At 43.6% G+C, this 72089-nt stretch overlaps 1 protein-coding gene across 3 annotated transcripts; it reads right to left on the bottom strand.

Moving 5' to 3' along the window:
- Positions 1–22249: 22249 nt before the first annotated feature.
- ACVR1C (activin A receptor type 1C) lies at positions 22250–51340 on the bottom strand. Of its 3 annotated transcripts, XM_030580103.1 has the most exons (8): positions 51172–51340; positions 32467–32706; positions 29333–29563; positions 28048–28215; positions 27079–27235; positions 25307–25431; positions 24299–24429; positions 22250–22432 (listed from the first exon to the last, which is right to left on the bottom strand). In XM_030580103.1, exons 1-8 carry the CDS (start codon positions 51323–51325, stop codon positions 22307–22309), a joined length of 1332 nt encoding a protein of 443 aa, XP_030435963.1. In that variant the 5' UTR covers positions 51326–51340; the 3' UTR covers positions 22250–22306. The 3 variants fall into 3 exon arrangements, with proteins under 3 accessions (XP_030435963.1, XP_030435964.1, XP_030435965.1); XM_030580104.1 differs by lacking the exon at positions 32467–32706; XM_030580105.1 differs by lacking the exons at positions 29333–29563; positions 32467–32706.
- Positions 51341–72089: the final 20749 nt, after the last annotated feature.

Raw genomic sequence — 72089 nt, 5'->3', positions numbered from 1 at the left:
TACATCGTATGAATAAGCACAGCATGCTGTCGGTTTATGGTCTCTGTCTTTAATATATGAGCTCTCGTTTCTACACTGCCTGGCTGTCAAAGTCCTGATACCTAGAACCATGATTAATTTAGGAGACTGCGTGGATCAGGGGAATCAGCAGAAGGTCAGCAGTCAGGAACAGAGCTAGTCAGAACCAACAAGTCTCCTGCCAGTTCGACAAACCCAAAATTCTTTGCAAGTTCGGGTTCCTTGCCACCTCATCTGCCGAAGCCCCAGCTTTCCAGAATCCATGGCTCCAAGGCAGTCTGAGGATCCCAGAGGTTCAGGACTCCTAGGCCAGCTGTGCTCAAGAGTCAAGCAGCCCAAATACCCAGCTAGCCCAGGAGTCTGGAAGCCCTGGGGTCCTTGGGACAGCAGATCCTGGAAGCCCTGGCAGCTGCAGAGTGCAATTGGCATTGTCATTTTCAGTGCTGCAATAGAATGTCAATTTCAATCAGCAGCAGCCAGTCCCAGGAGCATATTTCATTTCAGAAACACCATGTGTCAGTGCCGGAACAAAAGGTAGAGGATTTCGGGTTTGCAAGAAATTTTGAAAAATGTAGTTTTTGTTCCAAATTGGAACAAAACCAAATTTTTAAATGCCTACATTTCTCACAAACTGGAAATCCTGAGTTTCAGCCCACTGGAGACAGTGCTAATCCTTGCTCCACCATCCTTTTACTCTGTGACCATGGAAAGTCACTTAAAACTTTCCTCCTCAGTTTCCCACCTGTAAAATGAATATATTAGGCCGAGCTGAACATGAACTCTAGGCCCTCAGCAGCAGAATGTCTGCCTTAGAGGAGTGTACTTTATGGACTTTAAAGCAATTTCTGGCATCTGGCACATGCTGGGCCCTCCAGATAGTCTGTAGCTTTAAATCCTGCAGACTCTGCAGTGCCAGAGGTCAGAAAGTCCAGTCAGTTGTAGAGCCAACTCTGATTTCTGTAGCCAGCCCTATTTTGGGAGGGGTGGGGGACAAATATTACCCTGGTAAACTATGCAATCTGTGAAACTTTTTAAATAAACTGATATTGACCAGCAGCCAACTGCAACCAGTTGCTGCTCTATTGCAAGTATATCAAAAGAACTATCATTTTCTTTCTCAGTACCATTATTTCTATATCAGCTGCCTGTATTGTCCCATCCATATTCAATTTCTCAGTCATCCTTTTCTTATTGGGAAAATACTTTGCTTTCCCTAGTGTCCTTGGTCTTATTTACTGAGCCTTATTTCTAGTTGTTCTACAACAAAGCTGAGAAATATTGGGACATTAGAGACCAGATTCTGCATTAAACTTCTTGGGTGCAACTCCCATTGACATCAACATGAGTTGTACCGTGTAACTGCCCCTAAGTGATCTTATTGGAAAGGTAAAATAAAGAAGAATTCTGCCCCTAAGTGATCATATTGGAAAGGTAAAATTAAAATGTCTCAGTTAGTCAGTCTAGTCTGAAAAATTCCATACATTGTGAAACAGTCTAGTTTTGCTGCAGTGGATAGATGCTGAAAACTGCTGTGTAACATTGAAAAGGTATCTATGCTCCATGTATCATGTTCTAAACATAGAAAAACCCACAGAAGTGTCCTATAAGGTTTTGTCTATACATAAAATCTAAACTCAAACTGTCATATTTCAGCTTCAGAAGCACATTTTACAGAAAGTGGAGCCTCGTCTCTTGGACCACAAAATTTTCCATCTCATAAGTAACATATGAACCATGCAATGACTCAGAATAACGGTTTGAGTACCTAAATGAGTAAGTCAAGTGGCATTCAGTTCAGTTCCTAGCATGTCAACTAAATCTACAACCCACATTTAACATATGCAGCTATATCTGCTTTCCCAATCAAGTTTAGAATTTTTACACAATAGATTTTATTATGAGACAAATAGCCAGATTTTCAAGAGGCCCAGAACACTCTCAATCTTATTAACTTAAATGAGAGTTGCAGGTGCTCTGAAAATCAGGTCACTAGTCTCCACATAACTCTAGTTTATGTTTACATCTCAGAATTGCAAATATCTATAAAAGTACAAGATATTTTGGTCAGGTCTTTTATGGTAAGTGAATTTTAAACAGAGCTTTACATTTAGAAGGAAAGAACCAAGTAATTTCAAAATAAATCTAATAGGCAAGTGTTTTATCGAGGGCTTCAGCAGCAATTCACACAACCCGTGTAATGCAGTTTTAAACTAATACAAACCAACTCAAGTGCCGCACAGCTTAGGGAAATAATTAAACTTGGGGTGGGGGGGGGAAATCATCCAGAGGCAAACGCTGCATCAAACACCAATCAGCCAAATCCCCTGCTGGTATAAATTGCTGTCATGCCACTGAAGTCAATGGAGCTACCCCAACTGAAAATCTAGACAGGGGTGGGAAAACTACGGCCCTTCAGAAGTTTTCTGATTCCCCGACCCTTGAGCTCTTGCTAGGAAGTGAGGTCTGGGGCTTGCCCTGCTCACGCGCTCCAGCCGGGGAGCAGGGTTGGGGGCTTGCCCCACTCCACATGTGCCATGGCTCTGCTTGGCTCCCAGAAGTAGTGGCATGTCCCCTCTCCGGCTCCTATGTGTAGGGGCAGCCAGGGGCTTCCGCACACTGCCCCTGCCCCAAGCACTGCCCCCCTAGCTCCCAGTGGCTGGAACCATGGCCGATGGGAACTGCAGGGACAGCACCTGCTGACAGGGCAGAGCACAGAGCTGCTTGGCTGTGCCTCTACATAGGAGCCAGGGTGGGGATATGCCACTGCTTCTGGGAGCTGCTTGAAGTAAGTGTTGCCTGGAGCCTGCACCTCTGACCCCCTTCCACACCCCAACCCCCTGTCCCAGCCCTGATCACCCTCCTGCCCTCCAAACCCCTAGGGTCCCAGCCTGGAGCACCCTCCTGCACCCCCAACCCCTCATCCCTAGCCCCATCCCAGAGCCCGCACCCCAGCCAGAGCTCTCACCTCCTCCCACACCCCAACCCCCAATTTTGTGAGTATTCATGGCCCACACAATGTCCATACTCAGATGTGGTCCTCAGACCAAAAACTTTGCTCACCCCTGATCTAGACTAATGCTGCAGTGAAAGCTTGATCAGTGTATCATGATTTCACAATTTATAAAGGATTTTTAGAACATCTCATTGAAATTGCCAAGCAAAATATGTATAAAGCTAAAGAAAGGCTTCCAAAGTGGAGCAAACTAATACTGTAACAAATCTATGGACACATAGGAACATCATGATTGTCGTCACTTTGCTGCATGCCATGGCTACATGGAACTTCAACAGAAAGGACGAAAGTTTATAGCCATTTTGTTAACAGCAGGGACAGAACTTAGATCCTGGTTTAAAAGCACAGCTCCCTACCAGAATCTGTGTTAGTTATTGACAGTATAGACCTAATGACACATGGCTTAACAGTTCTGATTCCACCCAACAGCAGGCAAGAGCATGTGTACACATGCAGACCCCTCCACACACACATTAGTTCATTGCAATGTTTACACAAGATGACTGTCATGAGCCAGTTTCAGTATTGCTGTTATAGTACCTGTATTACATTAATGTTTCAATAAAAATATTTTCCTCTAGTGTCCACCTTCTCCTGTTTGTTCTTGCAGGGCTGTCACAGCCCTGTATCCCTGACATATTAGTTTGATGTAAGAATATAATCTAATGACTCAGAATTGTGACTTGATTGAAGAAGAAAACAGGAGATGCTGAGTGATGAGGTGGTAATAAGATGTGGGCCATGAAAATTATGCCCCCCCCCAAAAAAAATAAAAAAAAATAATGAAACATCTGAAAGGTAAATAGATTTATTTTTAAACTCAATATATTTGAATTTTTCCCTGCTATGAAAGTCCATCTGAACTTGAATTTCATACCAACCCCAGTAATTTCATGTAACTTTTCTGTACTTCATCTTTCACTTCCCATATAGCTTTTGTAGCAGTTTCCTCTCCTGTAGTTTTATGTTCTAGCACCTGCTACATAACACAATATTAAGAACAGAAAATATGCAGATACTCATTACATTACTTAGTGAAGCACTCTTAAAAAAAAAAATCGCCTTGCATTTTGTCTCCTAGTCATTTGAAGTTTCACTTCCACAGCAGGAAAGTTTATATTTGTGTCTTAGCAAATACCAACCAGATTTGCAAGAAGGAACTTGGTATATAAAACAAGATCTGAAATTGAAGATTTCACCATTATATTAGGAGTCAGCTGAAGGAAGAAATAGCTTTGTATTCATGGGAAAAGGCCAACAAAATGTTTTGCATATGGTGTTCAGTATTTCTTTACTTGCTGTAGTGTACTGTTAATGTTCTTTCCTGCTGCTAGTCAATCAGACTCAGCAATTCTGGCTTAGTACCAAAAGGTGTTTGCTTGGCTTATTCGACCATTACCTCTATTCCTTTCCCTGTGGGGTTGAAATGAAAAACCACATTACAGTCCAGTCTGCTAATATTATTGTGGGTATTCAAAGAATTTTAATATCATTACAAAAATCTATAATGACCATGACCTTGCACAAGCCTTGCCTGTCTCATCTCACTTCTTTCCCTATTGAAGCTAGATTAAGCTAAACTCTTCAAACTTCCCTGTATACAACCACTACTGCAGTGTCTTGGTCAATCCACCAGATGGCCTACAACTATCTAACCCTACTTTTTTCCTACTATGTTTTTAATCTTTATGTCTCTAGAAATAAATTTCTAAAACAGGAAATGTGATGCTGTTGTTGATGCTGCAACACACCTGTGCCATGAGAGCAGTTTTCAATAGACTATCCCTCATTTTTCAGACTGGCTTGAACCAAATCTAACTTCAAACACTGCCCCATTCCCTAAGGCTGGATCTGGATTCAGCTCTGAATTTTTCAACTCAGTTGTACCATGATTATTTATTGAGTGCCAACCATGTGCTCAGAAACCTGCCCTTGAGAGCTTATTTTATTAAAAGGTAGGTTGTGACATATCAAAAGAACATCTTTGCAAGACTTAATATACAATATGTGGAACATTGAGTTAATTAAGTTATTACAAATTCACTTAAACCTCTGGAAGAAATGAGTATTACACTTTTGAAAAGCACAAGCGTAGAATGATTTATAAGAAAATTCCTGCCTTCTCTTTAGAGTTAGTTTTTATTTCTTCTGGTTCCAAACACGGGACAACTATGGGCCACATCCTGCTCCTATTCACACCAGTATAAGTGAGCGCACGATCTAGTCCTATCCCTGAACTCTGTTAGTAAGTGACAGAACCTTAAAATGTAGTCACCCACCTCTAACTTCCAAAGGCATAATAGAGTGCACTGGCAAAGAGAAAAATTCATAAGTTGCTGTCTTGTGATTTCCATTGCTGGAATATAAACTACATTCAGCAAAGGATACAGAGGTATTTATAGAGGCCATAGTGAAATGCTACAATTCATTTAAAAGCAAGTGAAATAAATTGAGGAAAGAAATTGAGTCCATATCCAGAACATAATAAAGATGTAGTACAGACCCATTGGTTCTGGATAATTCTTGCTTTAGTTCTGCTCTCTTGTCTCTTTTTATTTTCTTTGAAGGCTTTTACTTTGTACTTTCACTGGCACTCTTAAGCTCACACACTTCCCTAAATACCACTATCCATCAGCCCATGAAAAACCCTAATAAATAAACCATACAAATTAAAAGAAAACAAAAATGGCATTAACAAGAGCCAGATTTCAAAACCTCAGGGTCGCTGACAAATAGATTCCTGATTTGTGGTTGCAAAAGCGAGAACTACAGGCACTACTTAGGGCACACAATTGTGCACAGCCCTTCGGCTGCTTAAAAAAATCTCTCCAATACCTTACATTTCTCTAACACCTTCCATAACAAACACTAAACATATTATATGCCGAACCACTAAGACCAAGTCTATACTTAAAACTTTTGCTGGCATAATAATATCTCTAGGTGTATGATGGGTTTTATGACATCTCCTCATTGTAGATGCAATTATCCCACCAAAAATGGGTTTTCCTGTATAGATTATTTTGTTTGAGGAGCTATACTCATCAAAAAACAAACACTCTGTACATACATACACTACAACGACATAGGGCTTCATTTCACCAAACAGCAAAGCAAAAAAATCTGAAAGAGAAAATGTACACACGCAGCCAAAGGGCAAAACTTGATTTCCTCTACACACAATATTTTTTCATTCATCATTAACCCAACAGCCATCTGAAAACAGATGGGATGACATTTTACTGTACTCCAGCAGATGGCAGACTGCTCTCACTAACAAGCAGCAGACAGCGAGCGCCTTGCTAGTGAAACAACCAAAGGCAGATTAGACACTGTTCAGAACTCCTAGTGCAATTTAAGAACTTAAAAACCCTGTTTTTAAAACTGAGGCATAAGTGGCAAGCAAAGAGTTCCCTAGAATATGTAGGGTGTGATTATTACTATGATTGTGTGGAGAGTGCCCAGAGTGCGGTTGGCATTTTCCAGATATCAGAAAGAGCTATGTCCTGCCTTTTTGTTTTTATATACATATAAATTTGTAGAGCTGGTAAACACACATATACATACACATACAAGCTCTACACATTTGAATTAGGCCTTTTTAAAATCATGGATAATTGCAGCTACAACAGTTACTTAGGGAAAATTTTTCAAAAAGTACCTAAGGGGCTAAGGAGCACAAATCCTACTGAAAGTCAATTGGACATGTGCTCCTAAATTCTGTGGCTATTTTTGGAAATCTTTGCCTTAAATATTCTGACACCAGTTGCCTCTTTAATGTTGCTTAGTTCGTGTTTGCAAGCAATTACAAAGTTCCAGCATATTATGTTGTCACTTGGGAATTGTGATTATTGTACCTAGTCTTCCAAAGCATGAGAAGGAGGATGATGATTTCACTGAATTCCATGCTAAATGTTCTGCATTTTGTTTTGGGTGATTTCATGCCTCATCAGTGTCACACACACTCAGAGGCACTGCCACCACTGTCAGGACATCAATTCCCTTTGTGGCAAGGTACCTCCTTCATCCCATCAGACTTAGCATTTCCCCCTCTGGCAGTGCCGGGCCTGGGGGTACGTCTACACTACAGGATTATTCCAATTTTACATAAACCGGTTTTGTAAAACAGATTGTATAAAGTCAAGTGCACACAACGACACGAGGCACATTAATTAGGCGGTGTGCATCCATGGTCCGAGGCTAGCGTCGATTTCTGGAGCGTTGCACTGTGGGTAGCTATCCCGTAGTTATCCCATAGTTCCTGCAGTCTCCCCTGCCCTTTGGAATTCTGGGTTGAGATCCCAGTGCCTGATGGGGCAAAAATCATTGTCGTAGGTGGTTCTGGGAACAGCCTCACCCTCCCTCCCTGAAAGCAGCAGACAACCGTTTCACGCCTTTTTTCCTGGGTGAACTGTGCAGACACCATACCATGGCAAGCATGGACCCTGCTCAGATCAATACCGCAATCATGGACGTTGTAAACACCTCGTGCATTCTCGTGCAGTCTATGCTGAACCAGGACCTGCAAACCCAGGCAAGGAGGAGGTGGCGGCTACGGCAGCGCGGCAAAGAGAGTGATGAGGACATGGACACAGAATTCTCTCAAACTGCGGGCCCCTGTGCCTTGGAGATCCTGCTGGTAATGGGGCAGGTTCTAGCTATTGAACGCCAATTTTGGGCCCGGGAAACAAGCACAGACTGGTGGGACTGCATAGTTTTTCAGGTGTGGGACGATTCACAGTGGCTGCGAAACTTTCACATGTGTAAGAGCATTTTCATGGAACTTTGTGACTTGCTTTCCCCTGCCCTGAAACGCCATAATACCAAGATGAGAGCAGCCCTCACAGTTGAGAAGCGAGTGGCAATAGCCCTCTGGAAGCTTGCAACGGTCAGTTGGGAATCAATTTGGAGTGGGAAAATCTACTCTGGGGGCTGCTGTGATGCAAGTAGCCAAAGCAATCATTAAGCTGCTGCTACGAAAGGTTGTGACTCTGGGAAACGAGCAGGTCATAGTGGATGGCTTTGCAGCAATGGAATTCCCTAACTGTTGGGGGGCAATAGATGGAACCCATATCCCTATCTTGGCACCGGAGCACCAGGGCACCCAGTACATAAACCGCAAGTGGTACTTCTCAATGGTGCTGCAAGCACTGGTGGATCACAAGGGACGTTTCACCAACATTCACATGGAATGGCCAGGAAGGGTTCATGACACTTGCGTCTTCAGGAACACTACTCTGTTTAAACGGCTGCAGCAGGGGAATTACTTCCCAGACTAGAAAATAACACTTGGGAATGTTGAAATGCCTGTAGTTATCCTGGGTGACCCAGCCTACCCCTTGATGCCATGGCTCATGAAGCCATACACAGGCAGCCTGCACAGTAGTCAGGAGCTGTTCAACTATAGGCTGAGAGAGTGCAGAATGGTGGTAGAATGTGCATTTGGCCATTTAAAGGCGCGCTGGTGCACATAACTGACTGGCTCAGACCTCAGCCAAACCAATGTCCCCTTTGTTATTGCTGCTTGCTGTGTGCTCCACAATCTGTGAGAGAGTAAGGGGGAGACCTTTATGGCAGGGTGGGAGGCTGAGGCAAATCACCTGGCCACTGATTACGTGCAGCCAGACACCAGGGCGATTAGAAGAGCACACCGCGAAGCGGGCACATCAGAGAAGCTTTGAAAACAAGTTTCATCACGGGCCAGGGTACAGTGTGACTGTTGTGTTTTGTTTCCCCCTGATGAACCCCACCCCTTGATTGACTCATTCCCTGTAAGCAACCCACCCTCCCCATTCGATTACAGCTTGCTTAAGGAAATAAAGTCACTATCGTTTAAAAATCATGTATTCTTTATTAAAAAGTCATTATAAAAAGAGGGAGACAAATGACAAGATATCCCGGGTGTGGTTTGGTAGGAGGATAAGAGGGAAGGAAAAGGCTACTAAAAACATTTCAATGTAATGACAGCCTTTTGGTTAGGCTGTCCATGGAGGTGGAGTGGGCGGGTGCACGAAGCCTTCCCCCACGCGTTCTTACACATCTGGGTGAGGAAGATATGGAACATGGTGAGTGGTGAGGGTGGTTACACAAGGACTGCAGCGGCACTCTGTGACCCCGCTGCTCTTCCTGAAGCTCCACCAGACGTCGGAGGATGTCAGTTTGATCATGCAGCAGCCCCAGCGTTGCATCCCGCCACTGCTGATCTTCCTGCCTACACCTCTGATCTTCCTGGCGCCACCTCTCATCTCGAGCATCCCTCCTGGGATCTTTCCTGTAATTTGACACCACATCCTTCCACTCATTCAGATTCGGATCACTTCCATGATTTCCGAGAACATTTCGTCTCGCGTTTTCTTTTTCCTCCGCCTTATCTGAGATAGCCTTCAGGATGGAGTAGGGAGACTTGAAAAATGTGCTGCTGCATGAGGGAGGTAAAAAAGGGAGAGAAGTATTTTAAAAGATATATTTTACAGAACAATGGTTATACTCTTTCACAGTGAACAACACTATTCACCTTACATAGCACATGTGATTTCACTACAAGGTCGCATTTTGCATCTTAATATTCAGTGCCTGTGGCTCTGGTGTTACAGACCTCACAGACACAGGCCCAGGCATCAGAATTCAGCTTGCATGCGGCCATGGTAAGCCATTGTCTTTCGGTTTCTGCAGCCTTCATATACACAGTGCCCTCCTTTCCCAAAAACCAAGCAAATCCCGTTCAGTGATACTCCTTTCCTGTTAACATGCAGCAGCAGAAGCCACCCCCCCCTCCAATTCTGTGGGATGATCGCTTTACCCCTCCCCCTACCACATGGCTGGCATCATGGAAGATCACTGCTAATCACCCCCATTCCCTCTCCCCCACCACGTGGCTGGTAGCAGGGAAGATCCCTGATAGCCAAACGCGAAAAAGCTCAGCGCTATTCCCCTCCTCCCGCTTGGCTATGTGCAAGGAAGGATTTCTTTTAAGTAACAGGCAAACAGCCCAGTAGGAATGGCCATCTCTGTCCCCTTACTTAAATTCCGGAATTTCAACCAGATTACCATGGACGATATCACTCTCCTGAGGATAATACAGCGAGATAAAGAACGGATGTTTCTTGAATGCCAGCAATCACCGGGACCATATGCAGCTAGGCTTTGTCATGCAATGATACCCGATTACTTGCTACATGCATGCCGTGGTCAAGTGTTCTACCATGGTGGGCGGAATAAGGCTGCCTTGCCCAGAAACCTTCTGCAAAGGCTTTTGGAGTACCTCCAGGAGAGCTTCATGGAGATGTCCCTGGAGGATTTCCACTCCATCTCCAGACATGTTAAACTTTTCCAATAACTGTACTGGTCGCGAATGCATCCCAAGTCCTCAGGGCAAATCAATCATTAAAAAACGCTTGCTTTTAAACTATGTTTTATATTTACAAAGGTACACTCACCAGAGGTCGCTTCCATGTCTTCACTGTCTGGGCTAGTGGCTTGGGAGGGTAATTCCGTCTGGGTGAGAAAAAGCTCCTGGCTGTTGGGGCTAACGGAGTGCTGTGTGCTCTCTGCAAGCTCATCCTCCTCCTCATTTTCCCCATCCACAGAATCCTCAGGCATGGCTGAGATTACCACTCCCACCTTGGAATCCATGGACAGGGGTGGGGTAGTGGTGGCGGGACCCCCCTAGAATTGCATGCAGCTCAGCATAGAAGCGGCATGTTTTCAGCCCTGCCCCAGACCTTCCGTTTGCTTCTTTGGTTTTCTGGTAGGCTTGTCTGAGCTCCTTAACTTTCACTCTGCACTGCACTGAGTCCCTGGTGTGGTCTTTCTCCATCATAGCCTTGAAAATTTTTTCAAATATTTTGTCATTTTGTCTTTTGGAACGGAGTTCTGTTAGCACAGAATCCTCTCCCCATACAGCAATCAGATCCAGTACCTCCTGTGCGGTTCATGCTGGAGCTCTTTTTCGTTTCTCAGGAGACTGCATTGCTACCTGTGCTGATGAGCTCTGTGTGGTCACCTGTGCTGATCAGAGCTCCACGCTGGCCAAACAGGAAATGAAATTCAGAAGTTCACGGGGCTTTTCCTGTATACCTGACCAGTGAATCCGAGTTGAGATTGCTGTCCAGAGCGGTCACAATGGTGCACTGTGGGATACCGCCCGGAGGCCAATACCGTCGATTTGCAGCCACACTAAACCTAATCCGATACGGTAATACCGATTTTAGCGCTACTCCTCTCGTTGGGGAGGAGTACAAAAACCGATTTAAAGAGTCCTTTATATCGATATAAAGGGCCTCGTTGTGTGGACGGGTACAGAGTTAAATCGGTTTAACACTGCTAAAATCGGTTTAAATGCATAGTGTAGACCAGGCCTGTGATAAATCAGCCCAACTCTGGGAAGTGTTTGCCTCTCCCTCTTTGACCATATTTTCAGGGTAGGCATCAAGGTCGGCCTAAGTTAGGGTGACCAGGTGTTCAGTTTTCGACCAGAACACCTGTCAAAAAGGGATCCTGGAGGCTCAGGTCAGCACTGCTGACCAGGCTGTTGAATGTCCGGTTGGCAGTGCTGCACAGCAGGGCTGGCAGGCACTCTGCTAGCCTCCCACACCGTGCAACTCCCAGGAAGCAGCCAGCATGTCCCATCTCCTAAGATACGTGCAGCCAGGGGGCTCTGCACTCTGCCCCCGTCCCAGGCACCACCCCACCGCTCCCATTGGCCGGGAACTGCAGCCAATGTGGCTGCGGGGGCAGCACCTGTGGATGGGGTAGCACACAAAGCCACAGAACAGCACCTGCGGACAGTGCAACATGCAGAGCCGCCTGGTCACGCCTCTGCATAGGAGCCAGAGAGGGGACATGCTATGCTTCCAGGTGCTGCTTGAGGTAAGCACCACATGGAGTTTACACCCCGATCCCCTCCCAAGCCCAAACTCCCTGCCCTGATCCTCCCTGCTGCCCTCCAAACTCCTCAGTCCCAGCCTGGAACCCCCTCCTGTACCCCAAGCCCTTCATCCCCTGCCCCACCCCAGAGCCCACACCCCCAGCTAGAGCCCCCTCCTGCATTCTGAACCCCTCAGCCCCAGCCCAGAGCCCCCTCAGGCCCCAAATCCCTCAGCCCCAGCCCCACATCAGAGCCCACACTCCAAGCCAGATCCCTCACCCTCCTCATGCCTCAACCCCTGTCCCCAGCCATGTTCTCCCTCCCACCCTCCAAACACCTCATTTCTGGCCCCACCCCAAAACCTGCACCCCCAGCCCAGAGCCCATACCTCCTCCCACACCCCAACCCACTGCCTCAGCCGAGAGCTCCCCTCTCATATTCCAAACACCTCCACTCCACCCCTCAGCCCCCTCCTGCACCCCAAACCCCTCATCCCTGGCCCCACTCCAGAGCCCAGAACCCCAGCCAGAGCCCTCATCACCTCTCTCAACCCACTGCCTCAGCCTGGAGCCCCCTCCCATACTCTGAACTCCTCATTTCTGGCCCCACCCCAGAGCCCACATTCCCAGCCAGAATCCTCACCCCTCCCGCACCCCAGCCCTCTTCCCCAGCCCAGCGAAAGTGAGGGTGGAAAGAGCGAGCAAGAGAGGGAAGGGGGGAGGATGGAGTGAGTGGGGGGCAGGGGCAGCACATGGGACAGAGGTGTTTGGTTTTGTGCAAGTAGAAAGTTGGCAACCCTAGCCTAAGGGGCAATCCTCCACCAAACAAAAAGGAAACAGTCTCACAAACAAAAACACAGCAGGATATCTTTTCCCTGTCTCCTCACTGGGGCAGAGTGTTGTCCTGTTTGTCCCTGGCGTGTCAGTCCTTCCCATAGCAAACACTCAGACTTGGCTTTTTCCCTATGAGAGAGATCACAGCCTCTCACCCTGAAGACAGGGTCGGCTTTAGGCCAATTCAACCAATTCCCCTCAATCAGGCCCTGCCCCTAAGAGGGCACAATGCCCAAGGCCCAGTATGGTGTATCAGGGTGGCCTGGCTTCCCCAGGCCCTTTAAATTGCCACCAGAGCCCCACTGCTGGAGCCCTGGGGTAGGGCTGCGGGGCTCTGGGGGCTATTTAAGAAGTACGGGGCTCCCGTTGCTTCTACTGCCCTGGCCCTTTAAATAGCCGCCGAAGTCCAGCGCTTCCCCAGGGCTCCCGTGGCTATTTAAAGGGCCAGGGCAGTAGAAACAGGGGAGCCCTGGGCCCTTTAAATAGCTACCGAGCCTTGGGGGGCTGCTGCTGCTGCTACCGCAGTGGGGGAGGGAGGAGGACGGGGCACTCACCGCACAGGGTGGGCTGTACCCTCTGTACCAGCACCCCCTGGCCACACCAGCCCCTGCCTGCAGCCAGCCCCTCACCCCCTGCCCTGCCTGCAGCCCTGCACCAGCCCGTCTCCAGCCAGCCTTTACCACACACCCCCTGCCCTGCCCGCACCAGCCCATCTCCATCCAGCCCTGCACCCCCTGCCCACAGCCAGCCCGACGCACCCCCTGCCCTGTCTCCAGCCAACCCCTGCCTCACCCCCCTGCCTGAAGCCAGCCAGTCCTGCACTCCTGTCTCCAGCCCTGCCAACCCCGCCGCACCCCCCTGTGGCCCTGCCTGAAGCTAGCCAGCCCACTTCACCCCACATCCCTGTATCCAGGCAGCCCGGCACCCTTTGCCCTGCCTGCAGCCAGACTCTATCTCCAGTCAGCCCCTGCCCTGCCTCCAGCCAGCCCCATGTCCACTAGTGCCCTGCAGTTCCCAGGGCAGTAACCTTGCACACCTGCTTCAATGAGGGGGGCAGGGAGCAGCTGGGACCCACACATGTGCACACTCTAGGGTGACCAGACAGCAAGTGTGAAAAATCGGGATGGGAGTGGGGGGTGATAGGATCCTATATAAGAAAAAGACCCAAAAATCAGGACTGTCCCAATAAAATTGGGACATCTGGTCACCCTAGCACACCCCCAGGGAGTGGTGGGGACCCACACATGTAAAATGGAGCTCATTTCTAGTTCAGGCCCATCTTTTTAAAAAAGAACTTTAGGTAGGGTTAACACACATCCGTATTTTCCCAACATGTCAGGCTTTTTGGTTCTTAAATCACCATCCGGGAGGAAAATATGGATGTACAGTAACCCTACTGGTACAAAAAATACATACTGTGGAACATCTCTTAAATCTGAACTTTTTATAGGGAACCGGTTGCTAAGAAATGAAAGGCTTTTTTTTTTTTTTTTTTTAAGTCATCCCTGTTGGGGCCCCACTGAAAATGTTCGAATTGGGCCCCACACTTCCTAAAGCCAGCCCTGCCTGAAGAAGCATATTTCCCTGCTGCAAATAGCCTGGCAGCAGCTTGTCTCCCTCTTCTCTCACCAGAGGGGGGGGCGGGATTTAAAAGGTCTCAGGCAGCCCTTAGTTGGATTCAGGTGTCCCTAATTGACCTGAGGTAACCCCTTCTCAGCTTGTAGGGGAAAAGGGCCTTTAACATTCTAGGGCTAACATACTGGCCTTCCAGCACCCTCTTGCAGCCATCCAGCCTGACTGTCACACCTTCTTTAATCTTTTCTACTCGGGGTCCTCTCCTTTCCCACCCATGGGCCCCTTCTCTGTTGCTTCTTCCTAGTCCAAACCATTTCCTCAGGCTCATATGCTGACAATATACATTTCTATATGTATTTAAATGTGTTACTAAAATCCAGGGACAATAGTGACAGAGTCCAATAGGGACTCATATGCATAGACTTTAAAAAGTGCTACTTAAGTTCTGGCTAATTTCTGCTAAACAGACTCTTAGTCCAGACCAACTCCGGTGAAATCAATGGAGTACTCCAGATTTACACTGTTATAACTGAGAAGAAAATTTGGCTCATCAGCTTCATACTGAAGCCCAAACAACGTGCAAAACTCATGGGTGATGCTTTAGGGAAAGTAGACTACCCGGGGCTTTGGAACAGAGGAAGCAAATGATAAGTCACTGCTGCTCAGGGCATCAGTAAAGGCCCCCCTCCCCCAGCATTCAGAAACCACAGAGAGTAGGCAGAAAGGCAGCCAGTGGCAATTTAGCAGCCTTTTTAGCCAAATCTGCCACTGGAGTCTGGGGAAGAGTGGAGCATCCCCATTTAGAGCCTAAAATCTATGGGTATGCACAGAGCATGTGCTTTAGGATCCAGCAGAATGAGGTGTGTGGGGCCCACTACACACTCTCCCCTATTAGAGAGGAAGTTGTGGCAGAGAGACAGGTGACATTGCATCTTACGCAAACATTTTAATTTAAGTTTTGCATGCCAGGGAAGATGTAACTCAGTATGCTCAAACTCCTAAGCCCTTTTCTATAGAAAGGGGTTTTGCAGGATCCATTATTGAAAGAGAATGCAACAATGCAGAAAGCATTATCCAAGCTCCAGACAATACAACTCTTTTTTTTTTAAATTAATTTAAAAAAGAATTTTAGGCTTCACAGAAACAATGGTGAAGTACTTAATTTATTACAATTGCCACTTTCTGAAAATCTAATATGTGAATTATGCATATAAAATACAACATTTAAACACACTATTTACATCCAGAGGCAGCTGCAATATTAAGCAAGAACATTAACCATTTTTTAAAAAATAAATATTTTTTACTTGCTACAGTATATGCTAAGTTAGATATTTTACAGTATGAAGGTTGATTTAATCACTTTTAGGTACTTTACCAAGTTCTAAAATATTCTGTTACTTCTAGATAAAATAATAATATTTCTATAAAATGCACAGCTTATACAGAGACTTCTACATTGACAAACACTACACATTTTATGGAGCTCAGTCCCCAAAGAGAAGTTAGTCACTAAAATGCATTCAGTCCATTTATCCACAAAATACATTCAAAGTCTTTGGATACAATTTATTGCACATCTCCTACTGTAGAAATATTTTGTACTTTTTAATGCTTATTTCCCTGTACTGGTGCAGTCTAATAAAAGGAACGTTTACGTCTTTCTAAAAACTTCATGAAGACAAATCTGTCTCAAGAGATCATCCTTACCACAGTATTTCAAATCACAAATATATAGCTTGCAATATGCTGTTAAGATGATTTTATTTTATACAAGGCAACTAATAATAAGTTCTATTAGAAGGTACTCTAGGTAGCTTGGTGCTTTAGAAACCAGCAAAAACAACTTTATAAAACTAGTATCTAAACAATGGGGTTTTTGTGAGCCACAATCTTCACATATATAGAGAGATGCATTCTGCCAGCATCGTTTTCACAGTAAATTCTATTTTATTTAGGTTGCAATCCTGAACTCTCGCCTCAAAAACTTCCCATTGGGTCTGATCCTGATCTCTCATGAGAATCCGTTAACTGCCACGGAATTGCTCCTGATGTATGCTGGTGTTACTGAAATCATAAGCAGTCCCACTAACTTCAGTGAAAGATTTGCCTGAAGACTGCTCAGGTCTTTGGGCCAAACCTTGCTCACTGCATCTGAGTTACCTTACTGCAATCAGTAGCAGCCTGATCCCTGCCTCACTGAAGTCAGTGGCAAAACTCTTAAGGAATTCCATAGAATTCTGAGCTGGCTCCAGGTGGGCAGAAGTTTACAACATTACAAATAAAAGGTTAACTTCTGTAAAGTTAAACAGAGGGTGTTTTAAGGCAAGTCTGAGATCTTGATTCAAATGCTGATGAAAATGGGGTTAGATTCTGTCCCATCTGCAATGTGAATATCTACTGTATATTCTACATTCTTTATCTGCAGAGCAATACAGACCTTTACTATGGTAAGAGACTCACACTGCAAACTGGAGAGAAGAATTTCACACTATTATTGTAAAAACTTTGATACAAGTTCCATACTCTTCATTCCTAGATTACTTATAATTATTGGTGTGAGGTAATAAAGAATTGTAACAGAGAATAGTGAAGTAACAACGAGAAGGCTAGTATTAAATAAGGGCTAAAAATTTAGGCTCAACAAAGGATTAATTCAGATAAATTTGGCTTAGTGCAAATAAACAGCAAAACAATGTCAGGATTTTAGTTTGTGGCAGAGTTAACATTATCAGAGGAAACTTTAAAAAAAAAAAGTCAGGTGCTGCAAAAGTTAAGATTTAAACCATGCAACTTCAACATTGCATTAATACAAGTTTTTACATTTCATTTTCTGGGTTTTTATTCAAAAGGGTAAAAAAGAGTCCCTGGGTCCACTAACAGGCAGCACAAATTGGTAACTTGTGCCTTTTTATGTTTGCCACACATTAAAATATTTTCAGTTGTGAAATAGTCTCTGTCCCAGAAATGAGGAAAACCAGGAGAATCAATCATTTCTCACAAACAAGTAGAGTTTTCCCCACTGTAACTCAACAATGGCTCAATACACAATCTGTTCAGATTTAAGGAGAGACAGAGAGAGAGAGAGAGAGAGAATGAGCTTACCTGGGGCAGAGACCAAAAAAGAAAAAAAAAGGTCTCCTCTTGGGCTGGAAATTTAGGAAATCTTTTTGAAGCAACCTATACAATTCTTTAGGAGGAGCATAATTCAAATTCCAGGATGGATCAATAATTCTACAAAAACGTTTTAAGTCCTCTATTAAATTCTATAAGATTTTTCCATAAGGGAAATGGAAACAAACAAAAAAAGGAGAAAATAATATAAATAAAGAAATAAGGACTTAAACTGATAGAAGCAAGAGGTAGAAAAACTGAAGTAGTAAGGAAACAAAGAGAATCATGAAAATGCAGCTAAGAAAAGAGATAAACCTATATTATATATATAATTTTACAGAGAGTGAGAGCATGAAAAAAAATGAAGTGACATGACTTGGAAAACCAATTTTGAATAAAATGAGTTGGTAAGAGGCAGGACAATTTATTTTGCACATTGGAAGATGAAAGCAGATGTGAGAAAGGTAAAATTATATAATTATTTGTTTTTCTTTGTAGTCAGAAATTTTCCTGTCAAACTTGTTTCCTTTCTTTTACTATGTCATGATAAATTCATTGTTACCAGTATTTTCACAAGGGCACTACAGAATCCCACAAGTGCTTGGCTCCATCTGTAATCCACTGTCATTAATGTAATCTAAATGTTAGGAATTTGTGGGGTAGCAATTAGATGGGGGCAGGTGATATTTTCTAGCATTTAGTAGTCAATCTGCTGTACAGATTTAAAAAGCACATAATATTTATAATAGAAATCTAACATGGGAGTTACGCTTATATATGAAGGACAGTTACTTAGAATAGAAAATCCTTAGCAGGGATACTATCTTTATTATCTGTAGCGCTCAATGCACATCTAAGCCACACTCCAAAGAATAGCAGCAGCAGCCTTGTTTCTTTAACATTATCTCTGTGCATGATTTCATTCCATAGTTTAAATAAAAATGCTGCCTAGATTTGATGCAACAACAGGTCTAGCACAACTTCGTGTTACTAAAAAAAGGAAAATTGCAAGATTAAAACTTATGAGGAAGGCAGTTGTGGGTTCAGTTTTTATTTTAGTATTAGATACTGTACACAGAAAAGTAATATTAGTACAGAATGAATTGTAGAAATCCAAAACTGCACTGAAGCCATTTTTTAAAAGTTACTTAAAATAATTGGGTTTATACTGGATTTCAGAATAATAAAAGTGATTTTCATAAGAATATCAGACATCTTTTAAATACATTTTAATAGATCATTTTTGTGTATAGACCATTTTAAAAAAATTTCTCTGGGTGTCAGTATTTGGAGGGGAAATACACAAGTATTTAGTTTCTTTATTATATGGATAAAGCCTAAGGGAATAGTGAGAATAATATATAGGAGTTGCTGGATGCTGAGCACTTTGGAAGATCTAGCCCTAATTGCAGGCACTGATCATTGTTGAAAATACAGCCTCAAATAAATAAAACCGTATCTGCAAAGTAATTGGAAGTACTTTGAGCTTGATCTAGCTCCCACTGAAGTCAAAGGGAGACTTTCCATCAACTTCAGTGGGAGGTGGATCAGGCCTATTTTGTTTTTAAATGCAAGCTGGTTTTGAATTACAGTGTACGAGCTCATATGCTCGATTTTTCTATTTTTTCCACATTCACTGATATTAAAAAGATCCAAATCTTTAAAATTTGTAAACAGAAAACACAGGACTAAAACAATTCTCTTGTAACACAACTGTAGTGGTTGGTTACTTCTCATTTAATTTTCAAATAAATATTGTAGATTAGAAAGTGTGCATGTGACAAAAACTGCCTGGTGTAATTTACACATATGGAACATATACAAATATTAAAAATATATATTCAGTTTGACTTTAAATCAAAACATACAGAAATAAAATGTACTAACTATTCATTAGAGACAGTCTAAAATTTTTAAAGGTATTTAGGCATTTTTCTACTCAGCACTGCAGTACCTAACTGATTTAGGAGCCTAGTCCCATTGAGTAACATTTTTTAAAATGAGACTTTGGCCATGTAGATAGGCCCTGTTAGTGTACAGCAAGCCCAGGTGTAAATCTAGAATGGTCTAGCTTGCCATGCTACCTCATGTTAAAAATTATTATTTTAAAAATTGACTTAATTGTACTGGGTTCCTAAGTGAGTTAAGCATTGCAATGCTGAGTGGAGCAACACCTAAATACCTTTACAAATCTGGGCTCTACCCTTTAGTCTAATTAAAGGGCCACAAATAACTAAATCTTCACCTCACTTTAAGCAGTGTAAAGTGACTGTATAAATTCTAGGAACATGTATGCTACATCTCACTAGTATCAATTTAAAAAACAAACAAACATCCACTGCACCAGAAATCAACATGTCAGGATAAAACAAGGATCACTGACACTGCTGACTGAAGGCTACATTCCTGGTTTTCCACGTAAAGCAGAAGTCAAAAGACCCGATGACAGAGATTAGTCACACTCACAAAAACTATCAAGTATCTACATGCTATGTAAGATCACCTCTTGTAAAGATTTCCTCCTCTCTCTACACCATAGTAAAAGACCATATTGCCCAAAATCAGAGGTGTTGTGAAGAGATTTCTAGATCTAATTTTATATTTCCTGGATTTTGTGGGTTTAATATGTATATTTTCAAACTGTGTTTACAGTGGGTATAAGAAATTATTTTTCTAATAAAACAAAATCAAAGACTTATGAACAGAATCTGTCTCAAAGTTTATATGAGTTACTTATCCACATGCCTTCTAATCCATTACAGGAAATCATGAAATACCAGAATATTTATGAACGTTTGAAAATGCCTACTGATATTACACTTTTGTAAGCTAACATTATTGTGAAAATAACTATTCAGGGATTGTTCTGATGTCCTGTTAGTTATTTACCTGATACCCTGGGGCCGTTAATGAGATACATATTTGACCCTTCTGAAGAAACCAGAATGGCCTTATGTCAATGAGCACTTTTGAACAATGATGCCAGAACCGGGGAGTAGGGGGCCATGCTCTCCCCACTTTTTAACATGGGTGTAGTTTGAGGGGTAGGGGTGGTATTGCCCCCCCCCCCCAAACTGAAAGCTTTGGGCAGGCTTGGAGAGGCGTCAGCAGGAGCTGCAATTTGCAGGGAGGGGGTGATGGGCTCCCTCCCCCGTGAACTGCAGCCCCTACCAGTGCCTCTCCACTCCTGCCCAAGGCTTGCAATTTGGGGAGGAAATGCCACTAGAAAGCGTAGCTCCTGCCCACATTGCTCTACACCTGCCCCAGGCCTGCAGTCTGGTTAAGGACGCTAACGCTGCCCCCCAAACTATACTCATGTTAAAAACTATGGGGGAAATGGTCCCCTCACCCTTCCAGTTCCTGCACCAGTGCCATCCCTCCATCCCCCAACCCAAAACAAAGATTCTGGCACCCTTGGCTCTTTAAATCCACAGATTTTCTTCAACTGTTGCACATGCTTATTACATTCCTGTGCTAGAAACACTGAAAAAGTTCCTGTGTCTGCAGAGTGGATTGGACTTTTTAAAAATAATTTAAGCATGGGGGAAGTGGTTTGCAGGAGGGAAATACATGCCCCAAAGCCAGGTCAGAGCACAGGAACTGCAATACAGCCATTCATGAGTACTACTGCTCCAGCCTACAGTCTTGAACGCTCAGAGCCACCACTAGGCTAAGCAGACTAAGCAATTGCTTAGGGCCCTGAGCAGATCAAGGGGGCCCCCAGTCACTTATTATGTGTTGTGTGGGGGCAGGTCAAAATATTCCTGCATAGGGTCCCTAATGGGCTAGCACCACCTCTGTGAGCACTGTCTGTACCACAGTGTGGGAGTTGCTGGTTCACAGTTACAGATCTTGTGGACTTCACCTCGGCCCCCCTCAAACACAAACATCTGTGCTGGTGTATACAGGGTACAGGTTAACTTGTATGAGTCTCTGCATCTGGGTCAATTTTACTGTGCTCTTACAGCAAATAACTTTGTTAGATCTTCTCACTCTGCAAAATACCAAAAGACACTAAAACATTGACTAACGGTCTATAAAAAGGATGATTAAAAATACATGCTTTTTAGATTACACTGTAGCATTCCTATAATTTTTTTCCCACAAATACCAGGAAATACTGCCCAAATTACTTTTCCTCACAATTTGATAAAAAGAAAACCTGGTCCTTGGCTGATATTTTTAAACAGTTAGCACAGAGGAGGTGTTTATGGCTGTTTGATTAATCCCTGAAATAGGGGTACATAACAAAAATACAGCCAAACCTTAACTATGGTGTTGCAAATGGAGCTGTAATAACAAATATTTTTAAAAAGAGAGGGAGAGACTGACAGACTCACATGTTTACTTTAGCTTCACAGTATAAATTTTCAGTGGAACATTCTTATTTGTTCGGTTACTAAATGATAAATATAATATAAAAATCTATAAATGCACTTTATTATAATATATTCTACAGAATTCTATGGGAAAACACCTAAGAAGCTCAATGAATTTGGCCTGTTCTTGGTTTGAGGCTAAAACATATGTGGTTTCTTTTACATACCTGTCTTTAAACCCATACATTCCATCAACAGTGTATTTTGGTTTTAACTAGAATAAAAAGTTTAAGAATAATAAAATTGTTTAAATGTGGAATGTTGTTTCATAGCTCTTAATATGAACTTGCATTTTAAAAACCAACATGAGTTGGTGATTTGGTTTATAAAAACAGCAAAACCAGCTAAAAGCTGCAGCTGGTTGTAGCCAACTATGAAGTTATTTTTCAGTGCTGTGGTTTGGGCACTTAAATACTGCACTGTATATACGTATGTGAGGTAGACAAAAAAAAAATCACATGTAAAAAGATGGAGAATGATTCCTTCCTCCTTCCCCCAAATCACCCATTTAGGCTTTGGAATCTTCATGTACACAGAGCTGTGAAATGGTCTTCTTAATGCGGAGCGCAGTCAGTCGAGCTGCCCCATTAGCATACCAGCACTCACGCATTATTCTACCCATGATTCGGAGTGCCTTAAGACAAAGAAAAAAAGAGGTTTATGATTAAAAAAATCCACTGCTTCAGCGCAGCAATCAATTAAAAATACTCCAATGCCAGGTGTAGTAATATACTTTGAAATAATATTCCAGCAGAAATGACAGAAAAGTTACCTCATTTTCTGGTTCAGATAAGGAGAAAAAGTTTTTGACATTTGATATTCAGTGCTGTCAGGCCCATTTCACCATATTCACCTTAAAAATGCCCCTTTCTTGCACTCACCAGGGGAGGAGTTTTGAATGGGCATCAGAGGAGGCCACACAATGCCCAGCAGTGGGTATTTGTGGGGGGAGCGGGAAAAGGTGTACTAGAGTGCACGCAAGGTGGAGGCGGGACTACCCACTTCCCTAAGGCCTGCTGCCTTCCCATATACTCAGTGATGAGCTGCCAAAATCTTAACAACTAGTTCCCTTTAAAAAGTTCTGACTTAAGGGATGTGCCACAGTATGTATTTTTTGTACCTTTCTCCATAAGAAGTGGCAATGCATTGAGTCATTGGGAGTCATACTTAACAATAAAAATTATGTCAGCAATTTAAGAACCAAAAAGCCTGACATGTCCAGGAAAATATGGATGTATGTTAACCCTACCTAAAGTTCTTCTTTAAAAAGATGGGCCTGAACTAGAAATGAGCTCTGTTTCACATGTGGGTCCCTGCCACTCCCTGGGAGTGTGCTAGGGTGACCAGATGTCCCAATTTTACAGGGACAGTCCCAATTTCTGGGTCTTTTTCTTATATAGGCTCCTACTACCCCCCACTCCCATCCTGATTTTTCACACTTGTTGTCTGGTCACCCTAGGGTGTGCACATGTGTGGGTCCCAGCTGCTCCCTGCCCCCCTCATTGAAGCAGGTGTGCAAGTTTACTGCCCTGGGAACTGCAGGGCACTACTGGACGTGGGTCCAGCTGCAGACAGGGGCATGGGGCATGGAACTGGCTGGAGACAGGGGGGTGTGGGGCTGGCTGGAGACAGGGGGGTGTGGGGCTGGCTGGCTTTGGGCAGGGCCACAGGGGCGTGCGGCAGGTGTTGGCTGGAGAAAGAGGCTTGCGGGGCTGGCTGGCTTTGGGCAGGGAGGTGCAGCAGGGGTTGACTGCGGGCAGGGCAGGGGGCACAGCAGGGGCTGGCTGCGGGTAGGGGCTGGCTGTGGGGTTGGCTGGAGACAAGGGCTGGCTGGAGATAGGGCAGGGACTGGCTGCAGGTGGGGGGTGCAACAGGGGTGGAGACAGGCTGGCTGCAGGCAGGGTGGCGGGTACTCACGGGGAGAGCGGTTCGGAGCAGCCCAAGCAGCAGGACACAGCCCAGGCCCAGCAGAGCAGCCAGGGACACATCAGGCAGCAGCGGGAGCCCCAGGGCCAGAGGTCGGGGGAGCAGCAGCAGCAACAGGGCCCATGCCCAGGGCCAGGCAGCAGCCCACATGGCTCCCGAAGCACAGCACCCCCAGCGGCCAGAGGAATTACATCACTTCCTGGCCGGAGCCCATCAAAGCTGCAGCGCCCCCTCACAGGGAAGCGGGTTAACAACTGGTTCTAAAACTGCTTCAAAATTAAAAAACCAGTTCACATGAAATGGTGCAAACCAGCTCCAGCTCACCACAGCATATACTAGAGAGAGGGGTTCGGGTTAGAGACTGGCTCCAGAGTGACCCAACCTGCACATTTAAGTTCTTCCACACTTTTCAAAAGCCCCCCTTGCTTCTTCCAGCTAAGAAGCTAGACATCCAAATCCCAGTGAAATACAATGGAAGTCTGGCACCTAACTCCTCTGGGCTACTTTGAAAATCTCAGCCTTAAAGAATAAATTTAAATATTCTTCTAAAAATGGAGGTAGAGAGGGAACTCACCTCACAACTTTGCCACTGGTTTGGGATATTTGGTCTAAGTTTCTGTTCACAAACTACCCTTCTCATATCTTCTACTGAGGGATCCGAAGGCACAACATCATAGTAAGGCAACTGGTACTCCTCAATGATTCCTACAAGAGGAAAAAGAAACGATAATCCCTAAGCAGGTTCCCTACTAAACATCACTGTCCTTGTGCTCATTTTAGATACCCCTGTTGAGTTCTGGAATGGAAGAGCTTTACCCCCTGCACCAGAAAACCCTTTGGACTGCAGCAGTGGATAGGCCAAAAAGATCTGGTTGGAAGAAGTCCTGGGAAGAAGGCCACTAAAGATAACAAAGATAAGGTGAATGGTCTTGGGTCCTTGGGAGAAGGAGGCTTAGGAGTCAAAAAGATCTGGCTGAAGTGGGGAGAGAATAGAGTTTCACCTTCTTGGTTCAGAACCATATAAAATCCAAACTAGTAGAGGTTTCTTTATTGCCAACTCTTGCGACCTAAACTCTACAGAATGTGAGCATGTCTATTGCCTTCCCTGATAATATGAGTCCCTTATTTTCATATTGCAAGCACACAAGTTCATCATCATGGGAGGTTAGTTTTGTGGGGGTTTTCAGATCAAGATTTTGAAAGATAAACTTCTTGCAGATTGGAAACCGATCAGTAGGGAAATTCATGGGAGGAACTGGTTTTCTACGGAGTTCTACTATATACATTAGTTTCTTTGACAGGGGAAGTGAAAAATAATTTACATATCTGTTTTGTTGCTTTTGATATTTCAGAATAATTAAATCAGGTAGACATTAACTCCTATTTATTCACTTGTTAACTCTTTCATATCAGTAATTGCTCGATGGGAAATTTTTAAGTCATACAACTATTTCTCCTTCCACAATCTGGAACATTCAGTTAAAAATGACATTCATATATTGAATGAACATATTTCCTTTAAAATCCTTTAAATTATTTTTATCAAGTCTGGAATGCAACATACAACAGCCAAAAATTTTACCTCCAATTGAGCATCTTCGTGATATCTCCCAGTACACCAGACCAAGAGAGTATATGTCTGCACGTTTGAAGGACTCAAAGATGCTCATGTTCATTACATCATCAAGTATTTCAGGAGCCATGTACCTTTAAACAAGTTACACACACATGCACAATTTACAAAAGTTCTAACGAAGATTCTAATATTTGACATGGAGGGGGTTGGGAACATGTTGGAGAGCCATCTTCAATTACCATTGACTAGCGTGTCAAACAAGGGACTTTCTATGATGAAAATCCTTACATGTGGCTAAATGATTAATACCTATGCAAGTGTGAGAGGTAGGTAGCTACACTGGCCAAAGAACTTTATTCCACCTCTATTTATATTCCATCTCAATGCTTGTTTTGCTTTTCATTAATAAACTGGGCTCTACAAGAAAAACTAATTGAACGTAATGAAATTAGTGTGGAAAAGTACCAAAGACTTGAAAGACAATGAAAATGAATTCTAACCACAGTAAAAAGTGGAGTAAAGGTAGCAGCTGAACATGCAGTCAAGGGTGAAAAGTGTTGCAGTTACTACCCCCAAGAGTGCTGACAGGACACAATGTGGCTGTCATTACTGTGGGCAGGAGGACGTAAAGATATGTGGGGTGCATAAGCTGGAAGCCTTGCCCAGAGTGCCCTCCTGCAACAGGTTGTGGCATGACAGGCATGCCTGACTCAGTTTCCCTTTTTTAGAGTCCCTAACTCCACTTCAGGCTCTCTTGCTACACAACCACCCTCTTTAGGGCTGGTTATAACAAATGGTCCAAAATATAAGTCCCAAACAGATAGTACATTTCTCATGTTAGTGCAAGCAGTCATTAAAACTCCAGACATCTCGTCTCTTGATGCCTCACATACCACCCACCGACTCCCAGAGAGCCTCTCTGATGGGAGCGTCCTTGCCAGGGAAGCATCCCTCACTCCCCTTGCTCACTCCTGACTCCAGCCGTGGAGATGTCAACACGTAAGCTCTTCCGCTGCTCCCCCACCTTCAGCCCTTTCTGGCCTTGGCTCTAGCTCTTCAGCTTAGAGCCTGCAGGCAGGCAACTCCCCTCTGCTGAAGACAGCAAACCTCTCTTGCTGTTCTCCTTGCCTCCAGCCTTCCTCCAGGAAACACCTTCTGCTTCTTTCTGGGACCTTCCACAGACATCTCTCCCATGCCCAACTCCCACTTAGGCAGCTCTGATTCACCAGGTCTCTCTTTTCCTTGCTCTATACTCAGGTGCCCTCTTAGCCCTGGCCAAATTGCACTGTGCTGATAAGGCACAAGTGCACAGACCCGGCTCCCACTTAAAAGGCCAATGTCACCCTGTGATAAGGTGTTTAATAACTAGTCTTTCATCTGACTAGCTTTAGTATTCATATTAACCAGATGCTTTCAAATGGGGTTGGGGGGAAGGGGAAGAGGAAGGTTTTTAAGTATCTTCTTTCCTTATTGGTCCTTTTGGTCAGGTGCCAACCAGGTTATTTGAGCTTCTTTACTCCTTACAGGTAAAGGACGGTTTTTATGCTACTTTATGCCTGCAGGAGGGCGTTCTGGGCAGGGCTTCTAGCTTATGCACCCCACATATCTTTAGGTCCTCCTGCCCATAGTAATGACAGCCACATTGCGTCCAGTCAGCACTCTTGGGGGTAGTAACTGCAACAGTACTCAAAAATTGCACAGAAATGGAAATCACACTGAAAAGATATTCCCTAATATTTATGTAAAAATACATATCTTGTCTATTTAAAATATCTTACCTCTTTGTTCCCACTCTAGGATTCTGAGGTATGTCAATTGTGTTCAATACAGCATCATGTCTCACAGCAAGTCCTAAATCTGCAATGGCACAGGTTTCATTTTTTTTCACTAAGATGTTCTTAGATTTCAGATCTCTGTGTGCAATAGCTGGTTTGCCTGTTAAGACAAAAAGGCAACTAAAAGCATTATTGTGAATCTTAAAACATAGCTTGTTTATTGACATCTCCCATCTCAACATAGAAAAATTAGGGCTGTATTTAGCACAAAATAGAGATTCTGGATGTGTTCCAATGATAACCAGAGAAGCCTAATGAAGGCATCTTTTGTTCATATATTTTCTTTATTCCCAAACTGCAGTCATGTTTCAAGAACCAAAAATATCTTTTTCTCCATGCTTCTCTCTACTCAGATATGCATTGGTTGGTGCATGCCTCTTATATCCCATTTTCTCCAATGGACATGTAAAAAAACTAGTCAACACTGGAGAATCCCCTGGATTCTGTGGCACTCCAGTGGAGTGGACTGGAGAACTTGTGGCAGTTTCAGATAAATGAAAACCTCCGTTGTAAAATTTAATTAAAATGACAATGAAATGAAAATGCAAATCAGTATAATATTCCTTATATTGTTTGAAATTAAAATCAATTAATTTTATGCAACTCCAAAATTTTCTATTTTCAGGATGCTGCAGAATTTGTACTGCTAGATGTTTTGGCAGCTGTGTAGACTGCAAACACCACTAGAAATGTAACGTGTCTCACCCTCTATTTATAAAGCACTGTCTACATTTAGGGTTCTATTTAATTTATTTTACAAACTGTAAAGACAGCTACTAAAATACCAAGTTTCTTGTAAAAGAAGTCTTTACCATTCCTTCTGACTAATAAACTACAGCATTTCTGTAAATATCACCCAAAGTTTCCACTCATATTTCCTAAAAAGGATATATGAAAGAGAAATACAAATACCTTGTGTACCAACAATCTCCATATGAAGGTGTGCTAGACCACTAGCTATTGAAAGTGCCAGCTTGATCAGACTATCAATGGTCACAGCATTTTTGTTCAAATGGTCAAATAAGGAGCCTTGCTCGTGGTATTCAGATACAAGCCACAGTTGAGTCCAAGTTCCATTATCTACCAAAAGAAAATAATCGTATTTAACATTGTAAAGAACTAGCCATACATATAACAAACACAAAAGGGTCAGGATTTTCAAGGTGAGCTGATCTTAAAAACAAACAACCACACCTATTTAATCACTCTTTTTTAGCCCCCATGCCACAGAAGTGGTTTCAATTCCAGAATTTCAAAGTGGATATGCACACCCACTAAGGGAGGCTGACTGCATCCATTTTGCATTGTGTATCTGGTATATTACACAGCACAGAGATCCCAACAGATTAATGGCCAGAGTTTCATTAAGTGCTTAGCACTAGTCTTCCCACTGAGAACAACAGGAGCTTCTGGAAGCTAAGTCCTTTTGAATATATGGCCCCCCAAAATGAGTGGTGCTCTGTTTCCCCTCACAAAAGCTGGTGACAGTACCAAAAATCAGAGAACCAAAGGAAATGGAGCTCATTGTTCTGCAGCGATAGCAAGATCACCATCAACTCTTGTAGCTCTCGGAATGTAAAAAACATTAGTTCATCTCTAAAGGTTTTTGTACAGCAATCCTGAATTTCAAGACATTCTCATATCATACTTTACTTCCTTGGCTGTATTGCCATATTTAGTTCTTTTGCTGCTATGAAGGTATCTATATAAAGTGATCTATTTTTATAGATGTATGGCTTAAAATGAAAGGTATAAAGCATTGATGCAGCTTGATTATCAAGGTGATAGCATAAATAAATAGTCAATCTTTCAGTAATATTTTACCAAGCATTATTCTAATTACTGAACTACCTGATAAGATATAGGACTCATTTAAACTTTCACTTAAATCAGTGAGGCCCTAACCCCACACTGAACTCCATTCAAACAGACCCCTGCATCTGTGCAGAATCTCAAGGCTCCATGCAGATACAAAGGCCTGCTTAAGGCAGTACTGCAGCCTAAAAATTGTAAACTAATCTCACAATCCTAATGATCAGATTTAAAATTAATTTTCCTAATCAGCTCCTCAAATCATTAAAAACACATTCCTGTGTTTTAGCAAATTAGAGCAGGGGTTGTGGAAAAATCAATTTCATTGGGCTGCCATAGTGCAGAGAACAAACATTGTGAAACTAGGTTTGGAAATACTATATACCCTTGTTATCAGCAGCAATGAAACCCAGGATGTTTTCATGTCTCAGCATAACTGTCTGATAGATTTCTGCCTCACGAAACCAAGACCTTTCATCCCTCGAGGAGAAGATTTTCACAGCTACATCTTCCCCACACCATTTTCCACGCCAGACTTCACCAAATCGGCCTTTTCCTACTATTTCTTGAAGAACAATTGTTCTTGCAATTGTTCTTTGGACCAATAGAGGTAAACCTAATGAACAGAATGAGGATACTTGTAAAAGAGTGCATTAGCAATTATTATTAAATTCAAATTAAAAACATATATTCTAATATGTTATAATTACTATGGCCTTACAAGTAACATACACACACTTTCTTGTGACTATTTTTTCCAGTTCTAACTAACAAAAAAGTATATAAACATAGATGGCATGAATTATGCACAAACCTTGTCAGAGTGAGGGATTGTAAGTCTACCTCTGAAACATTCCTTGAACTGTACGTATATTGTCATGGTTCTTCATGACTTTTCAGCTGAATCTTTAGTATGAGAATATATGAATGTGGGCAACCTTCCACATATGGACATAGGGATAAGCATGACTTCTTGCTCTAAACTATCCTAGTGATGTTACTAACTCCAGATGGTCATATGCTGAAGCAGCTGAATCAGTAAATCATTTGGCTCAGAAATAAGTAAAGCTAGTCAGTAATATTTTAATCAAACAGCTTTTCAGCCGAAAACACTGATTCGTCGATACCTGAACTTTTCATAGGTACATACCAACTGCAATAAAAAGTTGACAGAGAAAGGTTTCTCATGTCCGGGATGGAATTTCTCATCAAAAACCAGTGAGAAAGGTTCAAGTCCCTGCTCTGCCTCATTTAGAGTAGGGACTTAAACCTGCCTTTTCACTATCTCCGGTGAGTGCCCTAACCACCAACTTGATGGCTATTCTGGAGATGGGGCTTGTCTGCCTGCCTGCTTCATTTTTCACAAAAATCTTCAAAAAGGGTCTTGGTTGTGTCCTGGTGGGGAAAAGAAAAATTCTCTCTCTCCAGCAACCTCCAGTGCCAGTCTCCCCTACAAAACTTCATCTCCCAACTTTCTCCCCCTGTCACTCTAGCATGTCCAGCTTTTATCCCCTCTGTATTCAAATCAAGCAGCTTCCTCCTCCAGGTTGCCTGGGTCTGGTAGGGAAGTCATTGAGAGCAAAAGAGAAACAGTCTCCCTGCTCTCAGTGCAGATGCCCGGACCAGCATGGCCTGCAACATATCCCAAAACTGCAACTGCAGGGAAAGTCCTGCTTGGCCGCAGAGGATAGCATGCTCAGTGAGACAGAATCTCCTGGGAGTTTAGTAGCTAAAATCTAAGACTGAGTATGTGCAAAGTACAATTTTAACTTAGCTAAATGAGGATGGATTTTGAAGTGGATGGAAAAGGCATGTCCCTCACATAAAGGCCATGTCCCTGCCAAATTTTAAGTCCCTGCTACAAACTGGAGGGTGGGAAGAAGAGGGGGCTAGAGCTTTAAAAAGGGGGGGGGTACATTTAAAAAAAAAACATGGGCAAAACAATGTATATTTCCCTAGTTGCCTTCTTGGAAATGGTTGAACCATTCTGGCTACAATTTTCAAATAAATCAGCCTGCATGGATACCCAGATACCTAGCAAGGAAAATTTCAGCCTAAAATGATTAAAATTGAGCAAAAGATATAAACTCAGCCAAACACTCAGTCTTATAATGGGAAGAGTCGGGCTACCTTAATAATAGGAGGTGCTGCCTGGCCCGCCTATAATAAAAGAATGACAAACTAGTTTTATTTTGGAACTAAAATTAAGCAATTTTAGTAATCTAAAGCTACATTTATTTCAACACAGTTTTGGTTGTTTTGCTCAAGAAACACCCAAGAATCACCATCATGAGACTGACCTTTGAATTTAGGACATTTATCCTTGATAAACATAAAAATGCATACAAAAAGAAGCAGCTTACAAAGTACCTTCAAATTCTACTATTGTTTGGATCATCTAACAGTGACTCCTGCCTCACCTGGTTTATTGTCTTGAATTATCAAAAAATCCACTATCTTCTGGCAGCATTAATCCAACTAACCTCGATGAAAAACTATATTTTTGTAGGACGTACACATAAGAATTCATCTAATGTGTTAATACATTTTGAATCAAGTATTCCAATCTTTCCATAGGAATAGTATCAAAGGCCTGTTTTTAGAAACAATGACATTTAGATTTAAACAGCTGTAATTTTTAACTTGGTTCAGATATCTTTCTTCTGGCTATTCCCTGTTACTCCTGTAATCCACTGTTATGCCACAACTGCTGTGGCCTACTTACACTCAAGATTTGCCCCCCGTTACAGCCATGAGTGGGCAGCTACTGAAGAACACTCTATAATGTGAACAGGCAAAACCACTATTTGTTTGAAACCATGGTAAGCTGCACCAGTGTTTATTGTGGTTTTCTGTCTGGGGGTTTGCAGTAATAGCTACACAACTGGCTGGCCAAAGATGGCTGTAACTGTGACAAATGCCCAATGTAGACAAGGCCTAAGTCTATTGACTGCACTCAACAAAGAGTTGTCTAAAATACATATTTTATTAATTCTGGTTTTCTTAAGCCGTTTATTTTCAATTCTAAATAAACCATTCCAGTTACAAAAATCCGGTCCATACAGCCAACAGCCCAATACGATATTTATGAAGTATAGAGTTTGCACTGTGGCATCTTTTCATATCACTTTGACTTAACAAGATCCCCACATCAATTGACTCATCATACCATGCAATTATCCTGATGAACATGAAACCTCTTTAGGCAATACTTAATCTTGACAAACTCCTAAATCTATGACATATATTTCTTTCCATAAGGCAACACATTTCATGCAGTGGGCACAGTTTTTTAATCTCTTTATCATGAGAAGATACTATAGGTTCTATAGTATTTCCCATTCTAAGCGTCAGGAATACTCACACAAACCAATAGTACTGTACTTGACAGTGGAAACCTTTAACTGCCATCCCTTCACCTACTGAACTAAGAAAACTGAATACAATGTTGTGATTCTGTTCTCCTGGCTATTCATTAATAAATATAGATTTTTAGTGTGCTTAGGAGTGCATACATACCAGATCCAGACCCAGATGTTGTCATATCATAAATAAGATCTTTGAGAGTTTTTCCAGAGTTTACAAGGTTGCACTCAGATAGAGGTTCTTCAATATTTTGTCGCTTCTTCTTTCTGAATGTACAATGATGGCCTTGACATGTATATACAATCAGCATTACAGCTATAGACAAGATACAAATTGGCACAGTAGCGATCACTGTCAACACCACAGGTCCCAGGTTTGGTCTGCTTGAAGATTCTGAAGCTTTTAAAAAAAATACATTACAACAAATCAATACACAGTGCATTGTAAATGTTTTAAAATTTTACCTTTAAGGCATTACCCAAAATACACTGAAGTCAATAGGAGTGTCTTTCCAAATGACTGAATACACAATGGACTGTGGGTAAAAGCCCTACTTTCTATGGGTATGTCTATACTGCAATGGAAGCCCAAGGTTCAAACTCAGGTTCAGACCTATCCCCCTTTCTATCTACATACAAATTACACTGATCCAGGGCACAGGACCCATGACGGTGGAGAGCCTGAGCCAAGCCCTATTGCTTTGCAGTATAGATGCAGCCCCATTGGACTCGTGTTCTGGGAGTCTACCAACAGTATCCCACAGTCCTGCTAGGTGACTTTTTTGGTCCTCTGGACACTCAAGTTTGGTGGACAGTCAAGTTCTCCTACACTGCACAAAAAAAAGGGCTAGAGCAGCCACATTTTGGGAGGGCACTAGAAAGTCTTGGAAATGAGTGGCTAGACTCAGGCCTGCATAATGCAATGTAGACACTGGAACCCCAGGTTGAGACCCAGGGATCAACAATTCCTAACATGGGGTAATTTGAGTTCTACTAACCTGGGGTTTATGTTGCACTGTAGACATATCTTATAGTTACATCAGCACAGGTTAATGTACATTCACATGTAAGGGGGCAGAAACGTTTATATTAAATTACCGTCACCCAGGAGGCAAAAAGTAAGGTGAAATTTAATCTCTCTCCCCAAACACTATTTCCATCTCCTGTTTTGGATCAATATATTAATCATTTTTACTCCAGGAAAATATGTATCTGTTCTCTAATTTACTCAGAATCAGTGCAAATACTAATCTAGTTTAAAAAAAATCCAGTTCCAAATACAGAGGTAAATGTCACAATTTTGCACCTTCATAGGTTGCAGTTGTAACTCTAGAATTATATAAATTCTGGTAACCACAGTTAAAAAAAAATCACTGCAACATGTGTGTGCAAGCCAGCTGTACAGAATACTCTTAACAGCAAAATTCTCACCCTGATTCCCCCACAGCCCTTTACTATAGTGGCCAATTCTGACCTTGGATGTATTTACACAACTCCCTTCCAAATCAATGAGATGCACCTACCAGTAGAATGTGTCACACAGAGTATGTCTACACTGCAAATACCTCGCAGGTTCCTAAAGCCTGGACTGCAGCCAGAGACTGAACATCTACACTGCAATTTAACAGCCCCTCAGCCTAAGCCCCAGATTCAGCCGGCATGGTTCAGCTGCAGGAGTCTAACTGCAGTGTAGACATACCCTAAGCATTCAGATACTGTGAAATTTATCTCAGAGCAAAAAAGACTGCACCAAGCACTCAATGAAAGATGCAATTTACAGGCTGTTGTAATATACTATTAAGCTATTAAGCACTGTTCGCAGATTGGTAGGCTTTATAAACTTTCGCTTTTATAAATTCCTTACAATAGTCACAGAAAAAAATCTCACCAAAATAAAATTTTAAGATATTGCATCTATGATAAATTTTTTACACTTACACATAATTTTGTACATGAGGGAAGAAGCAATCCTATCATGAGAAGTTGCAAACACAGAGTATAAGTTCACAAGAGGAAAATGTTATAAATGCTACTGTAGTGTATATATAATCTTCATAATGTTCAGAATACAGTTAAAACTTATAAACTGCATGTTTTCCTGAATGCAACACAAATATTGAGAGACCAAAGTGTTATAGGCCAACTTACTTTTCAAAGTATAACAAGTCTAGAAAATAACTTTGCTACAGTTACACCTACTACCCTAAATCTAGCAAATTACTTACTTGCAGCAAAGTTTTGACAACAGTTCAGCTTTTGTAAACAATGTCATCGTAGATAAGCTAATCGCTCAATTGCAGAAGCAAAGCACTGATCAGACCCCCAGAGATAGAATTTGACAAAGCACTGAATGAACCAGAAACTTAAGGTCTTACCCATTTAATTAATTTATACCATTTAAAGTTTTAGAGACAAAAGTCTTGATCTCAGTTTATGAAAATGTTAAGGTACACATACAGTACAGTCCAAATTATACCTCAGGGTTTCAGGATACCTTATTTCCAAAATCTTGGGATAAAGGGGAAGAGATGAAGATAGAGGGAGAAGATGGCTGGCCTACTTTGAAAAATATATAATATAGATGTTATATATTATCTGTATGTAGCTATGAGAGAGACAAAGGTAAGTTAAAGTTTTTTGAATCTTAACATCTATCATTAAATAATTCTCTGATCACCCATAATTCACCACAACTGTGAAAACTGAAAAAAAAAGAAAAAATATTTTAAACCCGTAGTTTTGTAGGACTGAAAATTTAAAGAGAAAAATCTTTTAAAATGCTTAATAAACTTCTATATTATCAGTCAAAACTATAAAATAAAAATAAAAATTGAATACTGCCAACTACACACATTTGCATCCACACTGGTGAGGGAGTGGGAAAGTTACCAGTATAGTTAAAGTGATACAATTTTCTAGTGCAGACAAGCCCTTAGTCTCTTCTGATTGTTGCATCGGAGAGAAATTAAACTAGCCTCTGCTGCCAACCAGGAAGCAGGGGATAGGAAGTGCAAAATTCAGCCTGTTATTAATTTAATGATTGGTTAATTATTTTAACCAATGTAAGCCCAAACGCACAGTGAGTCTATCAGACAGGTCCTATGAAAAAGAGCACAGTGGGTATAAACTCACATCAATGGGACAAACAACATATAAACTTTCAAAATATACATGGAAAAAAAGAATGCACAATCAGCAATTCTAAGCTAAATGAACAAAATAAATGTGTAATGCTAATCTCCTTGGGAACATAAGAGAAGGATTTTCTTCTTAACTATTTAAATCCATCAAGTGAACATCAATTAAAAAAATTAGCAACCCTCATTTAAAACAATCAACTACTTACTATCTAAAAACAAGCTGTCTCTAAATTAATATGTATGAAACAGAGCAGCTGCCTAATGATTTCAAAATACAGTATGAGGCATCTTCCAACTTTTATTAAAGGGTATTTTTAAGCAACAGAAGAGAATGGTATTTTAATATTAAACAGCTGACAATACATAATTTTTGTTCTTATACTTTACAAAATTTACTTGCTTTTGATATCTATAATGTACCTTTGGAGAATGTCCATAAAACCCTGGGGGCTACAGGACTGGCCCCCAAATTTCAATATATGCAATATATCAATTAAAGTTAATCAATCCAAAGCAGTGGTTCCCAAACTGGGGTTCACGAACCCCTGGGCGTTCACAAAATGTTAAGAGGGTTCTCGTGAAAAAATTTCCTAATGCCGGACAGAGCTGTCCCTAGGGACTGGGACAAACTCGAAGCCAGCAGCCCAGAGCCCTGGACTTCCAAGAGCTAAGCAGATCAAAGCAAGCATATCTATCACGCTGAGGAGATTTAAACTTCAGGACTCCTTACAAGAAATGGAGGTGGGTATTTTTTGCTGTTTTTAAAATTAAATAGCTAGTATTTTTTTATATTACTATAAAGAACAAGTTTAGGCTTTGTTGTAACATGTGTTGCTTGCCTGGACTGCTCAAGACCTGAATGCTTGTGTAGGAGGAACTCTGAGTTGGCTTCTTAAATACCTTCATGCTATTTCACATTTGATACTCCTTGATGAAACGTAGGAGCCTTGTCTTATAAGAGATTTCTTCAAAATGATACAAGCTACAAAAGTGAGATCTTGGAAGAGCGTTGCCATTTTCATAATGTAATAAAAATACTGTAATGATCAATAATAAGAACAGTGTGTAATAAGCTTGTCATAAAAACAAATTTTATACTTCCAAGACCACTGCTTTTATAAAGGAGAAAATCCCTGGAAATATTCATTTTTAGGATGGAGTTTACGAGACTTGACATTTTAGTGAAAGGGGTTCACAGCTTGTTAAAGTTTGGGAATCATTGATCCAAAGCACTGGCAGCATATACAAAAAGTTCATTAAAAAAAATCTATGCAACACAAACTAATAGTCCACAAATAATAGCTTTCCAACCCCCCACCTCATACTCACACACTCCCCATCTCATTCTGTGTATTCAGAGTAAACTAAGTAAAAGATAAAATCTCAGGAAACTCAACACAGATGAGTCCATTGGAGCCACAGCTAGAAGTTTATCAAAAGAGCAAAATAACTAAATCAGCTCTTTGGCCCCAATTCCTCACTGTTCCTTGAAACAAACAATTGGACTTCTGGAATGAGAATAGGACACTATAGGAAATGCAGTAAATACAGTCACAACATTGCTGGAACTGGATATTTCATGGGATCATCCATACATCAGTACATAAAGAGCAGGAACATTCCCTACAGTATTCCATCAAGACAGACAATTAGAAAACTAGACTAATGGCACATCTACCCTGCCATAAAACACTAGCGTCATGGCTGGCCAATGTCAGCTGACTTGGGCTCACAAGGCTTGGGCTGTGGGTCTAAAAATGGTATCAACAGGATCAAACTGGGTTTTCCAGAAACCAGCGGACAAAGAAAGAGCTTTTGACATAGAAAAGCTGTGCTTAAACTGACTCAGGGGCTCCCTTCTAATCCAACAAATGGACAGAACCTTCTGGTCTAAGGTGTATTCCAACCTTTGCCAAAGGGTTGTAAAAATTTTGACCTCCTAGAGCCACATAAGACTGAAGGGTGACTCCTCGTATGTTCAGTGTGTGTGTTTAAATCTGTTTATTGTTTTTTATTATGTATTCTCTAAAATGCTTTTTACCTTAGGAATAGATGTACTTGCTTAGCAAGAGCTGTTTGGTAACTTGTAACTGCTGGCAATACACTGCTCATAGACCTTGGAGAGAGAACTGCACACAGGCTCTGGCTCATAGACAGACTGGTTTGCTAGGGATAAAACTCCCGGTTTCCTGCCCAGAGACAGGTGATGGCTGGAACTCTTAGACCTATCTGGGCACTCCTAGAGTGGACTGCAGAGGTGGCGATACAGATGCAGTTACCCTGAAATTGTGACACTATTGTTATTTTAATCTCATCCAATAAATCCTCGTTATTCTATTCCTGGATTGCAGTACCCAAAACACAGGGCAAAAAATGTAATTTCTACAAAAAAAAACTCTGTCCCAAGCACAAAGTCTAGGTAGATATCCTGTCTCCCTTCAGTGCTTTGGTGTCAAGCAACAAAGTACACATGAAAGCTGTCAATTTTTTCTTCACTCTTTCTCCCAGTTTTCCCCCCACTCTTTGAAGCTGGAATCCCAGAAGCATGTCTGGGGAGAACAAACTAAACCTTTAAAAGTAGAGTCTGTATCTCATCATATGTATGAGTGTGTCACCAAATCATAAATGAATAACATTACTAACTGCATATATTGCCTAAGACCAGTCTATCCTATTACTATGAACACAAGTATATTAGGTTAGGTAATACTAATATTGCTTACCATGCCAATAAAGTTTTGTGGGTTTTTTTTTTTATTGTCATCATGGAAAAGGGCAAGCTACTCAATTTTGCACCTGAGCAGATAAAGTTTCATGACAATTTTGCAAGCCTGTACATAACTCTGTGCATGAGTTTCTCCATCTGTAAATTGGGGATAATGGTGTTTATCCAACAGCTTGTCACTTGGAAACAGCGCCCACTGGACACACTGGGAGAAAAGATCCTGAGTGCAGCTTGCCCCTGAACCATGGCAGCATGAGAAGTTACCAAAGCCTTGTCTCAGTTAATATTTCAGGTATATTTGATGATAGGAAAAGACGGTTACTCACCTTTGTAACTGTTGTTCTTCGAGATGTGTTGCTCATATCCATTCCAGTTAGGTGTACGCGCCGCGCGTGCACATTCGTCGGAAAACTTTTACCCTAGCAACTCAGTGGGCCGGCAGGTCGCCCCCTAGAGTGGCGCCACCATGGCGCTCCATATATACTCCTGCCGGCCCACCCGCTCCTCAGTTCCTTCTTGCCGGCTACTCCGACAGTGGGGAAGGAGGGCGGGTGCGGAATGGATATGAGCAACACATCTCGAAGAACAACAGTTACAAAGGTGAGTAACCGTCTTTTCTTCTTCGAGTGATTGCTCATATCCATTCCAGTTAGGTGAATCCCAAGCCTTACAAAGGCGGTGGGGTCGGAGTGAAATGTGGCAGAATAAAACTGCCGAGCCAGAGGCTACAGCCTCTCTTGACTGCTGAACCAGGGCATACTGCGAAGCAAAGGTATGGACCGAGGACCAATGGAGCTTCGCGACAGATCTCGTGGGTAGAAACACGAGCCAGCAAGGCGGCAGATGAAGCCTGAGCCCTGGTAGAATGCACAGTGATGTGGCTTAGGGAAATATGAGCCAAATCATAACAAGTGGGGATGTCCGCCATCACCCAAGATGAGATCCTCCGAGAGGAAAACAAGCAAGCCCTCCCTTTGGCCCGCTACCGGGGCAGAGCTGGGGCACCTTAGGAAATGATTCTGTCAATATAATGCGAGCACTCCACAGATGTCCAAGGAGTGCAACGGTTATGCCCATTGTGTTGAGCTGTGGGTAACATGAAAGGCCAAAACACCTTAGGGAGGAAAGCCGGGTGCGGTCATAACTGCACCTTGTCTTTGTGGAACCTAGTGTACGGCGGAACCCCCGTAAGAGCTCTGATCTCAGAGACCCGTCTGGCCAAGACTAGGTTGAGGTCCCAGGGCGGGGCTGAGCGGCGCACCCGAGGGTGCAAGCGCTCCAAGCCCTTGAGGGACCTCGAACCCATAGAGCGTGGGACACTGAACGTCCATCTTAGCCTGCTGGAAGGTAGAGATGGCTGCCGAGAGTATCCTCAGCGATGATACCGCCAGGTCCTGCCGCTGAAGGCCAGAGGCAGGCCAAATAGAGGGGATCGAGACCTCAGCAGGAGCAAGATCGAGCGTATTGCAGCTGTAAAAGAAACGCTTCCACCTGGCCCGGTACGTTGACCAGGTGGAAGGCTGCCTGTCACCCCGACTCAGGTACGCAGCAGCCACCGTGAGGCGAAGAGGCTGCAGGTCCGAGAGACGAAGCCTGTCGTTGCCCTGAGTGATGAGGTCTGGGCTGACGGGCCGAGCAACGTGGTATGCCAGTGCTGCCTGGACCACTCTGGAGTGATCATGATGATACGCGCTCTGCCCCTGCGGAGTTTGAGCAGGACCTAATGAACCAGTGGGAACAGTGGGAAGGCATAATGCAGTTGGCCTTTCCACGACATCAGGAATGCGTCCAAGAGCGATTCCGAGGAGAGACCTTGGAAGGAGCAGAACACCTGGCATTTCCTGCTCTCGCGGTGAGCGAACAGGTCTGTGTGAGGAAACATCTCCACTTCCGGAAAGCGGGACGCCTCACATGGGGCAGAGTGATCACTCGTAAGACAGGAAAGACCTGCTGAGTCAAAGAGGTAAGACGTTCCGAACGCCTGGGAGAAAGGACGTCGCCAGCTCCATCGAGTGGGCCATGCAAAAGACCCGGAAATGGATGGCCTCCTGACAAAAAATGGGGGGAGGACTATGTCCCCCCTGAATACTTATGAAGCACCTGGCCATTGTGTTGGCTGTAAACACCGAGATACAACGGCCTCGCAGCTGCCGCTGGAACCCCTGGCATGCCAGGCGGACTACTCTCATTTTTGGAGCATTAATGAGGAATGCCAGCTCCCTAGAAGACCAAAGGCCTTAAGCTCGGAGGTGACCATGAGCACTCGAGCAGAGAGATGATGCGTCCGCCGTCAGGGGCAGTGAGAGCTGGGGCGGATGAAACCGCATCCCTGTCCACACCAAGGAGGAAGTTAGCCACCACTCTAGGGAGCCTAAGGCGTTCGAGGGAACGGTAACTACCATGACCATTGGCTCCCTGTCCAAGCGGTACGCCGAGGTGGGCCGGACTTGGAGAGGATGGAGGCGGAGCTTGGCGTGTTTGGTTACAAACTTGCGGGCAACCATGGACCCAGGAGACTGAGACAAGAACGAGCTGAGGTCGTTGGGAAGCCTTCAGACCTCAGATGATTGTTGCCATCGCCTAAAACCGCAGTTGTGATAAGCAGGCTCCGGCTAGGTAGGAGACCAGGAGAGCCCCTAGGAAGCCCAACCTCTGCGTGGGAACCAGAGTGGATTGCTCTATAGTAAACAGCAGGCCTTGACCTGTGAATAAGACCGTGACGATGTCCACGGCTGAGTGGTTTGTGTCTCAGAGTCTCCTCGGATAAGCGAATCGTCCAGATACGGAAAAACGCATATCCGACATCAGCGACGGTAGGCGGCGACTATGGCCGTAAACCGGGAGTATTGACAGTCGGCTATAGAGCGGAGGCATCTCCCGTGTGGAGGGAAGATGGCATTGCGAAAGTACGCGTGCTTCATATCCAGGGCGGCACAGTAGCCCCCAGGAGGCAAGGATGGAATAATGGTTCCCAGGGATACCATGCAGAACTCCAACCTTATCCTAACCCGGTTGAGTCCGTGCAGGACCAAGAAGGTCTGAGACCTGTGTTCAAGTGGGGGACTAGGGCATAACGGGGGTAAAACCCCTTGCCCCTTTCGTCCGCTGAAGTGGGACAGGGCTGGAGCAAATTAAAGGTGGTACCTATGCTCCATCGTGCGCAGGACCCAGCGATCTGAAAGTAACTGGGGCCATGCCAGGAAAAAGCGGGATCGAGATCCCGTCCTGCGACTGGTACACCGCCCTCAGGCGAACCTTGGGAGGTCCGTCTTTGGTCCCAGTGGTAATTGCGAAGGACCTTGACTTTGGCTCTTTAGGGGTCCTGACGTTTGTCTGCGACCACCGTGGCCTTGCCGTTTGCCAGAGTTCTGCCTCTGGCTAGGCACAGAGTATGGCGGCTGGGGCCATAAAGGCTTGCGTTTGGTCGCTGGCGTATACATGCTGAGACGCATTAGGACCCTATTGTCCATCAGGCTTCGCAGTCTGGGGCTGTCTCTGCCGCGAAGATGCCTTTACCAACAAAGGGTAAATCCTGAATGGCATACTGCAGCTCCGGCCGGAGGTTTTAAAACCTGAAGCCATGAAATGCACTTCATGGCGACACCCAAGGCCAGAGTGCCGGCCGCAGAGTCTGCTGCGTCCAACGAGGCCTGGAGGGACGCTCTGGGAACCTTCTTTCCCTCGTCCTCCAAGACGGTAGCGAACTCCAGGTGGGAGTTTTGAGGGAGAAACTCCTTCACCCAGGTGCTATAATTATCGCAGCTAAGCAAGGCTTGTTGCTTTGCTACCCAGAGCTGCAGGGCCCCTGCAGAGTACACCTGGCGGCCAAGCCTGTGCATTCGCCAAGCCTCTTTCTGCTTCGGGGCTGGCGCTCGCTGGCCATCATATCAGGATCGTGGTCCTGAGCATAAAATCTGCGCATATGGGATGACACGGATGCGCGTCCGGACGGCCATGGAGGTACTAAAGGAAGGCACAGGCAGAGTCTCTGACTCACTCGGACCTTGCCCAACTCGGAGAAGGGCTACAGGAGTCAAGGTACCTGCCCCGGTGCCAGAGGTCGGAACGGTGCCGATAGCGGGTCGGCGAACGGGATACCGACCGGTGCAGCGAGTGTGACCAGTACCGAGGAAAACAGCACCGGGACTGCCAGTGGCGTCCGGCGTGCCGACAGGACGTGGAGTGTCTGCGGGACCGTGATCATGAACGGTGCCGCTCTGCTGTGCTGACAGGGGACAGTCCCCTGAAGAGACTGTATTACCCGTACCGGCGGTGCCCGGGTCAGGCAGCACTGACTCTGTCATGGCACTGAGAGCCCTCGCCGTTGGTAACATCTCCGGCGTGAAGGGAACAGCAGGCTCAACCACAGTGCGTACTGGGGAGCTGTCAGGCACCGGATTCGACGGCCCTCGTGGGACCGGGATCCACGGTACCGAGGTCATCAGAGCTCCGGTAGGTGCCGGTGCCGGGCGAACCGAGTTAGATAAGCTGTCTGGCTGCGGTGCCGTCCGCACTGAAGCAGCGGGAGTAATACGCTCAACCACGGCGCGTGCCGGGGAGCCGTCGGGCACCGGATTCGATAGCCCTTGTGGGACTGGAATCGACGGTGCCAACGTTGTCGGTGCCGGGCAAGCCGACTTAGACTAGCCCTCTGGCTGCGGTGCCGTTGGCATGGAAGCAGCCGGAGCAGGAGCTCAACCACGGCGCGTGCCGGGGAGCCATCAGGCACCGGATTCTACGGCCCTTGCGGGACCGGGATCGACAGTGCCGACGTCATCGGTGCCGCAGCAGGTGTCGGTGTCGGGCGATCCGACGTAGACGAGCTCTCTGGCTGCGGTGCCGTTGGCACGGAAGCAGCAGGAGCAATACGCTCAACCACGGCGCGTGCCGGGGAGCCGTCAGGCACCGGATTCTACGGCCCTTGTGGGACCGGGATCGACGGTGCCGACGCCATCGATGCCGCAGCAGGTGTCGGTGCCGGGCGATCCGACGTAGACGAGCCCTCTGGCTGCAGTGCCGCTGGCACGGAAGCAGCAGGAGCAATACGCTCAACCACGGCGCGTGCCGGGGAGCCATCAGGCACCGGATTCTACGGCCCTTGTGGGACCGGGATCGACGGTGCCGACGCCATCGGTGCCGTAGCAGGTGTCGGTGCCGGGCGATCCAACGTAGACGAGCCCTCTGGCTGCGGTGCCGCTGGCACGGAAGCAGCAGGAGCAATACGCTCAACCACGGCGCGTGCCGGGGAGCCGTCAGGCACCGGATTCTACGGCCCTTGTGGGACCGGGATCGACGGTGTCGACGTCATCGGTGCCGTAGCAGGTGTCGGCGCCGGGCGATCCGACTTGGATGAGCTCTCTGGCTGCGGTGCCGCTGGCACGGAAGCAGCAGGAGCAATACGCTCAACCACGGCGCGTGCCGGGGAGCCGTCAGGCACCGGATTCTACGGCCCTCGTGGGACCGGGATCGACGGTGGCGACGTCGTCGGTGCCGGGCGAGCCATCCTAGACGACCTCTCTAGCTGTGGTGTAGTTGGCACAGAAGCAGCAGGAGCAGTAAGCTCTACCACGGCGCGAGCCGGGGAGCTGCCAGGCACCGGATTTCGTGGTCCTGGGGGACTGGAATCGACGGAGCCGAAGTCATCGGTGCCTCTGCAGGTGCCGGTGCCGGGTAACGCAACTTAGGCGAGCTCTCTGGCTGCGATGCAGGTGGCACGGAAGCAGCGGGAGCAGGGGGCTCAACCACGGCGCGTGCCGGGGAGCCGCCAGGCACCAGCAGGAATCGTAGACTCTCTCGACCTCGGAAGAAGGGAGCGGTGCCGAGTCGACATCGGTGCCGGCGACGGTCGGTGCCGAAAGGCCTTGGTAGTACCGGCGGGGTCCGGTGCCGAGGCGCTTCTGCCCGCCGCTTGAATATCGCTCGGCGCCCAAGGTGGAGGGGTAAGTGAAAGTCCCGCACCTTTTTGTTCTCGGCCTTGCAAATGGGGCACTTATCTGCCCTGAGGCACTTCAAACAGGAGTCATGTAGATCTCTCTTCGGCCGCGGCTTCTGGCAGGCCGGGCCCCTTTTAAAACCCGGTGAGCCATGCATGGCTCCGGCACTGGGCTCATGGAAGGGGCTACTTCCTGAACCCCGCTAACTAAACTAACCATGTTAGCAAAGAAAACCCGTATAACCATACAAATATATATATAAAAGGGTTATAACTGCATAATTATATACGAGAAAACGAGTAGCTAGGGAAGTGGAGGTCAGCTAAGCCGCGCTCCACTGTTCCAACGACCGACACGGGCGGTAAGAAGGAACTGAGGAGCGGGTGGGCCGGCAGGAGTATATATGGAGCGCCATGGTGGCGCCACTCTAGGGGGCGACCTGCCGGCCCACTGAGTTGCTAGGGTAAAAGTTTTCCGACGAATGTGCACGCGCGGCGCGTACACCTAACTGGAATGGATATGAGCAATCACTCGAAGAAGAAAGATGGGTTTTATTCAGAGAACACATCTCTAAGTATGAGCAGTCCATGATTTGGAGACATATTTAGTACATTTGAGATGCACATTACATAGTTTCTCTTTCCTTTGGTCCACATCACAGATTTTTTTCTTCCTCAGTTATACACTGACCTGGCCAAAAGTCTCTCCAAATTATACAATAGCCTAGTAGCTGTACATCAGCTACTGCAAAGTTGGAATATGACCTGATAAACTAGGAAGGTCAGTTACCTATTAACTGAGTTTGCAACCTGGGGGGGGGGGGAGAAACAAAAACAAAAACTTCACAGATCTTATTAGCAACTCTTCAAAATAACTAGTTACACACTGAAAGTATATAGAGCCATTTCCCCTGCTAGAAATAGAAGCAAAAGACGACCCATCAGGAAACAGTGTACCAAGATTTGTTTAGACTTTACCTATTGGCAGAGAAAGGTCAACTCAAGTCACAGATTTGTGCAGGAAACATAAGAATTAGAAATATTAAGCAGAAGCAAAAAACTCCAAGCAACATAAAAACCTAGACAATACTGATCAATGCAAGTTAATTTTGCACTCTAGTAACATTAACCCAGGGCAAATTTTATAAAGGCAAGTCACTGTCAGGAGCTCTCATTCTATCAAAATTTAGCTATCCAGACTGTGTTAGCGTTTGCATATTTTTATTGTCGCACCTTGCCACTTCCTCAGATGCACAAGAATTATTAGTCTTGGCTCATGCAAGAAAATCAAGTTGTCCGTCTCAGCCAAAAGGAGGAAAAACAATGAGAGAATTGACAGAAAGTTTCTGTTGTTGAACAGCATATGCTGCCATTTACGTTTTTTACTAAGGAAATTCATGAACAGACAAATTGCACAAAGTAAACAAACTGCCTTCTGGTAAGGATCCCTCATGACACAGCTGTCATCAGTTAACACAACTTTTTTAAAAGCCACTTTTGACATATGTAGAACCTGAGCTTTTGTTTTAGGAAGTATGGCATACCCAGATTATCAGTCAAAACTGTTCTTCCTACTGAACTAATCTTACATTTGTGGGCAAAGTTTATGCATTTCTTGTGCTCTGCTTTTAACATTTTTGTATAATGACAATTTGTTCATCCTCATCCACCTTGATCTGAAAACATACCCGCGTATGTGTTTGTGACATTGCATGGTTACAAGCATGGATATAATTTCAAAGAATACATTTTAAGTTTTCAATAAAGTGTAACTGAGCATGAAATTGTGCACACAAATATTTGCATGCAGTAAATGCCAAATGCCAATGGAAATAAGGTTTTGTGGATGCACAAGTTGGGCACTAACTCACATTGGCAAACCATTAAACTATCCCCAGTTTTGTTTTTTTTATTTTAACACCGTGTTCATAATTTCACAGCGATGACAGATTGATCATTAACATGTCTGGTCCTGATTGTGCTCTCATTTGCTCTAATGCCAACAGCTTCTTTTCCCTATTCATTTAACCAGTGGCCTTCATAGTCAAAAAGAAAATTAGTGGCCAATTCCTATTGATGCTGTGACCAAAATGTTAATTATCTTCAAATATTAACTTCTCATCAAACTCCCTTTAAACTTCTCACAAGTATTTGTAAATTTTCAGCCCAAATGTTTTGCAACTACTTGTTCCTCAGAGTTAAAGTTCTGCTCTTTCAGCAGTGGAGGTTCTGCTGTCCTCATGGAAGTAAAGACCAGTAATGTTTATTTTAGTCATGGAGGCAAAACAGACATTGCTTTGCATTCAGAGGTCTGCAGATCTGCTGAGTAAAAAGCAGCTATTTTACACAGTAACTGCCAGTGGTCTCAATGTGCCATTACGGCAGCTGAAAATAGCCAAGATTCAGAGAAACTCCAGAAACATCCTTCCCCTGGACACACAGGAACATGGTTGGCACAAGCGCCATTATCCTGGCTCTCGGACAAGCCTGGGAGCTTAAATTCATAACTTTGTTAGACACTAAAAACCATGGCTTTAATAAAGACACTGGTTTAATGATTTATTATAACCCCTTGCCCCCACCACTTTTTGTCCTATGACTACAGGGGTGTTAATTGGCTACTTCACCTTGAATGGTCCCTTGTGATATGCCTACACAGCAAACTAAAATCTGCAGCTGGCCTGTGCCAGCAGACAAAGGCTTGCAGTGTTTGGACTGTGGAGCTGTCCTGAGCCCAAAAGCCTACAAAGCAATGAAATAGCCCCACTATATGAGCCCTGCCAAGCCAAGTCGGCTGGAACAGGCCAGCCGCGGATTTTTCTTTGCTGTGTGGACATACCCTTAGAGTGCATGCTAACTACTTATGCTAAACTATCTGCTTGATCTTGTATTTAGCTGTGACACTCTAAGGACCGTTCCCAGACCTGAGAAAGAACTCTCAGCTCGAAAGTTTGTCTCTTTCACCAACAAAAGTTGGTCCAATAAGAAATATTGCCTCACCCACCTTGTGTCTCTAATATTTCCAGGGACAGACACACCAGCTTCGGAGACATTTTGCACCAGAAATATAGGGAAAAGCAGTCCTAAGGGATCCAGAGTTTGGGGCCTACAAATCCAGTAATTTCCAAGAAACTTGCTTTCACTTGGACCTAGACAATGTTTGTCCCGTAATATGAATAACATGTAAAAGGACTGTCAGAAAAGATTAGCAATCAAGTAACCTTGGCACTTCTGCAGTTCCATCTAGCATGAACTCTCCCAGATGTGTAGGGCAAAGGGCTCAGTTTTTAGCCCAAGCAGATTACCCTCACTGCTAACAGTAATAGGAAACCAAATGTTTTGCAACTACCCGTTCAAATGTTGGAACGACACAAAGCTACAGAAAGCACATCTATGAATATTTTGTTAAATTTGTTCCATTTTTCCAATAGCTGCACATTTTATTAAATCAAGAGTATTTTAATTCACTGTGCTATATACTGTATGCATGTAGTATAGCTGCTGAGCAGAACATTACTACTACTAGTACCTGTCTGCAAGTGTCAACTGAAAAGGATCATTCCTGCAACATGTCAATATTTAAGGGTTGTACATGTTTATGTACATTTAAGTAGATTTATCTCAGACTCCCAGGAAGGAATATACTCTTCCTTCCAGAGGTTCTAATTTGAGTGATTGACTGGGAGTTGAGAAAAGTATACCCACCTATCACTTCCCCTCTTGCAGTCAGTCTCACCTCCCTCTCCCAAGTCCTTTTTCCTTCTGTCAGCGCCAAGTGAGAGTCCTCCCCCTAAACTACTGAGAAAGACAGCACCTCCCTCTTGCAAGCCTCCTGCTTCCCTTCAGAATTTTCTGCAGAATCCTGCCCCGTCTTTTTCTCTTCTGCAGGCGCAAACTTCTGCAACAGCATCTGCATTCATTGTTGTGTGCCCAGACCTGGTCTCTCGGGAGACAAAGATGACCTGCAGGCCCAGATGAAATGGAGAAAACATTCCATACAAGACATCCCCAAACACAGACTACAACTATGAGCCAGAAAGATGGTGGAGGTTGGGAAAGCAGAGGAATAAATGCTGGTGTGGAAAAGGCCAGGGGTCAGATTTGCTTATTATATCCTCACACATCTTTTCGTAAGAAAACCATGAAATACTCCCACTCACCTCAAGTCTCTCCAAAATACCGCTATGGAAGTTACCACACACATCCCTTTTGATTCTGCATTTGCCTCATCTTACTGAATCAAATTCAAGCTCCTCATCTTCACTTAGAAGGCCTTGCCTCTGTTCTCATTTCTGAGTGTCCCACTTTCTCCCAACATTTCTCCTCTTACTATTCCCATCTTGTCGCACATTTTCATCTTTGTCTTTCTATTATGCTGCTCCCTATACATGGAGTTCCCATTTTTCATTTACCAAGCCTCCCCTGACACCACCCATCTTACTTCCTTCATACTATGCCTTTAACTCACAGCTTCCAGGAATCTTTCTCCCTTTGTTCATTTCATCAGTAATTCCTCCTCTTCTGCCTTCCCTGAACTGCTGTCCCCTCTCTCATTTTTGTAATCCAGCACAAATCTTCGGAGCAACAGACATATATAACTTGCTGAGTAAAGTGCTATGTAACATCACAATATAAATGACTAATTATAATACAGACTATGAATGTGTTAACATCTTGCATAAAAACAACAGGCTTCACAAATAAATGCTATACCACCTGAAAGGTTATTGGAATAGGAGTGGATTAACTAAAAACTGCTGAAGGGGAAAAGTGCAATGTTTTTCTGTAACTTAATCCCAAATGGAAAAAGCAGCAAATAACCTTTTCACTGTTACAACTTTTGAGAACGCCAGACTCAAATACGGCACCAACTTTATGGTATAGAGTTCCTAGAAGAGTAAACCCTTCTCTCACACTTGCCTCTCTAATTGGAACCAGAAATCCATACTTATACTGGTGTGTCATTGAACCTTGCCAAGTAACACTGGCAGCTTGCAGCAGGGTGGTCACCCGCTCCTGCCTTAAAATGTTTAAAACAGCCCGGGGAGAGGGCAGTGGCAGGGAGGGAAAAGTGGGGCTGATTGGGGAAAGCAGCCTCATCTGGGGGCCATGCCCCAATCAGGCTGAGGCTGGTTTAAGCAGGGCCAGGCTGGCCCTTATAAGAGGGCTGGGGCCAGAAGCCAGAGACAGACAGACTCCCTCTAGCTTTGAGACGGAGGGACCTGGCGTACAGCAGGGCTGGGGGAAGGCCAAGGGAGCTCTGGCCTGGAAACCCCCCAAGGCTGTGGCCTAGTGGAAGGCCAATTAGGTACTGCAGTTGTAGGGGGCAGCCTACAAGTAGGTAGAGGCAGCAGGTCCAAACCACCCCCCTTGCCTATGATGAGTGGCTTTTATATGGCAGTCTGCCACAGTGAGTGGGGGCCAGATGGTGACTGGCAGTAGCCCACAACTGAGGCAAGCTGAGGATAGAGGGTTGAGGGTTCCCCTGGGTGGGGAGACCCTGAGACAGTGGGGGTATTTGCCAGGGGGCAGCACCCCAAAGACAAAGGGAACCGGGTCCTGGGAGGGATACAGGGGCCAGCGGCAGTGGGACACCGGCCTGCAGAGGGCACTCAGGAGGCTAGAAACACTAATTCCCTGAGACGACCAGCAGGAGGTGCAGCAGCGGTGAGAGTCGCACACCATGACACAGCTGCTACAACCCTTTTGCAGAATTTGAAAACTAAAGATTTACAAACAAACAATTTTGCTGATTCTATAGAAAGAAACGATTTCACTCTCATGCTACATTATGTACTGAACAGTGGCGTCTTAGAATGTAAGGTGATCGCAGTGTCCCAAATAAACATGATACTCAAGACAAGTCCTGAATTGTACAGAAAGCAATACCATACACTTTCTCCCATCTTTGCCCTTCTGATCTTTATATTAACAGACTCCAACATGAGCTGTACTAATTTCTCAACCACATATATCAAAAATGACATGCCACTTAAAATTACAGGACTCTAGAAGTAACTAGTCAAAATGAGGAGAAAGATGTTACAAGTCATGACAGCTGCCTGTACCAATGGTTAGAATAAAAAAAAATGCTGCTATCCCCCTGCCCATGGGGGGAGGAGAGTTTCAGTCACAGAATTAACAACAAGCAAGATAAAAATGGGTAATTATCCCCCTAATTGGAAGAGTACAAATGTTTTCCCAACCTCTCTATCCTGTTTGCATATCCAAGACACTTAATTCCAGACCTCAACCTTTAAATAGTTGGATGTCCAGTTTAGTCTATAAAATCCTTGGGAGCAGGAACTCAGTCGTACCATTTATTTGTAAAGCATCATCACCTGTGACACTATGAAATGAAAATTTCTGCAGGGCCAATTCCCTTGGCAAAACACACACAGCTCTCTGTGACCAAGCAATCTTTAACTCACAGCCAAAATGTATGTTTCTTTGCTGCTGCTGCTACACAGTATATCTCCATTATAGTGATGACAATTTTGTGAAAGGACTAAAGACGACACCAGTAAATCAGTTTGAAGTCTAAACTAAGATACTCCATTAGAAAGATTTTTTAAGTAATCAAATTTCTTTTACTTTCTTCACCAACATTCCACTGTCAGCTCTGCACACACCGTTCACTGACTACAGTGAAAGCTACACAAGTGTCCGAGGGAAGAATGTGGACCAATGGATGGATCTAGACTGTTCTCAGTGGTACATGACTGATGACAGAACAAGGAGTAATGGTCTCAAGTTGCAGTGGGGGAGATTTAGGCTGGATATTAGGAAAAAAACTTTTTCACTAGGAGGGTGATGAAGCACTGGAATGGTTACCTAGGGAGGTGGTGGAAGCTTGTTCCTTAGAGGTTTTTGAGGTCAGGCTTGACAAAGCCCTGGCTGGGATGATTTAGTTAGGGATTGGTCCTGCTTTGAGCAGGGGGTTGGACTAGATGACTTCCTGAGGTCCCTTCCAGCCCTGATATTCTATGATTCAAAACTGCAATATATCTTTGCTCCTGTCATGATAATTCAAACACAGCCTAACCGTGAGATACTGCTTACCTATAGGCAGGTGGAGTGTTATATTGTTGCAGAAGTCGGTGTAGCAGCATTCTGTTTTTGTAATGTTTTTAGAACTGTGACAGAAGACTTGAGCATTCAGTTCTAGTTGGGATACACATGACTTTATCACCTCTTCTTTGCCATTAGTTAGCATGACTGAAGCCCAACATGCTCCTTCGGTTTGGCAGGTGAAGTTTGTATGCTCACACAACTGGCACACACACTTCAGACCTGAAAAATATTTTTAAAAGTATTATTTTTCACTAAAAACAGTAATACTTCATACATACAATGTACATTTTATTTAGTAATTCAGAGCAAGGAAGATTGTCTTTTGTTTAGATAAGGAGACTGGGAGTCAAGGCTCCTGAATTCTATTCTCAGTTGTGCCATGGATTCATTGCAATACTTCTGCCAAGTCTTCTAAGCCACCACTCAGCAGAAGACAAGCACATGTATAAAGCTAAACATGTGCTTCAAAGTACCCTCACATTCAGCAAGGTACTTAAGCATGTGCCTAGATGACTGGTGCCTCCTCATATTGGGGGGCACAAGTTAAAGGGAAGGACACATGACTGCCTCATATGTCTCAGCCCCCTCTCCCCCCCAGGGCCCCCACACTCTCCCTGCCCCACACTACCTGCTTGGGGGGGGGGGGGAATGAAGGGGCTCTGTCCTCCAGCTGCGCTGGCTCCCCCACGGTATGTTCAGCTGCTTTCCCTGGCAGCCGGGCCTGGCAGGGAACAGGACAGAACTCCTCTCAGTTGCTGCTCTGTGTGACATAGCCGGCTGCCTGGGAGAAAGCCTGGCTGGGGAGGGGCAGCAGCGGCTTCTCACTCTCTGCCGGGTCTTGGCCTCTGGGGACAGGGGCCAAGCATGCCAGGGGAAACAGGAGGCTCTGGTTCACTTAGCCGCTGTCCCCAGAAGCTGAGTCTGGACGGGAGGCAGCCCACAGCAGCCAGACACTCTCCCAGACAGCCACTGCGCTGCACCAGACAGCATCCCAGCAGCCAGAAGAGGCACTGGCCCCACCCCTTCCACTCTGGCTCTGGTCCCACCTCTTCCCTCCCCGCCCAGGCTTCCTGCTTGACCCTGCATGTCTCCTCCCCGAGTGTGTGCCTAACTTAAAGCATTTGAGTAATCCCACTGACATACTGTAGGGCTTTCATGGACACAGCATTTATGTGCCATAATACATCTGTAACACCAATAGACCCCCGTCATCATCAGCCAGGATCAAACCTGGGATCTTTGGAGCTTAATGCATGCATCTCTACTGCATGAGCTAAAAGACGTCTCTCAGCCAAGACTGTAGTAGGCTCATCAATCTCTAGGTGGTCTAGGTGCCTCTAAATGGGGACAGAGCGACACATCAAGCAGGCATGGGTTACACATCCATTTGCAAAATGATTATGACATATACCTACGCTGCTGGGGTATTGAAAGGCTTAAATTAATTTCTGTAAAAATAAATCTTTGATACTGTGAATGGAGGTTTTATAATAGTACACTACTGTAAAGAAAGAAGTTTACAAGCTACAAATTCATTATAATACATGTCCATTCCTGTAGCCCGAATACAAGTAACAGATGCATTTGCTGCCTTTTACGTCAGGTCCAGGCATTTACAGGAATAATTCTGCCCCCCAAATAATGCACATATGACAGCTTGAAAGTTTTGCTTGTTTTAAAGAGTGCCTAATAATTAAAGATCACAGTATAAATTAATGAAGACTATATTTTGCAAGCTCTATTGAAAAGAAAAAATGTCATGGTCACTCGGAGTACATGCTGTCAGTTTTAATGCTAGTTTCTCCATTGCACTGGTCTTCCCAGGAGAGGAGGGTAGAAACTGTTTCCTTCTCTTTTCTTCTTTTCAACAAGGAGTACGGCTATTATTCTGACTCCAAGTAAGTATTTATAAACCCATGGAACAGCTGGGTGTCATAATACCCCAAGACTGGACCCAATGTCGTTTCTAAAAAGTCAAAAACCTTCCCTTACTTCATCTACCATGTATCTCCAATGTTTTATGACTGTTTGGTACAATACATATTTAAGCAACTCTTTTAAACAGACAGTTTTGGTATTGAACCCCTATTTTCTAAAAGCATACCCAATTGTCATTCATGATTAGAACCAATTACCACTTATTAATCATGAACAATACAAGAAAACACCATTTATAAAATGGAAACTAGTCCAACTTTTTACTATTAGAGCTGCAAAATAATTCAGAGTGACTAATGTACTCAAGTTCTGCCTGTTTTTGAGAGCAGAATGAAACTGATCAATTCTTCAAATTCACAAGTATCTTCATAAAAACTTTCCCATATCAATTAGATTGCAAATACTTGATATTCAAACTCTCAAAGATGCTGGATTGTTGGTATATAAATCATATGGTATAGTTTCCATTTCCTAATTAGACATAACTAACCAACTCAGTGTATAAAATTTCATACATCACAACCAAATGTACAATCTGAAGTTTCCTTTCTTCTACATATTGACATTTGAGCTCAAAATTTGCGTTTTCTCTGGCATTCTGTCTAATAAAGCTCTGCAGCTCACGTTTGTAGACGATAAATATGACAGGCATAAATTAAACAATTTTTTTTAATTTGAAAAAGTATTTGCAAAAAACCTAATTATTCACTCAGCTCTGCTATTTATACCATTTTATACTTTATACTTGAGTCCTGCTAAATAGACCAGCAGGAGTAAGGAGAAAAAGACATCCTAAGTTGCACAGTGGGCAAATGAAAAGGACAGGAAAGTATATCTGTGCTTACATGAAAACTTCCTTTCTTTAAATAATAAGGTCCACAGGGACATTACAATGAGCTCTTCAGCTCGTTTGTAGTTTGGGAACAGAACTAGACCTGCCACTGGCTGAAGAGGAGTGCCCCGCACCCTGAAGTTCCCTCCAACTGAGTACTTCCACAGCCAGGATAATTCAATTTTACTTTCCTGAATTACAAACTGTGTTAAATATATACAAGCACAATAATATCTCCTACTGCAGAGCATAGGAAACTAACTAACAAACAATCCCAAATCTTTGGATGTCAATTTCCTTCTCTACTCTGGATGATCCATTGTCTCCAGAGTGGGCCAAATCTGTGGACCTTATTACTTGAAGAAAAGAAAATTTCAGGCACACGTATTAAATTTTCCTATTCTTCATTGTGCTAAGGTCCACAGATCATTACAGTGGAATTTACATAGAGTGCCTTCAGGATGGGAAGCAAGATTAACCTTTAAATACAAACATAAAAAATGAGGTATATTATATATCCTCCATCTTCCTCTGGGCACCAAGGCACTGAGAAGACTTCTGCCAAAAATGGCACTAACTAAAGACTGGATGACCAAAATGCAGAATAGATGAATTTATGTATTAGTAGCCACATGGCCATGAAGCAGATCTCAGTATAGGAGACACAAATACTCTGCCCTGAGATTAACTGGACTTTGAGATACTCAACAGAAGGAAGAATATTTTTGAATTTATTTTGGGAATGCATGTTCCAAGTTGTGAGGACTACTTCTGTGAAAAAAAAAAGTGCAACGCTAGCTCTCATCTGAGAAAGCGCTCAACTTCAGAAACTTGCCTTATTGAAGACAGTAGCTATCAGGTCATCTACTAAAAAGGAAAGGAAGTATAATGACACTTTCTGCAGGGGTTCAACCTGGGTAGCGCTCTAAGGAGTAGAACAAAGAGCATGACCTTGGAACTATCACCTTGTGTGTCTAGAATAATGGTTGTTGCCCAAAGCAAACATCTAATGTTAGCATTTGTACTAAAATTCTTTTCGTCAAACATGCCGATATTAACCACAGAGACTTGACCTTTTGGCTTGGGCATCCTTATGCAAGTGCACTGGTTGTTAAGATATGCACTTTGTACCACAAGAACAATACGTTATGTTTACTGGCTTCCTTTTAGGGAACATGAGAATTAATCACTTCATCCATGTGTCCATTTTGAATCTGTCTGGAGGATTGATTTTTGCAATAATAGGCCTCTGAAAGAAGGAGACCTCAGAAGATCCAGGGCTAGATTAATCAGACCTGAGAGCCATTGCCTTTTCAGACCACTATTTCTCTCTTTCTTATATTTTGTATGGTACTGGGGAGGACTGAAAAGGTGGAAAAGGCATACAGCAGAGACATTGCCCATCTTTGCAAGAGATCATTCACCACATCACATCCCAGATCTTGACATATGGAGAAGCCACAGGGCTTTTTTACTGCTGTATCCAAAAACAGAAAGTCAAATCACTAGCTCATCAAATGGACTTACAATAAGTGAAGAAAGTTCGGAGTAGAGATTCCATTCTGCTTAATTCAACATTTACCAGGTAGGTCTTGGTGTTCATCTCCTCCTCTATGGGCACTACACATAGAGATAACAATCTTTGCTATACTCAGGATAAGAGAAGTTGATTTTTCTCAGTGATAGGGCAGACAGGGCTGTTCTTATTTTATTTATGAAAACTCCATCAGACACACTGATGGCACAATCAGAACAAGTCTGTTAAACAGGGAAGGAACAATGTACCAAGACATCAATGAATCATTAGGTTAGGGTGAATACTGGGGTCTTTCTGACATCTTTCCCTAGACTGAATTGGGACTCAAATGAGCCCCCTCCACTGCCCCCAGTTGACATCTGACATAAGAATAGCGCTGCCTTGCTCATTAAAGGATGGATCCATTACAAAAAATCTAATAATCTGAGAACATGAATGGGGCCTTGATTTCTAACATCAGAGGTGACACGATGAGAGGTAAAGGAGACAACAAGAATTGCTGGTTAAATTTCATATGAACTCTGGTTCACTGAAGCAGGTCTGTGTGAAATCAGCAATCTCAACAGACTTCAATAAGAACCAGATTTTTCTTTCTTTGGTGTCACTTTTCTTTTATGGCCACCTTCATTTTCTGTTAACATGCTTCTGAGAGGAGACCTTACACCTGATAGTAGTCATCCTCAGCCCCTGGCTATAATTGACTTCCTTGGCATTATATGTCTGTGTTTGTCCTGAATTCAAGATACTCCAAGAACACGGTGTTTTCATTTCAGTGTTCTCTCTGCATGGAGGGCTGATCAGAAAAATTGTACAGGAGGAGAAACACATGGATTTCCTTCTCCCTTAAAGCCAATATTAACGTGACCATAATCTTGGAAGAGATCCCAATAGCACTTATTAGATCAAGTGGTAATGACTGAAACCGAAAATAAAAGATGGCCTTCAAATGCAAAATGAAACAATTGTCCGCAGGGTTATAAAATGGGAATGTGAAAAAAAAGCCTCCTTTAGCAACTGATTCAGATGGAGCCCTGCTCTGTTTATTCCTAACTCTCTGAAGCTAAAAATAGGATGGGAACGTGTTGTATTGCTCTAATCTGAAGTAGATGATGAATGGTTTCGTTCATGTCCCGGCATTTTCATGGTTGCATGATACTGGGAATGGGACAAAGCTGCTCCTGTGATTCTTGCACAGTTCCCTTTCTGGACAATGTCCAGTTTCCTCCTTTTGACCAAAGACCTGGCACCAGCTGGGGTCTGACTCCAAATGCAGCTGGTTGGAAATCATGCAGATAGTGCTGAGGGCAGCTACAGACCTTGCCTGAGCACTTGTTCTAGCTATTACTTGCAAAGTGGTATTTTCTACTGCCGTACTTAAGGCACCGCTTCAGTCTGCCATCTGACTAGAGATATGCAGGAAATTGTTTTCCTATCCCGCAAAAATTTCCAAGATTCACATTCCACAGAGACAAACCAGAGACTTTCCAAAATGTTTTGCAAAAAATCAGAGACTCACCCCAGAATAGCCAATAGCCTGTGGTTAAGGTACACGTGTACCATGTGGGAGATGCAAGTTAATAACCCTGATCCGAATTAGGCAGACTTGTCTTCTGACTTGCCCTGCCTCCATTTTCCCCACACTGGTTCCTACTCCCAGCCACTCCCCTTCTACTCCCCCCATCTGATCTCAACATTCTTACCCCAGCCAATTGGATCCCAAGTCTTCCTCCCTGACTTATTTTCCTCACTGGCTCCTGTCCCACTCTCTGCACCAGCTTCTAGTTCCAATATCTTTGCCAACCAGTTCCTTCCCTCCCTTCCCCATCCAGCTCCCTGTTCCAGCCTCTCCTCCATCCCAGCTCCCAGTCCCAGCCTCCCCTCACCACTCCTCCAGTTCCCAGTCCAAGTCTGTTTGCACAGCCAATGCCAGTTTCTCTCCACCCTCTTCCCTATCCCAGGTTCATCGGACTCCTTGTCCAAATTTCCTTTCCCTCTCCCACAGTCCAAGTTTTGTACTGAATTCATTCCAATCAGACGACTCCTCCTCTATGCTGCCTGTATGCCAGCAGGAGGGGTCATAGAAAGAGAAAGGATCCCTACCCCAACTCAGCCCAGAGCATCTGGGAGCAGCCATTACAGAGAAAGTCTGTGTTCACCTGCGAAGCCCTGACCTGGAGGAAGCATGTTCAGTCTCTCTCTGGGGATGGTGCATGTCCAATCATATGTAGGAGCTGTGAGGTGAAGCACACTCAGTGAGGATGGAAGCTTCAGAGATTTTAGCTGATGAAATCAAAGATGTCTCTACTGAGCATGTGCAAACTGTCATTCTTCATAACTTGGCCAAACATGGGCAGATTTTTATGGAGGTGGCAAAAGATACATCCCTGACACAAAGGCCACCTTCTGCCAAATTTTAGGCCCCTGCTCCAAATCAGGGGGGTGCTAGTGCTGTTCAAAGAAAGGTCGCATTTTTTAACATGAGCAAAATAACTTATGGTTCCCTAGCCTTGTTCTCAAAAACAGCCAAACAATTTGGACTAAAATTTAAAAAATTAAAAAAATTCTATACCCAGAGACTGAGGCATACTGGCATCCACATTTTCATCCCAAATAGTTAGTTTGGCAAAATTGTAATTGAAAACAAGGTCTTATAACGATAAGTGCCAGGCAACCTTAACAACAGGCAGTGCAGCAGCCTCACCTGGGCCTATAATAGTAACAATTCGATAGAATTGCTAAAGGCCAGTAGCCCATAACATCTAAAGTTATGGAAGAAAGGTCAATTCAGCTGACAAAACAGTTTCAACATCTTCCTGTTCAAGGAAGGGAAAAAAATATCTGTGCTCTTGGTAGAAAACAAGATTCTAGTCTGCAGCTCATCCTTCCCCACCCACCTCCCTTCCTAAAGGGCTAGGGTGATGTATTTGTTTTATACCACAATTAATGTTAGTTTTTGCTTTGTCTTCAAGGCACAGGATTGATGACTAGAATTTCACAAAATGCCCAGATACCAAGTTAACATTTTTCATGGATACATGAAATTCTGATCTCCCATGCAACAAAACCAGACTAAATGACTCTAGGAGAGGGTGAATTAAATCCTGCCATCCAGGTTAGAGGCAGAGGGAAGACATTTATGTGGCCAGGCTGCAACTATTACTAGAGCCAGCTATTACTACAGCAATTGTGACCTGTACTGATCCACTAGATATGTTCCAACCACTCCCCCAGTTCACCCATGACTTCCATCATCCTTCTAGGCCTGCAGAGAAAGATCTCGCTGAATTCAGTTCTATAATAATTGGGGATGCAGAGTCCACTTGTATGGTGTCCACATTACCAGGACTCCAATGCTGCATAAAGCAAGGTATGAATGAGTTCTCCTCCAACATCTAGTGATTCACTGGAGAAAAGAGACTTCAGGAACATAGACACGCCTACTCTGCCTAGGTGTGCAGCATGATGGAACTGCTTTCCCAAAATGATCAATTTTGGCTGGCTTTAGTTTACAAATCACTCTAGTATTCAAATGCAGGGGCTAATGAAATGTTGTTATCCTTATTGTAGAAGTAAAGGGTAGCAGAACTGTGCCTAGGCCTGCCCTAATTGAGGTCACCCTAAACTTAGTCTCACTTGCTAAGTGGGGGACAGGAATGTCAAATTCCAGTGAAGATGAGGGAGTATGGGGACAGGTGTTCCTACCTTGTGGTGTGGACTCTGGCTAAAGAGTCCTAGACACCATTTGACCTTTCCCTCTCCAACAATTAAAGGCAGAGCAGATTAGACTCAATTGATAGTCACTGTTTCTGTTCAGTGATTACCAGAGCTGAAATCCCTGATAAGCAGATCTTGGGGCTATGCCTTAGATCTGTTGTAGGGACAGGGGTGAAATGAAAGACAGTACTGGCAGTGAGATTCCTTGGTACACAGTGAAATCACTGAAGACCTGAGTTAAGCGGCGGAACCTCAGAACATGCACCGCACAAGTGGCAGAGAGTGTCCAACAGCAGCAAGCAAGCAAGCAAGCAGCAGCTGACAAAAACAACAGAGGCAGTGGCAAACAGCAATTGCAGAGGCACTCAGCAACCACAGAGACATTGGTCAATGCCCACCCCAACCCCTTTCTGAGTTGGGAGGTGAACTCCTATTAACACACTTCTGAACTCTGGGTGAAACCAAGGACAGCCAACTGTGAGTGGCGTGCACTGGAGAGAGAGGAGAGTGATGCGTTAAAGATATGTTCATTTGTCAGACTCTCCCACCGCAAAGTGAGAAATAGAGGCAAAGGACACTGCCCAGTGCACTGCGGGGTCGAGTTTTTGGTTATGATTGCATGCTTTTGAATGTGGTAATAGCGTTTTCCCAAACTAATGTTTGGTTCCCTTTCCCTTCTAATAAAAGTTCCCTTTTGTTCTACACAGACTAGTGCCTGTGGGGGTGGGAGGTGGTGATAAATTTTCCCAGATTATTGAGTTGGGGCTCAAGCCAGTTCTGTTCTGTATTATTAAGAGGAACCCCTACATATTAAACCCAGCCCTGTTGCTGCCAACTCCACCTCGCAGAAGCGTTACATACAGAACTACAACAATTCTGCTACAGTTTGTATCTCCTACTTCCACAGAGAGGCTGGGACATTTTCAACACACATTTTCTTTAAAAATTCTGGGGGTGAAGAAGAAAGGAGAGAGAAGAGTTGTCTTCATAATGGTTTGAACATGATGAAATTCATCTTGCTTACTTCCTCACTGCTAGCATCAGCTATATCTAGCAAACCCTGCACAAGAAGAGCCCAAACAAATGCACAGCATTCCCCTACAATACAATTGCTTTCCCATAGATACTGATATGCATGTTGCTAATGGTGCACTGATGGAGATGTAAGCAAAAGAACTTTCACAATATTAGAACCAATGTAGCAAAATAAGATACTTGTGAATTGGAAAAAGACAAAATAATCCAAAGGGGGAAAATTGCGTATTTAAGCTTTGATAGAAAAAATTATGAATTAGTAAAGTAAAGTGAGAAAGAAAGCAAAATAATGTGTCCTTAAAACTTTACATTTTCTTGTTCTTGGGAAATTAGGAGAAAAGTAACAAGACTGAAATATTTCATGGCCTCAAGCAGCTATGTTTGGCATCCAGTCCCGGTTGCCCAATTCCTTAAGGATGCAATTCTCTAGCAGCACTTATCTACCAAGCCCTACACCTCTATGCAAATAAGGAAGTGCTGCTGTCATATAAAGTGCCTGTGCATCCCCCTACACACCACATGCAGATAGGTACTATGGCCCAGCAAAGTCTGGTGGACAAGGCCACCATTGGGGACTGGCTAGAGAAGCATAACATCTTTAATTACTCTCTGAAGGACAACATTTTGTAGTCATTAAATATTTATTCTTCAGAACAGAATTACTAATTTTATGCTTCTGGTTCATTGAGGTTAAAAGGACACCACCAACTTGAACTCGAGTTAATTTAGGAAAAAAATAGTTCATATACACAACACCAGCTTCTCAATACCTCAGCCATTTTTTGCAGTTTTATGCCTTTTTTTTTTTTAATTAGAAATTGTCTCTCTTCTGCATTGCTCTGTGAAAGACCCACACAAACAACGGAGAAAACTGACTATAGGCCTACATAAGGTAAACAGGGAAATTGAATACACACAAAATTCTGTCACATGCACAAAATGAACGAAAACAGAGAAAACACTCTCTAATCTTTCAGGTATAGAACTATTGGGGGAACTTTTAACAATAGCAGGGAAATATTTTCAGATAGAAGTATGACCTTTAAGGCAATTGTGTCCCTTCAATTTCAATGGGAGTTGAGGGCACAGAACCATTTGTAAACAAGACGCTGATCTGGCTAAAGGAAAAGATGATTCCCCCTTCAGAATAGCAAGTAATCTTCACAGTTTACATACACAAAGACATTTTTTTTCTTTTAATCTTCAGTGTGACCAATGGTAATGGTAGGAGTAACTTGTAACATAGCGTAGCGCAGGAGTAGGCAACCTATGGCACGCGTGCTGAAGTCGGCACGCAAAGCTGATTTTCAGTGGCACTCACACTGCCCAGATCCTGGTCACCAGTAAAGGGGGCTCTGCATTTTAATTTAATTTTAAAGGAAGCAGGTTAAACATTTTTAAAACCTTATTTACTTTACATACAACAGTAGTTTAGTTATATATTATAGACTTATAGACTTTCTAAAAAAGTTAAAATGTATTACTGGCAAGCGAAATCTTAAATTAGAGTGAATAAATGAAGACTCGGCACATCACTTCTGAAAGGTTGCCGACCCCTGGCCTAGTGAAATGAACACATACACATGGGCATAGCCAACTGTGGGTAGGGGACTAAGCCTCTCACCTCCACCCACCAGAAAAAAACCACAAAGCTAGGGATCACATAAATCAAGGAAGAAAACACTGAACTTGGAACAGAAGCTCATTTGTCTCACTTGATTAAATTTTTCCATTTGTGATAATGGTACAAAATGACTCAAAGTGATATTCAACAATTATTTTTAGCCCTAACTCCCTCAAATAAAAAGTTATCCATGCTCCTACATGTAGTAGAAAGATCTAAACTAGCAATTAGTTTGATTCAAAGGAAATCACAAATGGATAGTACATTTTTAGCACTCTTCATTTTTACCAGTAACAATTCAGATCCATTAAACATGTTATATAATACTCCCGAGGGAATTCTGCACCAAAAAAATAAAAATTCTGTGCACAATATTTTAAAATTCTGCAAAATTCTACATATTTTATTTGTCAAAACAACACAATGTAATCGCACTATTTTCAATTATTTGCTGACAAGTATTTTGAAATAACCAAAATAATTGAAAATGGTGCAATTACATTGTTATTGTGTTTCTATGTTATTTTGACAATTAAAATATGAGAACTTTGCAAAATTTTACATTTTTTGGTGCAGTATTCCCTCAAGAGTACCAGGGTTCTGTGTGGCGCAATATGGGTGTGGGCAGCTCAGCAGGGAGTCTGGGTGCAGGGAGAATGGGTCTCTGCAGGGCAGTCCAGGAGAAGGCAGTTAGGGCTTGGGGGAGGTCTGGATGCATAGGGGTTGGGGGGGTAGGGGGAGCAGCTCCCTGTATAGTGACCCCTCCCCCCTAATCTCCTACCTACTGAGACTCATCCCCTGTCACAAGCCCCCTGCACCGAAAACCGCTCACTGAGCCCCCCCAAACTCCCACCCTGCTGAGCCTCATCCCCCTGCATCAGGAGCCTCCCACCCCACTGTAAACTAACCATTTGACACCCCCCCCCAACCTACCAAGCCAGTCCCAGCCTCCCCCAAGCCCTAACTGCCTTATAGACTCATAGACTCTAGGACTAGCTGAGACTAGCATCCCTGGGCTGCCAGGGCATCCCCTGACCTCCACCCCCTAGTGATTTATCACTAGCCCCAGCTGCCTGAACTGAGCTGCCAGGGAAGGGTGAGTGAGTACTGGTGCAGATTCTCTTTATTTCCCCACAGAAAGCACTTTCTGCAAGGAAGCAAAGAAAATCTGCCGGGGGGGGGGCATTTTTTCTGCTGCACTGCAGAATTTCCCCAGGAGTAATATAAGGGCCAACCCAGATAAGTGAACAACAGATAGAAGATTTAATGATTTGGGACTGGGGGTGAGGGAGGGGGAGTTTAAAAATTTAAAAGGAACACTTAAATGCTACAAGTATATAGGAAACTCCAAAAAGAAAAAAAAAAGCAAGAGTACATTCAGCATACTCTGGCTAAGAGTCTACCACAGACTGAAAAGAAATTAAAAACTGAGGGAATAAGCAAACTCAGTACCATTTATGAACAATAGGGGGTTTTGCACTTCACCTCTAAGCCATTTTCACTGTAAAGATACAGATTACCAAGATATTAGCATTAGGATTACGATTTAAAGGAAGATTATCTGTAATACCCAGTAGCTTCAGGGCAGTAGAGTGCATCACAATAAAATTGAAACTGGGTTACAAATTAAGTATTTATTTTATATTATTGTAATCATAATCTCTGATGAGAGGAAAAGATAAATCCTGAATAAATGTTTCTATTTGGAATAACTTCATTTACTGTGCACTTAAACTTTTACTGTCACATTTGTTGATAACTATCTAAAAGAAAAAACAAACCACATTTTACCCCAAAATTAAGGGAGATTTTGGCCTCATTTAGCACAACGGCCTGGACTTCCTGTTTACAGTTACTTAGGCCATAGTAAACTCAAACATGCCTCAAAGAGCTTCCAATGCACAGACATGGCAACACTACTTCATGAGATGGTGATATTTCCCAACGGCACTGGCTGGCATGTGGTGTGTATGCATAGCTCTGCTTCCTCCCCTACCCAATTTAGGGCACCATGAGCTCTAGCAGGAGTAGGCAGTGATTAGTCCCTCACCCACTGATTGCAGACCTTTACTCAGATAGAGAAGCATCTTATTGCCATCCGTAACAGAGTGTAGCAGTGTCCCCTTTGCTCCTGCCTCTGCTCTGTTCCAAAAGTCACTCAGCGACCTTCTGGCTCAACAATCACTGGTGCAGTTTATTTACTGGATGCAATCCCACCACTTTCTCACCATCTACAGCTTGGGGATTTGAGCCTTAAGGGCCTCTCAATCTCTACAACCAGAAGAGAAGAGGAAGAGCAAGAGCTACCCCTCTCCTTCCACTCTCTGGCTTCCCCAGCTTCCTTCCTTTGGGCCTATATATAACCCCTGGCTAATTAGTCTGCCAGCTGTTTCCCCTTCACCAATCAGGCACAGGTTTCTCTAGCCAGCCCCAATTTACCTCTCTTAATCAGAGCTGGCATGACAGAGGTCTGGCTCAGGAGTCCCAGCCCAGCACCCTGTCACTCTTCCCTATCACTGCACACATGCTGAAGGACCAGGCAGAATGTGACTCTTGTCAAATAACTATACAAAAGATAAGATGTCAAATAAAATTGCAAAACTAGTCTTATTTTCTTCAAGATTCTACAGCTTTCATGATTGAAAAGGAAAAATAAGTTTTTAAATCTGGCTTTTGAAGCTATGACTGATGATTTAAAATTCCTAAAATGAATTTAAAGTGCCCTTTGTGTACTGAGGAGATAAAGAGACAACTCTGAAAAGGATTTAAGGGTCATAGCAGACAACCAACTCAACATTAGTTCCCAGTGCAATGCTGTGGCAAAAAAGGTTAAAACAATCCTTGGATATACAAACAGAGAGAAATGAGTAAGAGTAGGAAGTTGATTTTACCTCTGTACTGCACTGGTGAGACAGATAGTGGCATACAGTTCTGATGTCCACATTTCAAAAAAGGATATTGAAACACTGAAGCAGGAACAAACAAGAGCCACAAAAATTATTTAGGGGCTGGAGAAAATGCCTTATAACAAGAGACTTAAAAAGCTCAATCTGTTTAATTTATCCCCCCAAAAAAGATTGAGAGGTAACCTGATTAGCGTGTACAGGTATCTTCACAGGCAGAAAATACCTGTTACTAACAGGATCTTTTTAAATCTAACAGAGAAAGGCATAGCAAAGAACCAATGACTGGACACAGGGCCCAGACACATTTAAAGTAGAAATAAGACACGCATTTTTAAGAGTGAGAGTGATTAACCAAACTAGCATAGGACGAGGTGGATTCTCCATCTCTTGATATCTTAATATTAACACTGGATGCCTTTCTAGACAATATGTTTTAGTCAAACAAGTTATTGGGCTCAATACAGGGTAAGGTTGCAGAAAACTGAACACTCTTGGCCCGCCTCTGCCCTGCCCCTTTTCTGAGGCCACTGCCCCCCATATACTCCATCTCCCTCCGTCACTTGCTCCCCCCATCCTCGCTCACTTACTCATTTTCACTGGCCTGGGGCTGGGGGTGGAGTGCAGGGGGAGCAGCAGTGAGGGCTCTGGTTGTGGATACAGGCTCTGGGGTGGGGCCGGAGATGAGGGATTTGGGGTGCAGGAGAGGGCTCCAGGCTGGGGCAGGAGGCTGGGGTATCTAAGGAGGCTCTGGGCTGAGGCAGGAGGCTGGGGTGTGGGAGGGTGTATGGGCTCTGGGCTAGGGGTGTGGTCTCCAGGGTGGTGCCAGAAATGAGGGGTTCAGGGTGTGGGACGAAGATCCAGGATGGGGCAGGGGTTAGGTTGGGGGCGGTGAGGGCTCCGGCTGCAGGATTGGGCTCCGGGGTGAGGCCAGAGATGAAGGGATTGGGGTGCAGGAGGAGTGAGGTCTCTGGTATGAGGCTGGGGTGCAGGTGGTGCTTACCTCAGGTGGCTACCAGGAAGCTTCTGACATCTCCCTCCAGCTCTTAAGTGGAGGCACAACCACATGGCTCTCCACACTGCCCATACCTGCAGGCACTACCCCCTCATCTCCCACTGGCTGCAGTTCCTGGCCAATGGGAGCACTTGAGCTGGTGCTGGGGGCAGGGGCAGCATGCAGAGCTCCCGTGGCCATCCCTCCGCCTAGGAGCCAGAGGGAGACGCCGATAGCTTCCAGGAAGTCACACAGAACCAGATAGGGAGCCTCCCTGTGCTACTGACTAGACTTTTAATGTCCCAGTCAGCAATGCTGACCAGATCTGCCAGGGTCCCTTTTTGACTGGGCATTCCAGTCAAAAACTAGACACCTGGCAACCCTAATACAGGGGTAACCACGTGAAATATAATGGCCTATGACTAGATCCAGTCAAACTAGATGATCTTATGGTCCCTCCTGACCTTAAAGCTCTATATATCCATGAAACGAGAGCTATTGAAGGGAAGAAGAAGAGAAGAGACATTATAATGGAGGGTTATAACAAGATGCTGCCAGGTAAGCAGCTAAATGTTATTGATTCAATAAAATTTAAAATGGCTTACATAAAAAGGTGTGTGAAATAGTCACAATGAGAGATGAATAGACTCAATATTTGAGTTCTTTTGTATTAACTTAAAAATTTGAAAATAAAAAACCTCTCCCATATTCAATGTATTTTCATTTTAAATGGGCTTCTTTCCATCACAAGAATGCTGTTTTGTGAGAAGAAAAAGTGTTAGTTTGTCAAATGTAACATAAAAGCAAAATATGAAGGCCCCCAAGATAGCCTGAAATGAATCAGCAAAAAATGCTGTGGAAAATTTTCCAATGCCTTTTTGTGCACCTCTAAGTTATACACTTCAAAAGTGAGTGCACTGAGGAATTGACCAGGCATGAATCTTGGCAAGCACTGCTCTACTTAGAAGAAATCAAGTTTTAGGCACTTTGGGTTTAAAATCCTATTGACAGTCAATAAGTGCCTAAATCAAAAATGAAAGCTAGGCTCCTAAATCAGGGTGGAGTTGCAAACACTGAGCACAGCAGTGCCTAAATACTTCTAAAAAATTAGGGCCTCTGTCTACAAATCTCTTCCCTTTCAGTTGCTCAGCTTTCATTCTCTTTGCTCTTATGTTATCACATCAGTTCTCCAGTTATCAGTCTTCCAGCCTAGATGGGATCTGACTTCTAGTGTACAAAACAAGCAGAAACCAAAACCTTTAAACATACACATACATTTCAGGTCTTTTTAAAACATCATAATGAAAAGCAAAACAAAAAAATGATACTTTTCCCTTCCCCATACAGGTTACCTTTAAGCTAAAGGAGAATTTCTATTAGTTGGCAGTAGTAGCATTTCTACACCCTCACCAAGCCAACAGCAAGTGGAGAAGACTATTATACTAGACTAAAGTATTAAAGTTCACTGACAGGACAGCTCCAGCCCTTCTTTTAGAAGTTCCAGTGCTGTCCTCAGAGTCTGATGTCTCCAGACTTTTCTGCACTGGCATGCTAAATCAGGGCACTGTTGCAATCGATGTAGTGGCATCAATTTAGTATATCTGGTGAAGATGCAGTAAATCAATGGCAGAGCACTCTCCCATCAACTTCAGTACTTCACCTCCCTGAGAAGTGGGAGCTAAGTCGGCAGGAGAGCATCTCTCACTGACATAGCGTAGTCACCACATTGGGTCAATATATACTACATCGCTTAGAGGGGTGATTTTTTCACATCCCTTAGCAATGTAACTTACATTGACTTAAGCAGCAGTGTAAACCAGGCCTCAGTGTTGTACCAAGGAACTACGAGGCTAATGATACTTCTTTGCAGTCTCTCACAAGAGCACAGGAATTAACCTGCAAGAACACCAAACGGCCTTTATGGCCTCCAATATTGAACTCTTCAACAGGTTTCAAAGAAACAAAAACCTGTGATCTTCCAAGCTGTCAATAACAATATTTAACATCAATGTTAGCAGTAGAGCTACTTCAAATACGTATTGTTAACATCTAATCCAAAGTCAGACTTGGCAGCCATTTATTCCTATTTTGATTCCTAACATTTAAACAGGTTTTTATTCCATGACAGGTCTACCTCTTACACTCTAGTACTAAGGCTATGTCTACGCTGCAGACCTTACAGCAGCACAGTTGTTGTACTGCTGCAGCTTCACCACTGTAAGGTCTCCCATATAGCTCCTCTATGCCGATGGGAGAGAGCTGGCATACGGGTACAAATGTGCCTTACAGTACTATAGCTCATTCCTCTTTCCATTCTATCTTCTCAACTATTTTCTTACTGATGTAATGCTCAACTCTCTAAAGTCCCTGGCTCAACCTTAGCTTTTTATGAATTATTAATTATTATTATGAATTATTAAGATTGGTACTATACTGACCACTTTTAAGGCCCTCAAGATAGTAGCTGATTTTAATAGTAAATTACATTGTGTGAATAGCTCAGCTACTTGGTTCTTTAGTTTCTTTCTTTCCCTCTAAGTACATAAAGAGAAGGACAGGAAAAAAATATGGGTGTGTATGCGTGTGTATATACATATACATACACATACACACACAAATGTGCTAGATTTGTGCATATACTACATATAAAAAACAATACAAATTTGAAATTACTAATTGTGCAAGGTAATTAAACTGAAAGAAAGCCTCATTCATACACTGTACATACATATACCAGTCTGTTCATCAAATTATACAATATTTTCTCCTTGCTCAATATTTAAAGCTTTATTTTATCATTCAACTTATTGGTAACGCTCTGTGCAGAACACAAGGAGTGTGACAGAGAATTCAGCCTCAAGATTCACTGTGTTTGTAGCTGACTATGACTGCAATCCTGTGGCATAGAAAGATTGTCATGTGCTAATGCTTCAATATAACTACTTCTTTCATAATGAACAGATTTTCTCTTTTGGTATATTGACACATCTCTTATTTGATTATTCTCAACAGCAGCTTGTCCTGCCTCTGGTCCTTTCACACAGAAAGCCAATAACACACCTCTTCTGAAGAAAAAAAGCTATTTTAGACAATTACTGTGCACCAGATTCCAGCCATGTAAATTGAGGTAGCTTAATTACACCAGCTGAAGATCTGCTCCTGTATGTTTGCTTTACACTCACACCTTCTCATATATACACACAGAAATGGCATCCACAAAAACACACATGCCTTTCATAACATCTACTGGGATGATCTTATTGTTTTTGCATTTTATTCTTAATTCCCATAAAGAAAAAAAATTTAATTAAAAAAACAACATGTCTTAAGGAAAGCATGTGTAATGCTGACAAACCCAGCCATCGGCGGGTGGGACTGAACCTGGCATCTCTGGAGCTTAATGCATGAGCCTCTACCACATGAGCTAAAAGCCAACTCGCTATTAGCTAAGGCTGTAGAGCAGACTCATTTTATTTCTCGCTAAATACCAGCAGATGGGACAGAACACCATATTCAGGAGGTGTGTAGGTTACACATGCACTTACAAACTCTTAAAAGAAGGAAATATCTGGTTACGGTATCCCTTTTTAATAAATACATTATAGTCACTTCTATAATTAAGTCCCATACACTACCAACATGTACTGTAATATAATCCATACACTACATGCCTCAAAAACAACAAGGAACCCAGTGGCACCTTAAAGACTAATAGATTTATTTGGGCGTAAGCTTTTGTGGGTAGAAAACCCCACTTCTTCAGATGCATGGAGTGAAAATTACAGATGCAGGCATTATATAATGACACATGAAGAGAAGGGAGTTACCTCAAGTGGAGAACCAGTGCTGACAGGGCCAATTTGATCAGGGTGCATGTAATCCACTCCTAATAATAGATGCATGTCTCAGACACACTATAAATCCCAAATATTAACAGGTAGCTGACTTTGATTTTATGTACAAATATTGGGCCCAATCCTGCAATAGGCGGGGTACCCCCCACTCCCACTGAAATAAATATTGACAATCCAAAGGTTGCTGAAAGAAGACCAATAGAGCGTCTGGAAAGGCTAATTTATGAGGAGAGACTAAGCATCTATTCAGGAAGAGGGGGAAGCAGCTAAGCAATTCTAACATTTTTAAGTAAATACCATGGATGGAGAATTACAGGAAGCTGGTAATGAGTGGGTACAAGGAGGAGTGATGGGATGAAATGTAAGAAAGGAGAATGTAGGTGAATATCAGAAAAAATATATAATAGATGCCCTCAGTGCTCCCTTCAGTGTCACCATCTGAGGGGATCTAAAACAGGGCCAGCCTGAGGTGGGAGGCACACAGAGAGTATGGGGGAAGGTTCATCAGGTCTGCAGCATGCTTCAGGCATTATTCTTCCTGATCCCATAGGGTAGAATTACCCTGCATCTAGGAATGAGCCTCCCAGCCTGGGTAGACAGACTTTTGCTAGCTCTGCCAGAGCTAAAATTTTTGTGGGAATTAAAAATAGCAGTGGAGATATTCCGGCTTCAGTGGAGATGGGCTAGACACCTGAGCTCAGACCATGAGGTCGGTTGGTTGAGCTTGAGAGCTCAGGCTGCCATCGGAGTCACAACATCCACATGGCCATTTTTAGTGTGTTAGCTGAAGCCCCATTAGCATGAGTGTCTACCTGGGCTGGGAGGCTGGCTGTAGTGCAGTGTAGTGTACAACTGCAATGTAGACATACCCATAGAGGTCTCTCTGCCAATGGCACACGATCAGGGCTTGGTGGTTGTGAAGACTGAATACCTGGAGCAGAATGAAGGCCACTCCCTCAAAGATCCAGCCATTTCTTTGACCTCAAACTTGTAAAGATACAGCAGCAGAAAATGATCCTGACACCGCTCCCTGCATTGAGGAGAAACTATCCTCTAAAGTAGGGGCTGTCAAACTTCCTTGCACCATGACCCCTTCTGACAACAAAAATTACATAACCCTATGAGGAGAGATTGAAGCTGGAGCCTGCCCGAGCCCTGCCACCCCAGGAGGCTCACCAAAGCCAAAGCCCAAGCCCCACTGCCCCAGGTGGAGGGCCTGTAACCTGAGCCCATCATGCAAGGTCCCAACAAGTCTAATGCCAGCCCTGACTATCCCATTAAAACTGAGTCACAGCCCACAGTTTGAGAACCACTGTTCTAAAGAGTAGTTGGACAGGAAGCACAGCTCTTGATGAAGACCCTAGAAAGGAAGATTAGGAAGAAACACCATGAGTTTAAACTTTAAGAGTCCAGAAAATTATGGGGACTTTCCCCCATATAAATGGTAATCTAGACTAGTGAGACTTATTAGGCTGTGGAATAGTCTTCTGAAGGGAATCAATGAAAGCCACAAAATGAGACATTTTAGTTTTAAAGGAAAAAACATGCTACAGGGAACGATCTTTCATTGCCCTAATTTTTATGATTCAATACTATACTTAGATGAACAGTAAGTTTAGGCAAATATTAAAACATGACCAAAAAATGGAAAACCCAGAAAGTGAGGCACAGTACATTTCATTTCACTATAGTACTAAATAGCATACTCGCATATACAGAAAGAGAAAATCTTGTAAACTCAATTACTGGGCTTTTTATCAAGAACCCAGGTAGAGCTTATTTTCAGCTGCTAACCATATGTCTCCATTTACTGTGTAACATAAGGAACATGCGCCTAACACACTACTATCCAAGAGGTGAATGGAAAGAGAAAAGCCAGCTTTTGTAACTGATGGCACTATATTTTTCTGTGTGCTTAAATCAGAAACTTCTAGAGAACAGACTGGGCCCCAACCTGCATTTGTCTTGTACCCAAACCTCTCTCTGAAGCCAATAGGAACTCTGGGCTCACATAGAATAGGTGATTAGGCTCTTTGTGCATATCTGCTGCAATCTGCACTGCAATACAAAAGTTATTTAAATAATTTTTCTCCGCTATAAGTAATCGTACTAATCCACATTTGAAAGAATGAGAAAAACTGATAAACTCCTAAAACAGTATGCACAAATTCTCAGAAGTGACTACTAAATTGAATACCCAAACTCGAAAATTCTTAAAGAGGTCTGATTTTTCGTTAGTGCTGAGTTTGAATAACAGGCTTGTTCAAAATGTCTCAGGTTGGGCACCCAAAAATCCCTAGTAACTTTTGAAACATTGTGCCGTAATATACATACACAGACACTCCCACCTGTGCCATCTTGCAACCTTACCTCTAAGTATCCCAACTGGGTGCACACCTAGGAATCGCAAACTTGTGATGTCCTGAAGTTCACAGCGCGGAGCCACAGACAAACACACACAAAACTCTGGTCGCC

This window comes from Gopherus evgoodei, chromosome 11 (genome assembly GCF_007399415.2).
Source record: "Gopherus evgoodei ecotype Sinaloan lineage chromosome 11, rGopEvg1_v1.p, whole genome shotgun sequence".
Classification (NCBI taxonomy): domain Eukaryota; kingdom Metazoa; phylum Chordata; order Testudines; family Testudinidae; genus Gopherus; species Gopherus evgoodei.
The sequence above is the reverse complement of the archived record's forward strand: the minus strand, read 5'-3'. Positions and strand labels throughout refer to the sequence as shown.

Coding starts and splice junctions, on each gene's coding strand:
- ACVR1C (XM_030580103.1), bottom strand. CDS start 51,325: ATGCTAACTAATGGCAAAGAAGAGGTGATAAAGTCATGTGTATCCCAA. Junction 29,564..32,466: donor AACATCTGGGTCTGGATCTG/GTATGTATGCAC, acceptor TCTGTTCATTAG/GTTTACCTCTATTGGTCCAA. Junction 22,433..24,298: donor ACCAGTGGCAAAGTTGTGAG/GTGAGTTCCCTC, acceptor CTTTGTCTTAAG/GCACTCCGAATCATGGGTAG.